Below are 66,964 nucleotides of genomic sequence, written 5' to 3'. Positions count from 1 at the left end.
CTTCCTCAGAGGCCCCACCAAGTTCTCGGCACCTTCTCGGTCTGTGGAAGCTCATGGGGGCCCTTGAGGGCTTATGCCTGGGAAGTGTTGCAGTGGGGCTCCCAGGAGGACTGGCCCAGAGAGCCCGGAGATAGCAGGGGACCTGAACAGGACTGAATAAAACGTGGCCTCCTGCTGCGCCAACTTCTGATCTTTCATCTGTGGCCCGTGGGCAGCAGGGCCGTCAGAATGTGTGTGAGAGGCCTGGGGGAGGAGACAGGGAGGCCAGGAAGCAGTAAGGAGCGGGTTTGTTTGAGAAGCAGGAGATGTGAGGAGGAGGTGACATTGGGGTGTAGGGGTGGCCTGAGGAGCCACCTCTGGCTAACCCTGGCAGCACAAGCGGAAGGAGGAAACGAAACCCAGGCGGGTTTTGGAGGGCTAGCATGACTGGGCTCCGTGACTGGGCTCTTGTGTGCCAGTGGCTCTCCCCTCTCTTCGCCTGGCCCACGCCCTCCTTGCCCCCTGGCACAGTGCCCCCAGGTGGCTCTATTCTTAGCTGTCCGGGTGTGAAGTAAATCCTTGGGCAGTGATAACAGCCCAGAGTCAACAGGGTTGAGATAAGCGGAGGCTGGGTCAGATCCAGGTGCTGGCACCAGGCCCAGCCCCCTCCCTGACCCCGGCTGCCCCACCAGCCTGCTGCCCCTGGGGTGGGCTCCACAACACCCTGGGAATGGGGAAGTGGTTCTGGTTCCCTGATCCCTTTGGGCCCAGGCACATTGCCTGTCCCCTCAACCGCATTCCCCCAGGGCCTAGTGCTGCAGGGCAGGCCCGGATGCCCTGGTTGGGGCCTGCTGCCAGCAGCCAGAGAGCTATGTCTCCTGGCAGCTGTGGTGGGCTCAGGTGGGGTCAGGACACGTGTGGCAGGAGGCTTAGAGCGCCTAGCCTGGGGCCTTCCTCCCTCAGGCACCAGATCCATTGGTTGCCCCTGCCCAGAACCACAGCCTAGCACCCTGCCCCCTCCCGCCCACCACACCCAGCACAGAAACTAACAGGAATGATTGTGCTCAGGGAAAGCAGAGATGTGCCCGGCATCACAGTTTATTATTTATAAACCATGACAATAACAGCTGTTGCTCAGCACAGGCCTAGCAGAGCCCACTGCAGGAGGACGGCAGTGGGCACCAGAGGCCTTGCCTGGCCGAACCCAATGGGAACACCCAGACTCAGCTGGGTCCCCAAGGGAGACTTGGCACATTGGCGTGGGTGCGGGATAGGTAAAAGCATGCAAGAGGGAGAAGAGGGACGTAAGGGGCATGCAGCTGCAGGGGGTCGGGACCCAGATAAATAAAGCAGGATGACAGGGTCCCCTTCCCGTCACCAGGAGTGCCTGGACAGCTTCCAGCCCCAAAGCCTGCCTGTCCCAAGGCTGTAGTTCAGCATCAACAGGGCAGGGAGCTTGGCAGGGCAAGGGCAGAGCTGGAGATCATGCCCAGTGTTTCAGGTGCCCGGCCCAATCAGCCTGGGGAGCACAGGACAGGGATGGAGAAGGGGCTCTCTCCATAGCTTGGGTAACATGCCAAAGGCAGGTCATAGGGCAGACTCAGTGGGGGTGGGGGCCTGGCTAACAGGCAATGGAGAGAACGGGGGCCATCCAGAGAGGTGGGCAGAAGAGAGCCCCTGGGTCAAGAGAAAACCGTGAGAAGACACAGACACGGGAGAAGGGGCAGGGCCACATGGTAGGAGAGTTTGGGGGAGAAGCTTCCAGGGGGTAACAACCCGGCGCCAAGAGGTTTGGGGGCCAGGGCCCAGGAGGACCCCAGGTCTGCATGAGGGACCTGGAAGGCTCAGTCCAGCTTGGCGAAGCCCCCAATGGTGACTTTCCTCTCAGGCTTAGTGCCCACTGGTTCCTGGAGCTGTACTGCGCCACCCCCAATGAAGCAAAAGGCAGGGCACACAGGCCCTGAGCAGTCCAGGGGGCACTCCAAGAGCCCACGGAAGGACACAGCATCCAGGAAGGAAACCCGGCCCCGCTCGTAGTCCAGGCAGATGCCCAGGCGAGGCGGCAGGGGCACTGTGCAGCCCGCTGCGGGGCCGTCCCTCCCCGTCAGCCCTGCGTTTGAGCTTGCCCCCGACCCCAGCAGGATCTTCCCCATGCCAATGGTTAGGAAAGCAAAGGGCGGCGACGCCTCCACTGTGGCATCCTCGGCACCGCTGTCGTGCCCGCTGTCCGGGTCGTACCTGCAGAAGCGGGTGTTGGGGATGAGATTGTTGAGGGATGGAGTGACAGATGAGGTACCAGAGGGAGACGCTGGAAGGATGGAATGTTGAGGAGCAAGAGGTAGAAGGGATGGATTTTGGGTGTTGAGAAGAAAACGCTGAAGAGGCAGGTTGGAGTATAGGGTCAGGGGTTTGGGTTTGGTGGAAAGAGAGCACTGAGAGGAAAGCACATTGACAAGAGGGGCTGGGAGGACGGGAAAGACATAGCATTGGTATAGCACGTGGAAAGGCGTCGAGAAAAATGGTGTTGGGGAAATCATGCTGGAGAGATGGTTCTGAGGATGAGAGGACGTTGGAAGAATCCGAAATTAGTGACTAAGAAGAGAAAGGATGTTGGGAAGGTGGATGTCGGGAGAGAGATGAGGGTGGATTGGTGTCACAAATGAACGGTGTTAGAGGGATGCGGGGTTGGGGACAATGGGGTCTAGGAGGGGATTTGTGTTGGGGAGAAAGCATTTTGAAGAAATAAGGTGTTGGGGGACAGAGTGCTGGGGAGAAGGCTTAGGATGAAAAGCATTAGTGGGAGAGTTTTAAATAGGGATTGGGGAGAGGAGGGTTATGGAGGTGAGATGTTTAAGGGAAGATTTTTTTTTTTTTTTGGAAGGAGTTTTGCTCTTGTCACGCAGGCTGGATGGAGTGCAATGACACAATCTTGGCTCACCGCAACCTCCACCTCCTGGGTTCAAGTGATTCTCCTGCCTCAGCCTCGCGAGTAGCTGGGGTTACAGGCATGTGCCACCACACTCAGCTCATTTTTTTGTATTTTTAGTAGAGATAGGGTTTCTCCATGTTGGTCAAGCTGGTCTTGAACTCTCGACCTCCAGTGATTTGCCTGCCTCGGCCTCCCAAAGTGCTGGGTTTATAGGCGTGAGCCACTGTGCCCAGCTAAGGGAAGAATTTTAAGATATGGGTGAAGGAGGTCTTGGAGAGCAAAGGTTTTATGGAGAAGGGATGTTGGAAATGGAGTGTTAGGAAGAAAGGATACAGATGCTTGGAGAGATGGTGTATTGGTCCAGAGTGGCAGATGGTTGGAAGGAAGCAGAGATGGCTCCCTCTTCTATCATCCCTTTCCCTGACCACACACCGCGCTCTGAAAATCAGTCCTCAAAAGCCCTTTTGCTGAGCCCATGCCTCTCCTGGCCACAGGCCTCCCAGCCTGGCTTCCATGCTCCTACTACTTCTTCCTAATCCCCTCCCATCCCACCCTAGCAAGTCTGTGCTCCGCTTGCCACCCCTTCCGTGCCCCTCACTTCCACCAGGACCCCCATACTCCATCCCTTCCAGAGGGGTCTGACCTGGGGCTGATCACATCGGGGGCACCCTGGAAACTTTCTTGAAGCTTGCTCTCCAGCCCGACGCCCACCTTGACCAAGTAGGAGGCTGGGTCTACGGCGCAGGCCCAGTAGCTGCGGCCCTGGGTCACAGCCACGTCGCCCAGGACCACATCCACACTCAGGTGGCAGCCGGTCAGCAGCCGGTCAGCAGCCAGCAGCAGGGGCAGCCCTGGAACACTCCGTACTGCTCGCTGGTCCTTGCTGATGGCCAGCCGCTCTCGGCTTGCACCCCAGCGGCCGTCGAGGAAGAAGTGCAGGACTGGAAGGAGGGAGAGGGTTGAGATGGAGGAACAACTTCAGGGACAAACACTGGCACTGGGGGCTGTGAGACTGCAGAACAGGGAACGCATTGCAAGGGAGTTCAGTCACCAGGAACAGGCAGGGGGTTCAAGAGAACAGGACATGGGAAACCGGAAAGGGAGGCATGAGGAAAAAAGAAGGGGGCATTCCAAATGGGCATGGAAACCCAGAGAGTTTCTGTGATGACAGTGGGCACAGAAGCCAGTGCTCTGGACCTGGCTGACTCATGGGGTTTCCTCCAACCCCTTACTTGTGGCCAGCCCCATGGACAGTTCCCACTATTCTGTTCTACCTGGTGACATTCCCATCACCATCAATCTATGCCTTCCAGCCCATACTCTGGGTTCACACCTGGCCCTTATACCCAGTCCCTACTTGGGTGGCAAGGCTTCCCTCTCATGCCCACACCCTGGAGTTCAAACTATTTTCTAGTCACTTTAGTAACATTCTTGAGCCCTAACCATGAGCCAGACACTGTACTCAGACTCCCATGCATCGTCTCACACCAGCTGAATTCTTGTAACCCTATGAGGTAAGCATTATCATTTTTTAAAAATAATTTTTTTTTGACACGGAGTCTCACACTGTTCCCCAGGCTGGAGTGCAGTGGCACAATCTCGGCTCACTGCAACCTCCGCCTTCCAGCTTCAAGCGATTCTCCTGCCTCAGCCTCCCAAGTAGCTGGGATTACAGGCACCTGCCACCACGCCCAGCTAATTATTTTTATTTTTAGTAGAGACGGGGTTTCACTATGTTGGCCAGGCTGGTCTTGAACGCCTGACCTCGTGATCCACCCGCCTCGGCCTCCCAAAGTGCTTGGATTACAGGCGTAAGGCACCGTGCCCGGCCAAAAATAAATTTTTTTAACGTATTTTATTGATTTATTGATTGAGACAGAGTTTCACTCTTGTTGCCCAGGCTGGAGTGCAATGGCGCGATCTCGGCTCACCACAACCTCTGCCTCCCAGGTTCAAGTGATTCTCCTGCCTCAGCCTCCCAAGTAGCTGGGATCACAGGCGTGTGCCACCACACCTGGCTACTTTTATATTTTTAGTAGGTTTCTCCATGTTGGTCAGGTTGGTCTCAAACTCCCAACCTCAGGTGATTCACCTGCCTTGGCCTCCCAAAGTGCCAGGATTACAGGTGTGAGCTACCTCGCCTGGCCTTTATTTATTTATTTATTTTTTCCGAGACGGCGGAGTCTTCCTCTGTCGTCCAGGCTGGAGTGCAGTGGCGCAATCTCAGCTCACTGCAACCTCCGCCTCCCGGGTTCAAGCGATTCTCTTGCCTAAGCCTCCCGAGTAGCTGGGATTGTAGACATGCACCACCACGCCTGGCTAATTTTTGTATTCCTAGTAGAGACGGGGTTTCACCATGTTGGCCAGGCTGGCCTCGAACTCTTGACCTTGTGATCTGCCCGCCTCGGCCTCCCAATGTGCTGGGATTCCAAGTGTGAGCTACCTTGCCTGGCCTATTTATTTTTTTAGAGATCAGGTCTTGCTATGTTGGCCAGGTTGGTCTTGAACTCCTGGCCTCAAGCAATCCTCCCTCCTTGGCTTCCCAAAGTGCTTGGATTACAGGTATGAGCCACTGCACCTGGCTAGTATTATCATTATCCCTACAGAAAAGGACTCTGAAGTTCAGAGAGGGTGCAAAACTTGCCAGAAGCCACTCACACAGTTGGCAAGAGGTAGAGCTGGGATTTGAACCCAAGCAGTCTAGCTCCAAAGTTAGTGGGTGTGAGACCTACTATGTTATATGGCCTCTCTAGCGACCACCCAAACCAACCGTCAGGGCCTGGGCCCTGGCATACCCCATGCCCTTTGCACGACCACCTGTGCCTGCTCACTCACCAGGTGCTGGGGGTGTGTGCAAGTGCACATCTTCACTGTACTCGCCGTAGCCGGCCTTGTTGCAGCCGCGGACGCGCAACACATACACAGAGCCCGTGTCGGGGTTCTCGAGCAGGGCACTGGTGCCCCTCACCTCCTCCCGCCGCTGCCAGCGGGTGGGGCCCGGCTGGGCAGGCACATCCGTGCGCCGGAACTCAACGGTATAGTGCCAGGCAGGTGGTGAGTGGGGTGGCAGCCGCCAGCACAGGAAGATCTGATCATAGGCAAAGGTGCGCTGGGTGTCAATGACGGGGGCCTCAGGCACTGTTGGAAGAGACAGCGGGGGTCAGTCAGGGCCTGGCCACTGGCCTGGCATGGAGGACAGGGACAGGCAGGAAAAGGGAAAGCAGCGGGAGCCGGGGGGGTGAGTGTGGGTGAGAGGGAGCTGGGGAAGGGCTCATCTCGGGACTGGGCACAGGAGAGGCAGGGCAGGGCCCAAAAGAGAACGAGGCTGGAAAGTGCTGGGCTGAGGGTGAGGACACCTGTGTGCTAGTCCTGGGCTGCTGCTACCTCACTCTGGCCTGGAATAAGTCACTTCCCCTTTCTGGGCCTCAGTTTCCTCCCCTGTCAAATAAGGGTATCAGATCAGGTAAGTTCTGGGGGCCCTTGCACCTCAGACATTGTATGAGTTAAGAAGAGCCCCAGGGAGGGGCAGGCAAAGGCCACTGGAGCCCACAGGCAAGAGGGTACCGAGCAGGAAGAAAGAGGACCAGGCTCAGAAGAGAGATGCAGGAGGCAGCGAGGTGGAAAGTGGGGACAACAGAGGGACAGCAAAAGCTGAGGGCAGGGGTTGGAGGTCAAGGGAAAGGAAGTGCAAGGCCAGAGGGCAAGGGTCACAAGGACAAAAGGTCAGAAGGGCCAGGATTACGCAAGCGCCTGAAGAAGGCAGAAGAGAGACAGGGCATTGGTCCAGTGGGAGGACCACGAGGTCGGGGCAAGGCAGGAAAGAGAAGGAAGCAATGAGTGGTTGGCTGAGATGTGTGGGAGCAGCGGGGTGGGAAGGGGGCCCGGCGGCGGGCAGGGCCCCCGGGGCAGGGCCGCTGACTTGCCTGGGGTGCTCCGGAGCAGAGTCCGCGGTGGCCACAGCCTACAAACAAAGAGAGGGAGAAGCAGCGCTGAGCGCGGTAGGACGGTGTGGCAGGGTGGGCTGGGTGGGAGGAATGGCTGGCCAGGCCGGGCAGGAGGCCGGGGAGGTCCCCGGTGGGCACTGCCCCCCGGGCCCGCTGCTGGGGAGGAAGGGAAGAAGGCTCTGGTTGGGCATGGGGCCTGGCCATCTCCTTACCTCGCAGGAAGTTAAGCTCTGTCAGCAGCTTCATCTCACGTCCCACGTCGAGTTGGCAATGGCGGAAGGAGGAGCTGGCAGCTGGCCGGAACGTCTGGAGGGCTTCAGTAGCTCGGGCAATCCTGGGATGGGGGCAAGAAAAGGTCAGGCACTGCCATCTGGGCAGCCACCCTTCCCCTCAATTCTCTTGCCTGCCCCTAGAGCCTTGGGAACTGCTTTGGGAGCTGGTATCAGTTTGGCCTCATGAAAATCCTCAGAACCCCAGTTCTCCACCTGGAAGTACTGTAGACATTGTCCTAGATGTTGGTCACACCCATGATGTCCCTGCCCCCCTAGGATCCCATGCCCCTGAGTACCTGTTGTGCAGCTGCTTGGCGGCTTGCACAAAGCAAGGCTGGTCTGTTTCCTTAAGTACTTCCTGGGCATAGCCCACCAGACCTGAGCCATCCAGCAGGCTCCGGTGCTCCTGAATCTGGGCGCTGAGACGGGCCAGCCGCTCCTGCTGGCATTCTTCAATGGCCTGAAGCAGTGATGCCCGCTTCTCCTCCAGCACAGCCCCCAGCCCCCGCACCAGCTGTGACACCTCCTCCTTGGCCTGCTGACCACTCACCTGCCCAGGGAGCAACACCCAAAGGATGCATGACTTACTATCTTCTTTTTGGAGGCAGCACTTGTGCTGGCCTCTTTGGACACCACAGCATGGCTAAGGTTACAAGGGATCTGGGGAAATCCTGCTCACCCATTCCTACAGGGCCTGGGCTCATGGTTGCAAAGGGACCTCTAGATGGACTCAACTCCAGGTCATTTGTGCCAACCTTCCTGGATCCCCACATCATAATCCCTGCCCCTTAGTGACTCATCCAAATGAACAAGACCATGGCTACCCTAATGTCCACTTTGACTGCACTAATTAATGTCCACTGGCATCTATGCCATCCTTAGTTGTCCATCCCCATGTCAGCCAGCTCAATCAACCTGGCAGAAGGTATCAGTCATCACCTCACTCTAGTACTGGGGATGTGTGCCATCTTCGGTAGGCACTTGAGCCTGAGAGCATCTGAGCTATGCATAGGGTTTTTTGAGCGACGTGTGTGGGGTTTTTCGAGCTCTCTCCTGAGCTATAGCCACCCTGCTCCCCCTGCAGCCCAGGTACAGCCTGGCCTGGGGCACTGGTGTTCCTGCAAACCTGGTTTAACCAGAACCTGGACACCTCACGGGCTTCCTGAGCTAGCAACGAGGTGATTGGGTCATGACCACCCACACCCCCTTCCTGCCCCTACTCCCAGGCAGGGCCCAGGGCCCACCTCTGTGCCCTCCCTCACCTCGGTGTGCCTCACGGCCTCCTCCAGCTCACAGATCTGGGTCTGTACCGTGTCCTGGTTTCCCAGGATGTATGTCAGGCTCTTTGTCAGCTTGTCCTGAGGGGGAAGAAAGAGGTGGGCATCATGCCCAGCTCTGCAGAAGCCAGCAGTTGGGAGGAGGTGCAAGAGGGTAAGAGTGTGAGTTAGCACTAGGGTTGGATAAGGGGGGTCCTTACCTTGAGGGCCTGGTAGGCACTGAGCACTGGTGTGATCTTGTGCCCGCTGTGGGTGCGCCGCACCCGGCAGAGTTGACATACCAGTCGTTGGCATGTCTTGCAGTAGTGGGTCACCTCTTCCTTGTGGTCTGGGCACATAAGACCCTAGGGACACAAAGAACAATGTGATGGTCAGACAATGGTGTGGGTAAGGGTACTATGCTACCACTACAGCAGTTTGGTGCCCTCCCTCCACTGGCAAGATGGGAGTGGAGACACCCGCTGGTGATGCTCCACAGTGCCACCTGGTGGTACATACTGGCATCAAAGAGAGCCTTTCCTGCAGTTTCCGGGCGGTGCCCATTTCACCAGCATTGCACCTCCTTTCATCTCTCTCATTGGGATATGTGGTAATAACAGTAATAATGATGCCAATTAATCTTAGCCTGATAGTTAATAATTAACCTTGTCCATCTTGTTTACTGCTGTATCTCCAACACCTAGAATAGCCCCGTGCACATAGGTGCTCATTAAATATTTGTTCAGTGAGTGAATGCACACAGACCTTTTCAGTGTGCAGATAGTGAACAAACATTATCTCACACCCTCCTCTCAGCAACCCTTTAGGTATGGACATTGCAGGGCAGATACTACAATCCCCCTGTAGTAAATGAGATGGAGGCCCGAAGTTGTTGAATGATTTGTCCAGTGACTTTGTTACAGATAACAGAGGTAAGTGCTTAGCATTGAAAAACCCTTCCCACTTCCTTTTGGAAACCCACAATGCCAGGCACCCCCACCCACCTGCAGCAGCATGTCCCTCCCTCCCCAGGGCTTGGAAGGGCTGGCTCACCTTGGGGCGGAAGGAGAGGGTGGGCAGGGTGGGCTCATGCTGGGCCTTCTGGGTGCCCCAGGGGTGGAAGAGCTTGAAGCACTCATTGCAGAAGGTGGCGCGGCACTCTGTGCAGCCCTTGGTGGCCTCTAGTGGTGGGGGCTTGCACAACTGGCACAGGATGGCGCCTCCCACACTCACACTCTGGCGGTACCGCTCCACCACACGTTCCAGGGTCAGGTTCCGGAAAAGCCCTGCCAGACCCCGCTCCCCAAGCTCCACATCACCTTGGCATGCTGGACACGGGAACATGATCACCTGGGGGTGCAAAGCACCTCGCTTCCTCCCAGGGTATGTCCCAAAGCCTGTGGGTGAACCAGGGAGGTAGAGGACGTGAGAGTTACAGCTGGCTGGATGTGGGGAAGCCTGTTCAATTAAATTAGATTTTCATTGTGCCAGAGCTCAGCTCTCATTAGAGCCTGCGTAAGCAGTATCTCCACCCCCTAGAAAGACAGACAGATGCCCCTGACCAGTGATGGACTTCTTCCATCTTCCTGATGAATAGCTCAGCGTTCCCATCCCCACCCTACAGGCCCCAGTCCCACCTGACTTAAGCAGTCGGTCCAGGCGGTCTGGCTTGGGGAGAGTTCTGCGGGAGAGGCGGGGGCTGCGGGTGGAAGGGGTGGAGGCAGGAGAGGTGGGCTCAGAGCTGGGGTCCCCACCATGTCCTATGTAGCCCTGCTGGCCCAAGACCTCCCGGGCACAGGCCTGGCACACGTTGTGGGTACAGGGCAGCACCAGTGGCTGCTTGTACATCTCTTGACACACTGGGCACAGCAGTTCCTTCTCCATGTTCTTCATGCTGGTCTGTGGAGGGACCAGGAGACTAGGTCAGCGCTTGGACACCTAGGCATACCTCAGCAGCCCCTTGGCTGCCCTTGGATACCCTAGGGGTCTGAGGAAGGAGCAAGACAAGCTATCTGTAGCTTTTCCCCAGCACCTGCCTTGGGCTGGTTCATAGACCTTCCCAGACCTCTGTCCCTTGCTTCTTTCCCCGCGGCAGAGCTAAAGGCCCAGAGGAGGGACGGTTGAAGCTTGTGCCTGCTCCAGCCTCAAGCCCAATCCCCATTTCTCCAGCTGCAGCAGCCCCAGCTGGCAGCCCCCTCACCTGCCTCCATCCCCCATCTGTGGGCAGCTTGCCCCTGGCATTTTTCTCAAGGACACCGCCCATTCTGCAGCTCCATGCAGACCCCCACTCCCTTCTCTAACAGCACCCCCATGCCGTGATTCCCGATAGTCAGGCGAAGCTGGCACTCCATCCTGCTCGCTCCATACGTCCTCCTGCCGCGGCTCCGGCCTGCGGCCACTCCAGCCTCCATTCCCCATCCTTCACTTCCCCATCGTTCTCCTCCAATCCCTCTTACCAACCCATTCCCCTTCGCCCCCATCAGGCCCTCCCGCCCTCTCCTGCAGCGCAACCCGGCCAGCGGCACCCCCTTCTCCGAGCTAGTGGGAGAATCAAGAGCCCCGCCTACTCGCCCCCTCCCCACCGGAAGTCCCCTCCCCCTCTTGGTGGCGAGAGTGGGGGTCCTCAGGCTATGCCCCACCCCCACACCTCACCTTGGTCCCTCTCTTCGCAGCCATCCCGGTCAGGGGCGCAGCTGACACAAAGGAGGGAGGGACAAGGAGGGGGGGAGGAAATGGTGGGGGGGAACACGGTTGGCACCGCCCCTGGGAGAGCCGGGCAAGGGTTGCCATGACAACCGCAGGCTCGGAAGCAGCCCTGAGTGGGGGTGCGTGGGGTGGGGTCTTGGGGAGGGGTCCAAATTGGGAACTGCACTGTGGGGCGGCTCCTACATCATCCCCCACCTGTCCTCAGTTTTCTTGGAAAATATCCAAGCTCACACTTCCCCTCCTCATAACAGCGCCTTTCCCCTGGAGCCCCAGCCCCGGTGCACTGCTGGAGGCCACCCCAGCCCACCCGCTGCGTCTGGGCTGCTCCTAGCTCCTCCTCACGCCCCAGCACACCGACGCCTTCAAGGCACTCACCTCCGGGCTGCTCCCGGGATTACCCTCTCATACCTGCATCCCGACCCTCCCAGCCGTTTCTGCCATCGCTAGTCCCCTGTCTACATCCCAGCATCTTCCTGGATCCCCACCTGTTCCAGGTCCCAGCTTGCCACAGAACCCTATACGCCCCCTCCCCTTCCCTCGACCCCACCTTAACTCACACTGATGCGGACCAGTGCGTCCATGATGGAAGTGAAGGTCTGCATATCCTCACCCTCTGCCATGGCCCTACCGTGCCCGCCCGCCCCTGGGTGCCCGATCCCGGCTGCGGCTGCGAACCCTGGGCTTAATGCAGGAGCCCAGTGGGGGTGTGAGGAGGGCTGGGGGGTGAGGTGTCACTGCGCATGCTCCAGGGACCAGCCTCGAACAGCGCCCGTCGGGGTAGGGGGTGGGAAATAGTTCTCCCCACGTGGTTCTCGAAAGCCGGTCGGGGGGTTGGGGAATATGGAAAGGTATTTGAGGGGGGAGCCATTTCTTATATTCTCGTTTTTCATTGGCTCCTAATTTTACTCATATAAAGCGGGGGATTAGTTTCGGAGGAAAATGGATTCCTGATTGAGAGCACTAAATTTTGGGTTGAGAGATGTTGAGGCAATGGTCATGGGGCAGGGAGGTTTGAGGAACGTGCACTAGAGATGACAGAAATGGCAAAGAAGACAGAGATGGGATAGATGCCACAGGCACGGGCCCAATGACTTAAAGAGATAAGTGCAGCTTGTACAGAGTGGCAGCAGACGCACCAGGTATGAGGAAAGCCTGGGGACCAGGGCGGTGGCCGAGGATGCCCCCCTCGACGCATTATTTCCTCCCTGTCGCAAGAGGGCGCTGCGTCCAGGCACTGAGAGGACGAAAGAGGAGAACGCGGGGAGCAGCAAGTCCGCGTTAAGCGCTAACGCATGCGCATAGCTAACCGCACCCGCCTCAGCTTCCCTTTCTTGGCCAGAGGCGCCGGTTGGACTCACGGGAGGGGCATGATGGGTAACGGGACTGGTGGGGTCCCCAGGAAGTGCTAGAGGGGGTCGGGGTTTGGGTGGAAAAGCTTTCCTTGTCCTCTCCTGGCAGAGCTGACGTGTCCTGGGTTCCACCGGGAGCGGGCATTTCCACTGGACGGGAGGGTTCGGGGTGTCAGGGGCTGGGGAATACCTAGGGGTTGCCGCGCGGTGTGGGGAGTTGGGGCATGTGGCTGCAGTCCCGGGAGTTCTTGGAGGGGTCGGCCCACCGAGCTTCTGGACCGGCCGATCTGCCAGTAGCTTGCCGGAGGGAGGGCGGAGCCTGACTCTCCGTCCCTTCTCCCATCCCCTCTAGTGGTAGGTACAGGCACCTCGCTGGCGCTTTCCTCCCTCCTGTCCCTGCTGCTCTTCGCTGGGATGCAGATGTACAGCCGTCAGCTGGCCTCCACCGAGTGGCTCACCATCCAGGGCGGCCTGCTTGGCTCGGGTCTCTTCGTGTTCTCGCTCACTGTATCCTCCCTGCGGTTGGAGGGGGCGGGCCACGTAGGCATGTGCCCTTCCCCTTCCCCACACAGCTCTGCCCCAGTTGCACGCCCTACTCCTTAACTCCCTCAACCAGGCCTTCAATAATCTGGAGAATCTTGTCTTTGGCAAAGGATTCCAAGCAAAGATCTTCCCTGAGAGTAAGTGAATATTGGAGCTTGAGTGTTTGAACTTTCTCCTCTTTAACCTCCTGAAACATGATATTGAATTTCCAGATACTTAGGTGTTAAAGGTTGTTAAGGAGAAATATATTTACTAAAGCTGTCTGAAAACAGATGACACTTTTCGATTCTGCATCTTGTATAGCTCTTGGAGTTGGAGCTGGAAGAGAAAGCCTTTGAAAGCAAGAAACTTTGGTACCTTCTGGCCAGCTCCCAGGGAAGGTTTGAGGGGAATAGGCAAATTTCGGCTGATGTTTTGCATCTACTCGCTGGGAGGTGGTCCTTGGTCCCACCAGAAGAAGCAGCAGGACCAAATTCACTGTGGAGTTCTGATGTGAAATTGACTCAGTATTAGAGAATTCTACTTATTCGAGGAGATTGTGAAGAGCCTAAATACTAGAGGCACCAAATTTCCATGGCAGCAGGAATCCTGACCAAATCAGAATAACTGTTAGATTATTTCCTGTTTGGAATAATTCTTGTTCAATTGCTCATGTAATCAAGAATTGATTCAGTTATTTGGCCGGGCGCGGTGGCTCAAGCCTGTAATCCCAGCACTTTGGGAGGCCAAGACAGGCGGATCACGAGGTCAGGAGATCGAGACCATCCTGGCTAACACAGTGAAACCCCGTCTCTACTAAAAAAATACAAAAAAACTAGCGGGGCGAGGTGGCAGGCACCTGTAGTCTCAGCTACTGGAGAGGCTGAGGCAGGAGAATGGTGTGAACCGGGGAGGCGGAGCTTGCAGTGAGCCGAGATCCCGCCACTGCAGTCCAGCCTGGGCGACAGAGCAAGGCTCCGTCTCAAAAAAAAAAAAAAAAAAAAAAAAGAATTGATTCAGTTATTTATGGAGAAGTAAGTTTATAAAGCAAATTAAGCATCACGACCAGATTACTTAAGGAATGCCACGTGCTCATAAATTCACAGCAGATGCAATCTCATGTAAAACCTTCATCTGGCAAAACAAAGATCTATCACAGTTGCCCTTAATCTTTTCTTTTTTTTGAGACAAGGTTTTACTCTGTCACCCAGGCTGGAGTGCAGTGATGTGATCATGGCTCACTGCAGTCTTGACCTGGACTCAAGCAATCTTCCCACCTCAGTCTTACCTCTTACCAGTAGCTGGGACTACCAGTGAGTGCCACCATACCCAGCTACTGTTTTAAGTTTTTGTAGAGATGGGTTTCACCATATTGCCCAGGCTGGTCTTGAACTCCTGGGCTCAAGTGATCCTCCTGTTTCAGCCTCCCAGAGTGCTGGAATTACAGGTGTGAGCCACTGGGCCTGGCTGCCCTCATTTCTTTGCCCCACTCTAGGACTTGTTTTCTCCGCATAGCCCTTTCGCAGGCTTCAGAGTTCCTTCCATCCAGTAGCCCTGGGACTTCTCTCTGTTAGATTTTGTTTCTTTCCATATGTATTATCTTCACTTGCTTCTTTTTTTTTTTTTTATTTTTTTTTGAGATGGAGTCTCGCTCTGTCACCTATGCTAGAGTACAGTGGTGTGAACTCAGCTCACTGCAGCCTTTGCCTCCTGGGTTCAAGCGATTCTCCCGCCTCAGCCTGCCGAGTAGCTGGGATTACAGGCATGCGCCACCATACCTGGCTAATTTTTGTATTTTTGATAGAGACAGGGTTTCACCATGTTGGTCAGACTGGTCTTGAACTCCTGACAACAGGTGATCCACCCACCTCGGCCTCCCAAAGTGCTGGGATTACAGGTGTGAGCCACCGTGCCCGGCTTTTCAGTTGCTTCTGAAAGAAACCGTTGGCTGGGTGGGATGACACGTGCCTGTAATCCTAGCACTTTGGGAGGTGGAGGCTGGTAGAAGTGCTTGGGCCCAGGAATTCAAGACCAGCCTGGGCAACAGAGAGAGACCCTGTCTCTACAAAAAGTACAAAAATTAGCTGGGCATGGTGGTGTGCACCTATAGTCCCAGGTACTTGGGAAGCTGAGGTGGGAGGATCGCTTGAGCCCAGGAGGTCAAGGCTGCAGTGAGCTGAAACTGCACCACTGCACTCCAACCTGGGCGAGAGAGTGAGATTCTGCCTCAAAAATTTAAAAAAAAAAAAAAAAAGAAAAAGATGCCATTGTGGTGGGGCAAAGCTCTTGGCACACTTCGCGTTCTCTGCCCTCTCCACTTGGGCAGGTGCAGCCCTGTGTGTCCTTGCTTTTGTCCTCTCATCTTCTCTCCCATCATATTCCAGGTAACCTAAAATCATTTCCTGCCCCCATGAACAAGTGAATCCAAGCACTCTGCCCTCCAACCTGTGTCCAGGGAGCAAGGCCCTCAACTTCCACCACCGGTCACCCAGCTTAATGAATTGATTCTCATTGTCTGGCTTCTGTTGGAAAGGGCTTAACTGGGTTCCCCAAATGGGAACACATCTTGCCCTTCAGACTCTGTTGTCCATCACCTTTCCTTTTCCCTTTTATGGGAGGAAAGCCAGGATAGGGAAGTTACATGAGATTTGGGGCAGAGCTGATTAAAAAAAAAAAGCATACATCTACATCCATGTTTTTTTTTTTTTCTTTGAGACAGGGTCTTACTCTGTTGCTCAGGCTGGAGTGCAGTGGTGCAATCATAGCTCACTGCAGCTTTGAACTTCCTGGCTCAAGGGTTCCTCCCACCTCAGCCTCCTGAGTAGCTGGGACTACAGGCATGTGTACCAGTGTACTACCATGCCTGGCTAATTTTTTTTTAATTCAATTTTTTTTTTTTTTTTTTTTTTTTAAGAGATGGGTCTCACTTTGTTGTTCAGGCTGGTCTCAAACTCCTGGCTCAAGTGATCTGCCCACCTCAGCCTCCCAAAGTGTTGGGATTCTAGGTGTGAGTCACCGCACTCAACCTCCTACCTCCATGTTCTGGGTATCATTAAGGTCATCTGAATCCTCCTGCTGTTGTCATGCATACCCTTCTAAGCAGGTTCCCCAGGATTGCGAGAGCCCCGGATTTCTCCTGGACTCCATGTGCGGATGCGTAATATTTCCATTCTGACCGTTGCCCTCCTTGTTTCTTCTTGCCTCCCTAGTTCTCCTGTGCCTCCTGTTGGCTCTCTTTGCATCTGGTCTCATCCACCGAGTCTGTGTCACCACCTGGTATGTTCCTGAGAGCTGGGTAAGGGGTGTAGCATTCTGTTCTTTGGCACTGGATCCTACTCTGATGGTGCCAGACTTTTTCCTTCCACAGCTACCTCTCCCTCTGTTCTCCCTCTTTTGTCCTTCCCCATTTTCCTAAACTTGAACTTGGATTCTTTTCCTGATGCTAGTATCTTCCCTAGAAGGCACCGGGCTGGCAGCATGCCCACTGGTGCCATGACCTTTCTGTCTTCACCATATAGCTTCATCTTCTCCATGGTTGGTCTGTACTACATCAACAAGATCTCCTCCACCCTGTACCAGGCAGCAGCTCCAGTCCTCACACCAGCCAAGGTCACAGGCAAGAGCAAGAAGAGAAATTGACCCTGAATGTTCAATAAAGTAGATTCTTTGTAGCTCTGTGAGTTGTGATATGTTGTGGACCTCATCTACCAGTGCCCAGCTTAGGTGTACAGAATGTTGAGACATTTGGGCACCTTCTGTTTTCAGACCTTGGGAATGGTGAGGCTTTCCTTACTCCCACATTCATTTTTACCAATTATTTGTTGAATACCGTCAGTGCTGCTGGAATGGCATACACTTGTGTGAGTCTCATCATGGAAGAAAAGTGCATGAATGTTCTGCAGTTGTGATCTTTGGGGAAAGGGATAAAGGCTGCAATGCAGGAAGGCCGGCCCGTCAGTACCAGAAGGGATCTTGGAGCAAAAAAGCAAAGGAAGGAAAGGTCCTGTACACCTATACTGTTTCATGGGATTCCACGTGGTATCTTTGCCACTCCAGCTCCCTGCCTTGAGCAAATGAGCCCCCTGCTGCAAGTGCATAGATGGGACTTCTCTCCTGATGCTGTCCCTGGGACCTATCTGTTCTACTCCAGAAAGAACATATGCCTGTGTTTAGAAAGACTCCCCAGGTGGTCAGCTGCTCCTTGCCTGTTTGTTCTGGTGCCTTCATTTTTTTCTCCGTCTTGTAGCCAAGACACTGGGAACTTCCTAAGTTGTAGCGAAGTATATAAAACAATAGGAGCAAGGACATCAACTTCCGAGCCAACCTTGATACAAATGCAGGTGGCTACTTGCACCCTGCCCTGTCTGTGCTCTGTCATGAGGAACAACTCTGTGCAGAGTGCCTGTCCTAGGTGCCCTCCCTTGTGCTGAATGGTGTGGGTTTTAAGGTACACACCTTGTCTTGGTCAGTTTTGTCTTTTCCAGAGCCTGATAATGGACAATAAAGACAGTGGGTTGGGCCAGCCGCGGTGGCTCAAGCCAGAAATCCCAGCACTTTGGGAGGCCGAGGTGGGTGGATCACTTGAGGTCAGGAGTTTGAGACTAACCTGGCCAACATGGGGAACCCCATCTCTACGAAAAATACAAAAATTAGCCGGGTGTGGTGTTGTGTGCCTGTAGTCCCAGCTACTTGGGAGGCTGAGGCACCATCTGCGCTTGAACCCAGGAGGTAGAGGTTGCAGTGGGTGGAGATTGTGCCACTGCACTGCAGCCTGAATGTGAGACTCTGTCTCAAAAAAAAAAAAAAAAAAAAAGGTGGGTTGGTTGAATGAAATAACCTGTCCTGACAAACAAAATCCTGTCCATAGGTGCCTGAGTTAGGGAATAAGACACAGTGAAGGTGAAGAAGTGAGTAGATGAGTTTTGGTCAAGGATTAGAGGCCACCCCAACCCACTCCCATCTTTGGTCAGAACCCTAGATACTTGCCCTTCTGTAACCTGGCCAAGGAGGAAGTGCTAGGCAGTTTATCCAAGACGCCTGCAGGGGGCGCTATGGATTCACATCTCCCTCCTGGAGGCTAGCGGCACCCTCCCAGACAAGCTAACCCTGAGGGCCGGGAGTGGCATTAGTTGCTGCTGGGTCTGTCAGTGTGGAAGCCAGCCTTCTTGGAAGACTCAAAAGACTGGTCCATTTGGGAAGACTGAATCCTGAATTAAGCCTCTTCTCCCCCTAGGCTGGGATTGGAGGCGGAAAGTTCAGTGGAGACCAGAGAGAGCCTCCCTGAGAGGATGGCCACTCTAAACTCTGACTCACCGTATTGATGGTTGGGGAGGGCAGTGGGTTGTGATATATGAGACCCTGTGGGAGAGGACGAGGTTGTCCAAGTTGGTCTCTGGGCTTAAGGGGAGGCTGGGTTGGTTCTAAGTCTCACTGTCAAACCTCGACTTTGCCCTAACCCAAAGTGGGAGCACTGGGTAGAGGGTCAGGTCCCAGAGCAGGTGAGCACAGACACAGCCTAGGGAGGGGAGTGGGGAAGAGGGTGGCGCGGGGTGGGTGGGGAGTCTAGGGATCCGGCCAGCAGAGGGCACCATGCCTTCCACAACGAGAGCTGGCTTGGGTGGGGACCAGCAGGGAGTATCATCTCTATGGCTAGTAGAGAGTGGGGAAGAGTCGGAGAGCAGGTGCCAGGGCAGTGCCAAGGGATCTGAGCATCTGCTGCCACCCACTGCATAGGCACCAGGGGCAGCATGTGGTCCAGGAATAATGACGCCTTCCTCAAGGAATGAGTGCATTTACAAGGCAGGTTGGCGCCAACGTCGCAGCTCTGCACCCTGCCTGGTTGCAGGCTGGCTGCACCTGACCTGCCAATTAACCCTGGCAGGGGTATCACAGCCACCTAATCACCATAATTAAGTAAGGGGGTGTGAGGGCTCCATGGCTGCCAGAGCCCTGAGGGTGAGAAGGGCAAAGGTGCTAACCTCTTGGCCCCTGGACTCCTGGGGCTCAGTTCCACCCCAGAGGAGGCAGTAGGCCTGAGGGAGAGAGAGGCGTCCCCGCCCCTGGGGGACAGAGGGAAGCCAGATGTTTCCTCCTGCTCCCTCACACGTGGCCCTGACACCCGCTGGCGCCCACAGCCAGCTCCGGAAATAGGAGTAAATAATGCAGGGGATGGGGCTGCGGGGAGTGTGGAGGACAGTGGGAGGGCACTGGCTCTGTGGGTTCCTGGGGGCAGAAGTGATGCCTCCAGAGAAAAGGGAGGGCAGTGGGAATGTGAGACCAAGGGCAAGGAGGCTGAGTCCCTGAGGACTGGCACTTAGGCGGGTCAGGGCGTGGGGGGGGGGGGGGGGGGCCCCGGGGAGGGGGGGGGGGGGGGGGGGCGCCCAGGGCAGGCAGGGAGGGGGAGTCTGCGCCAGGCCTTGGCTCCAGCCCTTTCCGGCCCTTATTGTCCTTGGTGAGAACAGGACGCTGTCCCGTTCCCACTGCCGGGCTCCCCCAGCTCTGCTCCCCAGGGGCTCGGGAAGGATGTTGGGAAACAAGAGAGAGCCAGAGACCCGTAGAGACAGAGATGCTGAGAGACACAGAGACAGATACAAAGGCGAAAGGTTCAGTCAAAAGCGGTCATTGAAGCTTATTGTGAGCCCAGTGGGGCCTGAGCGCTGTGGGAACCTGGAAAGAATGGGAAGCCTGGAGGCCCTGCCCTCGGGGACCTCCGGGCTGGCCTGCCCTGTGCGTACTCCTCCTTGACTTAGGCTTACTAGGATCTGCCTCCCAAGCAAACAATGGTGGGACTCTCACATAGGCACAGTTGGGGCGCTTAATAGCTCTGCTTTAGGTACCTTTCTTTGCTTTTCTCCCAGCAGACTGGAGGTTCCTCAGGGGGTAGTGCCGGGATCAGGATCAGGTTCCCAACTCCACCCCCGCACCTCCCACCCCCAGGGCTGAAAGCCAGCTGGCCACACAGAGGTTGCTCTGTAAATGCTATTTGGTTGAGTTCCTGCAGAGGCAGAGAGAGAAGCCCCCCCAGTTGGCCCTATGGTTAGGCATCCCATCACCTTGGGTGAAGGGTCAGGTGGAGGAGGCCTGACCACTGGCAAAAGGCAGAGTTCAGAGCTTTTGGCAGGGTTTGAAGAGCCAGCTATTCCCACCCCAGCCTCTGCAGGGGGCCAGGGGCAGGGTGGGAAATGACCCACAGATCTCAGCAACTGCTCCCTTGGAGACAGGACTTCTGAAAGATGGAGAGAAGTCTAGGTCCCTACTGTCTGTGGAGGCTTCAGATGCACTTGGAAATGAAAAACAGGCACGTTTACATTTGATAAATTAACTTTTTCTTTTTTTTTCAGACCGTCTTTCCCAGGCTGGTCTTGAACTCCTGGCCCCAAGAAATCCTCCTGTCTAGGCCCCGCAAAGTGCTGGGATTATAGGTGGGTGCCACTGCACCCAGCCAGATTAACACTTTTTCACACAAAATTGCAATACAATTATGCTATCCACGAGACCCCTTTTTTATTTTTTGAGACAGAGTTTTGCTTTTGTTGCCCAGGCTGGAGTGCAATGGTGCGATCTCGGCTCACCGCAACCTCCATTCACCTCCTGGGTTCAAGTGATTCTCCTGCCTCAGTCTCCTGAGTAACTGGGATTATAGGCATGCACCACCACACCCAGCTAATTTTGTTGTATTTTTAGGAGAGACGGGGTTTCACCATGTTGACCAGGCTGGTCTCAAACTCCTGACCTCAGGTGATCAGCCGGTCTTGGCCTGCCATAGTGCTGGGATTACAGGCATGAGCCACCGCACCTGGCTATCCAGAAGATCATTACAGAATTTATAGAACATTTTCCTTTACAGGGAACTGCAGGTCCTATTTTATAATTTAAAGTCTTGTGACAGGAACTTAAACAAATTTACAAGAAAAAAACAACCCCATTAAAAAATGGGCAAAGGGGCTGGGCTTGGGGTCTCACGCTTGCAATCCCAGCACTTTGGGAGGCTGAGGTGGGCGGATCATGAGGTCAGGAGTTTGAGACCAACCTGACCAACATGGTGAAACCCTGTCTCTACTGAAAATACAGAAATTAGCCAGGCATGGTGGTGAGTGCCTATAATTCCAGCTACTCAGGAGGCCAAGGCAGGAGAATCGCTTGAACGTGAGAGGTGGAGGTAGCAGTGAGCCGAGATTGCGCCACTGCACTCCAGCCTGGGCGACAGAGCCAGACTCTGTCTCAAAAAAAAAAAAAAAAAAAAAAAAAAAGAAAGCCTCCAAAAGTGGGCAAAAGACATAAACAGACACTTCTCAAAAGAAAACATACATGTGACCAAAAAACATATGAAAAAAACCTCAACACTGGGATCATTAGAAATACAAATCAAAACCACAGGGACACTCCATCTCATGCCACCAGAATGGCTATTAAAAGTCAAAAACGGCCGGGCCGGGTGGCTCAAGCCTGTAATCCCAGCACTTGGGAGGCCGCAGGCGGCGGATCAATGCAGGTCAGGGAGATCAAGACCATCCTGGCTAACCCGTGAAACCCCGCCTCTACTAAAAAATACAAAAACTAGGGGCTGGCCAGGTGGCGTGGATGCCTCTGTAGTCCCAGCTACTCGGGAGGCTGAGGTGCAGGAGAATGGCGTGAACCCGGAGGCGGAGCTTGCAGTGAGCTGGAGATCCGCCACTGCACTCCAGCCTGGGGAGACAGAGCCAGACCGCCTCCTCAAAAAAAAAAAAAAAAAAAAGTCAAAAAACATCCCGGCATGGTGGCTCACTCCTGTAATCCCAGCACTTTGGGAGGCTGAGGCAGGTGGATGTCTTGAGGTCAGGAGTTCCAGACCAGCTTGACAACATGGTGAAACCCTGTCTCTACTAAAAATTAAAAAATTAGCCAGGCATGGTGTTGTGTGCCTGTAATCCCAGCTATTCGGGAGGCTGAAGCAGGAGAATCGCTTGAACTCGGGAGGCAGAGGTTGTAGTGAGCTAAGATCCTGCCACTGCACTCCAGCCTAGGTGACAGAGCGAGACTCTGTCTTAAAAAAAAAAAAAAAATTGAAAAACAACAGATGCAGGCGAGGTTGCGTAGAAAAAGGAACGCTTTTACACTGTTGGTGGGAGTGTAAATTAGTTCAACCATGTGGAAGACAGTGTGGTTATTCCTCAAAGACCCAGAGGCAGAAATACTATTTGACTCAGCAATCACATTACTGGGTGTATACCCAAAGGACTATAAATCATTCTGTTATAAAGATACATGCACGTGTACATTCATTGCAGCACTATTCACAATAACAATGACATGGAATCAACCTACATGCGCATCAGTGATAGACTCATAAAGAAAATATACACCATGGAGGTACATATACACCATGGAATACTATGTATGTATACGCCATGGAATACTATATATACCATGGAATACTATGCAGACATAAAAAGGAATGAGATCATGTCCTTCGCAGGGACATGGATGGGGTTGGAAATCATTATCCTCAGCAAACTAACACAGTGACAGAAAACCAAACACCACATGTTCTCACTTATAAGTGGGAGCTGAATGATGAGAACACATGGACACATGGTGGGAACTATACCACTGGGGCCTTCCAGAGGGAGAGGGGTAGGGGAGGGAGAGCATCAGGAAGAATAGCTGATGGATGCTGGGCTTAGTACCTGGGTGATGGGATGATCTGTGCAGCAAACCACCATGGCACATGTTTACTTATGTAAACTTAAAATAAAAGTTGAAGAGGCCAGGCGCGGTGGCTCACGCCTGTAATCCCAGCACTTTGGGAGGCCGAGACGGTGGATCACCAGGTCAGGAGATTGAGACCATCCTGGCTAACACGGTGAAACCCCGTCTCTACTAAAAAATACAAAAAAAAATTAGCCAGGCGTGGTGGCGGGCGCCTGTAGTCCCAGCTGCACGGGAGGCTGAGGCAGGAGAATGGCGGGAACCCGGGGGACAGAGCTTGCAGTGAGCCAAGACTGCACCACTGCACTCTAGCCTGGGTGACAGAGCGAGACTCCGTCTCAAAAAAAAAAAAAATAAAATAAAATAAAAATAAAAGTTGAAGAAAAAGAAATGTCTTCTGATAATAGGCAAACCAGATTCATTGTACTATTCTTTCTACTTTTGTGTGTGTGTGTGTATATAGCTATTCTCCTGCCTCAACTTCCCAAAGTGCTGGGATTACAGGCCTGAGCCACCGAACTCGGCCTACCTTTTGTATATATTTGAAAATTCCATAATAAAAGTTAAATCAATTTTATGGTAAGTCCTTACTTTCTGTTCTACCAGAGTAACAGCGTGACTGTAACCACACTTGGAGATAACATCAGAAGTCTAAATTTGAGGCCTTATGTTGCAATAAGGCCTGAGCCAAATGGCCCTCACGATCTGTGAGGAGCCCTTCTCTGAGAACTCCTCTTTTTTTTTTTTTTCTTAAGACGGAGTCTCCCTCTGTCTCCCAGGCTGGAGTGTAGTGGTGCAATCTCGGCTCACTGCAACCTCCACCTCCTGAGTTCAAGCAATTCTCCTACCTCAGCCTCCCGAGTAGCTGGGATTACAGGCATGCACCATCACACCCGGCTAATTTTTGTATTTTTAGTAGAGACGGGGTTTCGCCATGTTGGCCAGGCTGATCTCAAACTCTTGACCTCAGGTGATCCACGTGCCTTGGCCTCCCAAAGTGCTGGGATTACAGGCGTGAGCCACCACACCTAGCTGAGAACGCCTCTTATATCAGGTAAGTTGGGAGAGAAGAGCCAGCAAAGGTTACCCTATCCATTTTAGGAAGAGGCTGCACTGTCAGGAGGGACTGGAGGGCAGGATTCCTGTCCATAGAGGCCCAGATCCTACAGAAATAAACCCTTGCACATTCCCCTTTTCTGGGTTAAGCATTACCATGGGGGCTGGGTGTGTTGGCTCATACCTGTAATCCCACTACTCTGGGAGGCCGAGGTGGGCGGATCACCTGAGGTCAGGAGTTTGAGACAAGCCTAGCCAACATGGTGAAACCCTGTCTCTACCTACAATGCAAAAATTAGCTGGGTGTGGTGGTACATACCTGTAATCCCAGTTATTTGGGAGGTTGAGGGAGGTGAATCGCTTGAACCCAGGAAGTGGAGGTTGCAGCAAACCGAGATTGCACCACTGCACTCCAGCTTGGGCTACAGAGGCAGACTCCGTCTCAAAAGAGAAAAAAAAAAAAAAAAAAAAGAGTTACCATGGGGCCTCAGGATTTTTCAAGGGAATTACTGAAACCGAGGTATGTGTATGTCTGTGTGTGAGGGTACTAGGAGTGACACCCCAGGGAGACCCCTCCTTTCTGTTTTCAGCCTCCAGCCCCAGGGGGAAAGAGCCCACTTCTTGAAATCAGACAGACTTAATTTCTAGTTTTGGCTCTGACACTTACCAAGCGAGGGTCCTTGGGCAAGGTGAGTGATCCCTCTGCACATTAAGTTCCTTAACTGTAAAATGGGGATAATAATACTTACCTCAGTGTGTGGTAATGTGGATTTTAATTAAATAACAATGCAGAAGAGCCTAGCATTGCACTTGACATACTAGGCATTTGACAAATGTTATTTCTTCCCTTTGTGATGACAACCACCACCTTTAATTGAACATTTACCACTTGACAGTCACTGTACTCGTGCTTTACAGATATTCTCAATTTTAACCCTTCCACCAACCTTATAAGAGCAACACTCTTGGTTAATTTTATGCATCAAGTTGGCTGTCACAGTGCAGTGACAGAATGTGGTCACACATTCTTTTGGATATTTCAGTGACAGTGTTTCTGGATGAGATTAGTATTTAAGGCTGAGTGAGGTGGCTCATACCTATAATCCCAGCACTTTGGGAGGCATGGGTGGGTGGATCACCTGAGGCTGGGAGTTTGAGACCAGCCTGGCCAACATGGTAAAACCCCATCTCTACTAAAAATACAAAAATTAGCCAGGCATGGGCCAGGCACAGTGGCTCACTCCTGTAATCCCAGCACTTTGAGAGGCTGAGGCAGGAGGATCACGAGGTTAGGAGATCAAAACCATCCTGGCTAACACGGTGAAACCCCATCTCTACTAAAAATACAAAAAATTAGCCGGGCGTGGTGGTGGGCACCTATAGTCGCAGCTACTCGGGAGGCTGAGGCAGGAGAATGGCATGAACCCGGGAGGCAGAGCTTGCAGTGAGCCGAAATCGCACCTCTGCACTCCAGCCTTGGCGACAGAGCGAGACTCTTTCTCAAAAAAAAAAAAAAAAAAAAAAGAGGGAGAGCGAGAGATTAGTATTTAAATATTTAAATTGGTAGGGTTTAGGTAAAGCAGATTGCCCTCCATGATGTGGTTGGGTCTCATCCAGTCAGTTGAAGGTTCAAACAGAACAAAAGTCTGATCTTCCCTGAGCAAGAGGGAGTTTAGAAGCACAGAGCGTCGAGACTTGAACTGCACCTTGACTCTTCTCTGGGTCTTCAGTCTGCCCACAGCCCTGCAGATCTTGGATTTACCAGCCTCCATAATCGTGCAAAACAATTCCTTTTTTTTGCAGAGATGGGGTCTCACTCTCACTTAGGTTTGAACGCAGTGGCACTGTTATAGGTCATGCAGCCTCACACTTCTGAACTCAAGTGATCCTCTCATCTCAGCCTCCTGACTAGCTGAGACTACAGGCAAGCACCACCAGGTCCAGCTAATTTTTTATTTTTTATTTTTTGTAGAGATGGAGTCTTGCTATGTTGCCCAGGCTGGTCTCAAACTCCTAGGCTCAAGTGATCCTCCCACCTCGGTCTCCCAAAGTGCTGAGATTACAGGAGTGAGCAACTGTGCCTCTCTCTCTCTCTTTCTCTTGCCATATACATATATATGGAAAGAGAGAGAGTTTCTGAGGGGCAGCACCAGGATCACACACGCCCACCCTATTGGTTCTGATCATCTGGAGAACCCTTGTCTAATACACCCTGTTTCAGTAAAATGAAATGGGGTAAAATGAAAGAAAGTCTAATCTGCTCAAGATTATACACAACTGATAAATGAAGGCAGAATTGGAGTTCACATTCAGATCCATCTGTGCCCACCATGTTGCTTAACCAACATGACTACAGTGCATGGTTACAACATACCATCTGGCTCCTGCCACCTCTCTGACGTTGCCTCCTTGCTGTCTTCCCCACACTCACTCCATCCTGCCCCCAGCCTCTGAATGTCCCCTGTGCCAGGCATGTTTCCACCTCACAGCCTTTGCACTTGCTGTTCCTGTGCCTGAAATGCTTTCTCAGCAGATATCTACACTTCTCTCTTCTGTATGTCGTTCAGGTCTCTGTGCAAATGTCTCCTTCTCAGACAGGCCTTTCTAATAATGCTATATGACATGACACAGTACAGCCTGTCACCCTCTAGCCCCTTACCTTGCTATACTTTTCTTCATAGTACTTTTCACTACTTGGTGAATATATGTTATTTTTATTTTTAGTAGAGATGAGATCAATGTTGCCCAGGCTGACGTTGAACTCTGGCCTCAAGTGATCCTCCTGCCTTGGGCTCCCAAAGTCCTGGGATTACAGGTATGAGCCACTGGGCAGGTTTAGTTGGTATATTAAATACTTTATTTTTGTCTTGTCTGTCTCCCATCACTAGAGTATAAGCTTCATTGAAGGCAGAGAATTTGTCTATTTTGTCCACGAGAATGCCATTTGGCATAGAGTAGCTGTTCAACAAATGTTTATTAAAAGAAGAACCAAGGGCCAGGTGCCGTGGCTCACTCCTGTAATCCCAGCACTTTGGGAGGCTGAGGCGGGCGGATCACCTGAGGTCGAGAGTTCAAGACCAGCCTGACCAACACGGAGATGCCCCCTCTCTACTAAAAATACAAAATTAGCCAGGCATGGTGGCACATGCCTGTAATCCCAGCTAGTCAGAGGGCTGAGGAAGGAGAATCGCTTGAACCTGGGAGGCGGAGGTTGTGGTGAGCCAAGATCATGCCATTGTACTCCAGCCTGGGCAACAAGAACAAAGCTCCATCTCAAAAAAAGAGAAGGAGAAGGGGAAGGGGAAGGGGAAGGGGAAGGAGAGAACACCACTGGCAACACACCACTCTTGTACTTTGAGCTCTTTGTTGAAACTCAACTTCTACCCTGCATCAGCTCCAAACTGCTGAATCCTCAGAATGATCCAGATGTTTTTCTCAGCCGCTCAGACCTGTTGCTGAGTCTGTCCACCTTCAGGCTATCATCTTTTCCCATCTTGGTCTCTTGTAGCTTATCTTCTCTAGGAAACCCTGACTCACCCAGCCCCTTCTCCACTACTCCCCTTTTAAAAGTTTGTCTGTAATTTTGTAAGTACTTGTTTTTGTTAATTACATGTGCTTTTGTCCTGTTGCCCTATGGAACTGTGGGTGCCCTGAGGGCAGGGATGAAGTCAACACAACCTGACTACCTGAAACCTTCCCCAAGGACCTAGTAATTAACTTGATACCTGTGGACATCCAGAAATCCCTACTGCTTGACAGGTACACAAGGGGGTTGCTCATCCCTCTAAGGGGTGGGGCCACTATTGGAGGGACCAACTGTTCCCCAACACAAAGACTTTTTTTTTTTTTTGAGACGGAGTCTCGCTGTGTCACCCAGGCTGGAGTGCAGTGGCGCGATCTCGGCTCACTGCAAGCTCCGCCTCCCGGGTTCACACCATTCTCCTGCCTCAGCCTCCGGAGTAGCTGGGACTACAGGCGCCCGCCACCTCGCCCGGCTAATTTTTTTTTGTATTTTTAGTAGAGACAGGGTTTCACCATGTTAGCCAGGATGGTCTCGATCTCCTGACCTCGTGATCCGCCCGCCTCGGCCTCCCAAAGTGCTGGAATTATCGGCGTGAGCCACCGCGCCTGGCAGTTTTATTTGTTCTTATTGGATAGATGGTCCCCAACTTATAATGGTTCAATATACGATTTCTCAATTTTACAATGGCGTGAAAGTGACATTCATTCCATAGAAACCCCAACTTGAGTACTCATATGGCCATTCTGTTCTCACTTTCAGCATAGTATTCAATAAATTATATGAGATATAGTAGCTGGGACTTGAGTACTCATATGGCCATTCTGTTCTCACTTTCAGCATAGTATTCAATAAATCAATAATTTATTATAAAATAGGCTTTGTGTTAGATGATTTTGCCCAACTGTAGGCTAATGTAAGTGTTTTGAGCATGTTTGAGGTAGGCTAGTCCAAGCTGTATGTTTAGTGGTTTAGGTGTCTTAAACTCATTTCAACTTACAATATTTTCAACTTATGATGGACTTATGGGGGTGTAGCCCTATCAGAAGTCAGTCGAGAAGCATTTGTATATAAAATGTCAACATGTTGGAAGATTGGCATCACTTGGTAAGTCAATATGAATATCTTCAAATATTACAAAATTACGCAAGAGTAAGGGATCTATGCAAAGTTCAAGAGAAACCAATGAATCGTAATATAACAGAGTATGAAAAGTCCATTGATACAGTTTTATTTATTTATTTATACTTATTTAAAATTGTGACCAGGCGTGGTGGCTCATGCCTGTAATCCCAGCACTTTGGGAGGCCGAGGCAGGCAGATCATTTGAAGTCAGGAGTTCGAAACCAGCCCGGCCAACATGGTGAAACCCCATCTCTACTAAAAATACAAAAATTAGGCGGACATGGTGGTGGGCGCCTGTTTTCCCAGCGACTTGGTTGGGAGGTTGAGGCAGGAGAATTGCTTGAGCCTGGGAGGTGGAATTTGCAGTGAATAGAGATCATGCCACTGCACTCCAGCCTCGGCGACAAAGAGACTGTCTCAAAAAAAAAAAAAAAAAAAAATCTTTTCTTTTTAATTTTTGTGGGTACATAGTGGGTGTATATATTTATGAGGTACATGAGATATCTTGGTGTAGGCATGCAAAGTGTAATAACCACATCGTGGAAAATTAGGTATCCATCCCCTCAAACATTTATCCTTTATGTTACAAACAATCCAATTATTGTCTTTTAGTTATTTTTAAATGTACAATTAAATTATTATTAACTATAATCCCCCTGTTGTGCTATTAACTACAAGGTCTTATTCATTCTAGCTATTTTTTGTACCCATTAACCATCCCTACACCTCCCTACTATCCTTCCCAGACTCTGATAACCATCTTTCTATTCTCCGTCTCCATGAGTTCAATTGTTTTTATTTTATTTTTATTTTTGTTTGTGTTTTTTTACTTTATTTTATTTTATTTAAAAAAAATTTTTTTGAGACGGAGTCTCACTCTGTCGCCCTGGCTGGAGTGCAGTGGCGCGATCTCGGCTCACTGCAACCTCCCAGGTTCAAGTGATTCTTCTGCCTCAGCCTCCCGAGTAGCTGGGACTACAGGTGCGTGCCACCACACCTCGCTAATTTTTTATATTTTTAGTAGAGATGGGGTTTCACTGTGTTAGCCAGGATGGTCTTGATCTCTTGACCTCGTGATCTGCCCATCTCAGCCTCCCAAAGTGCTGGGATTACAGGTGTGAGCCATTGTGCCTGGCCTATTTTTTATTTTTTATTTATTTTTTGAGACAGAGTTTCGCTCTTATCGCCCAGGCTGGAGTGCAATGGCATGATTTTGGGTCACTGCAACCTCCGGCTCCTAGGTTCAAGTGATTCTCCTGCCTCAGCCTCCTGTGTAGCTGGTATTATAGGCGCCTGCCACCATGCCCAGCTAACATTTGTATTTTTAGTAGAGATGGGGTTTTACCATGTTGGCCAGGCTGGTCTTGAACTCCTGACCTCAAGTGATCCACCCACTTCAGCCTCCCAAAGTGCTGGGATTACGGGCATGAGCCACTGCCCCCAGTCTGTTTTGATTTTAAGAACCCACAAATAAGTGAGAACATGTGATGTCTGTCTTTCTGTGCCTGGCTTATATCACTTAACATAATGACCTCCAGTTCCATCCATGTTGTTGCAAATGACAGAATTTAATTCCTTTTTATGGCTGAATAGTACTCCATTGTGTATATGTGCCACATTTTTCTTATCCATTCATCTGCTGATGGACACTTATGTTGCTTCCAAATCTTGACTACTGTGAACAGTGCTGCAACGAACATGCGGGTGCAGGTATCTCTTTGATATACTGATTTCCTGGCCGGGCGCGGTGGCTCAAGCCTGTAATCTCAGCACTTTGGGAGGCCGAGACGGGCGGATCACGAGGTCAGGAGATTGAGACCATCCTGGCTAACACGGTGAAACCTCGTCTCTACTAAAAATACAAAAAAACTAGCCGGGCGAGGTGGCGGGCGCCTGTAGTCCCAGCTGCTTGGGAGGCTGAGGCAGGAGAATGGCGTAAACCCGGGAGGCGAGCTTGCAGTGAGCTGGAGATCCGCCACCGCACTCCAGCCTGGGCAGCAGAGCCAGACTCCGCCTCAACAAAAAAAAAAAAAAAAAAAAAAAAGATATAATTGATTTCCTCCTCTTTCTTTTGGTATACACCCAGCAGTGGATTACTGGATTACATGGTAGCTCTATATTTAGCTTTTTTGAGGCATCTGTAAACCTCTGCTTGCACTAATTCTACATTCCCACCAACAGTGTGTAGGAGGGTTCACTTTCCTCTACATCCTGCTAGTATTGATTATTACTTGTCTTTGGATACAAGCCATTTTAACTGGGGCAAGATGACATTCCATTGTAGTTTTTATGTGCAGTTCTCTGATGATCAATGATGTTGAGCACCTTTCCATATGTCTGTTTAAGTATTTGTATGTTTTCTTTGAGAAATGTCTATTCAAATCTTATGCCCATTTTAAAAATCAGATTATTAGATTTTTTTTCCCAAAGAGTTGTTTAAGCCCTTATATATTCTGGTTATTAACTCTTTATCAGATGAGTAGTAGTTAGTAAATATTTTCTTCCATTCTGTGGGTTGTCTCTTCCACTTGTTGTTATTTCCTTTGTTGTGCTTTTAACCTGATGTGATCTCATTTGTCCATTTTTGCTTTATTGCCTGTTCTTATGGTATATTGCTCAAGAAATTTTTGCCCAGACCAGTGTCCTGAGTTTCCTTTCTAATGTTTTCTTTGTAGTAGTTTCATAGTTTGAGGTCTTTAGGATTTAAGTCTTTAATCCATTTTGATTAGATTTTTTGTATGTGGTGAGAGACAGTCAAGTTTCATCCATTTGTTTTTTTGAGACCTGGAGTCTCAGCCTGTCACCCAGGCTGAGGCCCGAAGTGGCTTGGATCTCAGCCACCTGCAAGCCCGGCCCTGGTTTACGACTCCTGGCTCAGCCTCCAGGCTGGGACTACAGGCGCCTCGCCCCACCTCGCCTGCTGTTTTTGTACTTTTAGTAGAGATCGGGTTTCACTGTGTTAGCTTGTGATGGTCTCGATCTCCTGACCTCGTGATCCGCCCGCCTCGGCCTCCCAAAGTGCCAGGGATTACAGGCTTGAGCCACCGCCCGCCCATTTGTTTTCCTGTGCAATTTGCCCCCTTGTTTTCATTCTTCTGCATATGAATATCTAGTTATCCCAGCACCATTTATTAAAAAGAATGTTTTTTCCCCAATGTCAAAAATGAGTTCACTGTAGGTGTGTGAATTTGTTTCCAGGTTCTCTGTTCTGCCATTGATCTATGTGTTTGTTTTTATACCAGTACCATACTGTTTTGCATACTATAGTTCTGTAGTATAATTTGAAATCACGTAATATATTCCTCCAGTTTTGTTCTTTTTGTTCAAGATAGCTTTGGCTGTCCTGGGTCTTTTGTGATTCCATACAACCTTTAGGATTGTTTTGTCTATTTTCGTGAAGAATGTCATTAGTATTTTGATAGGGATTTTGTCGAATCTGTAGATTGCTTTGGGTAGTATAGACATTTTAACAATATTGATTTTTCCAATCCACGAACTTGGAATATCTTTCTATATTTTTGTGTCTTCTTCAATTTCTTTCATCAGTGTTTTATGCTTTTTCTTTCTCATTTATTTATTTATTTATTTTTGAGATGGAGTCTCACACTGTTGCCCAGGCTGGAGTGCAGTGGCATGATCTTCTCTCACTGCAACCTCTGCCTCCTAGGTTCAAGCGATTCTCCTGCCTCAGGTTTCCGAGTAGCTGGGACTACAGGTGCAGACCATCACACCCGGCTCATTTTTGCATTTTTAGTAGAGACAGGGTCTCAGCATGTTTGCCAGGCTGCTCTTGAACTCCTGGCCTCAGGTGAATCACCTGCCTCGGCCTCCCAAAGTGCTGGGATTACAGGCATGAACCACTGTGCCTAGCCTTTCTTTCTTATTTATTTATTTTTGTAGAGATGGGGTCTCACTATGTTGCCCAGACTGGTCTCAAACAATCCTCAAACAAAGCTCAAGCAATCCTCCCACTTTGGCCTCCCAGAGTGCTGGCATTATAGGCATGAGCCACAGCTCCCAGCCTCATCAGTGTTTTATAGTTTTCATTGTAGAGAGCTTTCACTTCTTTGGCTAAGTTAATTCTGAGATATTTAACTTTATTAGTGGCTAGTGTACATGGGATTACTTTCTTGATTTCTGTTTCGGATTGTTAGCTGTTGTCTTAGAGAAATGCTACTGATTTTTGTATGTTCACTTTGTATCCTGCAACTTTACTGAATTTGTTTTTTTTTTTTTTTTTTTTTCTTTTTCTTTTTTTGAGATGGAGTCTGGCTCTGTCGCCCAGGCTGGAGTGCAGTGGCCTGATCTCAGCTCACTGCTTTGCCTCCGCCTCCGGGTTTATGCCATTCTCCTGCCTCAGCCTCCCAAGTAGCTGGGACTACAGGCATCCCGCCCACCTCGCCCGGCTAGTTTTTGTATTTGTTAGTAGAGGCGAGGGGTTTCACCGTGCATGGGATAGTCTCGATCTCTCCTGACAGCTGATCCGCCCGTCTCGGCCTCCCAAAGTGCTGGGATTACAGGCGAGCCACGGCCTTGACCTACTGAATTTGTTTATCAGTTCTAACGTTTTTTGTGTGTGTGAAGTCCAGGTTTTTCCAAATATAAGATCATATCGGCCGGGCGCGGTGGCTCCGCGCCTGTAATCCAACACTGGTAGCGGCAGCCGGTCCTAGGTGAAGACTCGAACAATCCGATCTCTAAAACTCTCTAAAAATTAACAGCCTTGATTTGTTAGGCGCCTGTAGTCTAGCTTCTTTCGGGGAGGGCTGAGGCAGGAGAATGAAGTGGCTTTCAGGGCCAGTAGTCAGCATACACTACACTCCAACTGGGCTTTGACTGGCAATGTCTCAAAAGATCATATCACCATAAACAAGGATGGTTGACTTCTTCCTTTCCAGTTTGGATGCTCTTCATTTCTTTCTCTTGTCTGATTGCTCTAGCTAAAACTTGCAGTACTATACTGAATAACAATGGTCAAAGTGGGCATCCTTGTCATGTTCTAGATCTAAGAGGAAAGGCTTTCAGTCTCTCTGCAGTCAGTATTTTACTAGCTATGGGTCTGTCATATATGGCATTTAATATGTTGACATATGTTCCTTCTATATTCATTTTTTGAGGGTTTTTATCATGAAGCGATGTTGAACTTTATCAAATGTTTTCTTAGCATCAATTGAAATGACCATATGGTTTTTGTCCTTCATTCTGTTGATATGATGCTTCACATTGATTGATTTGCATAAGTTGAACTATCTTTGCATCCCCGGGATAAATCCCACCTGGTCATGATGGTCTTTTTTTTTAATCTGTTTTTTTTGTTTGTTTGTTTTTTGTTTTTTAAATTTTCTTTTGGGACGGAGTCTTGCTCTGTCCTCCAGGCTGGAGTGCAGTAGCCAGATCTCAGCTCACTGCAAGCTCCGCCTCCCAGGTTTATGCCATTCTCCTGCCTCAGCCTCCCGTGTAGCTGGGACTACAGGCGCCCAGCCACCTCGCCCAGCTAGTTTTTTGCATTTTTTAGTAGAGACGGGGTTTCACCGTGTTAGCCAGGATGGTCTCGATCTCCTGACCTCGTGATCTGCCCGTCTCAGCCTCCCAAAGTGCTGGGATTACAGGCTTGAGCCATCGCGCCCGGCCTGTTTTTTTTTTTTTTTTTTTTTTTTGAGACAGAGTCTCGCTCTGTCACCCAGGTTGGGGTGCAGTGGCGCAATCTCAGCTCACTGCAAGCTCCGCCTCCCGGATTCACGCCATTCTCCTGCCTCAGCCTCCCAAGTAGCTGGGACTACAGGCTCCCGCCACAACGCCTGGCTAATTTTTTTGTATTTTTAGTACAGACAGGGTTTCACTGTATTAGCCGGGATGGTCTCCATCTCCTGACCTCGTAATCCGCCTACCTCAGCCTCCCAAAGTGCTGGGATTACAGGCATAACCCACCGCGCCCGGCCAATGAATGATCTTTTTAATGAATTATTGAATTTTCTTTGCTAGTATTTTGCTAAGAATTTTTGCATCAATATTTATGAGAGATATTGGTCTGTAGTTTTCTTTTCTTCATGTGTCTTTGTCTGGTTTTGGTATCAGTAATATCTGCCTTGTATAATGAATTTGGAAGTATTCCCTCCTCCTCTATATTTTGGAACAGTTTGAGTAGGACTGGTATTAGTTATTCTTTAAATTTTTTTTTTTTTTTATTTTTTGAGATAGAGTTTTAGGCCGGGCGCAGTGGCTCACACCTGTAATCCCAGCACTTTGGGAGGCTGAGGCAGGTAGATCACCTGAGGTCGGGAGTTCGAGACCAGCCTGACCAACGTGGAGAAACCACATCTCTACTCAAAATACAAAATTAGTTAGGGATGGTGGCTCATGCCTGTAATCCCAGCTACTCGGCAGGCTGAGGTGGGAGAAATCGTTTGAACCTGGGAGGCAGAGGTTGCAGTGAGCAGAGATTGGGCCATTGCACTCCAGCCTGAGAGCAACAAGAGCGAAACTCTATCTCAAAAAAAAAAAAAAAAAAAAAAAAAAAAAGAGAGTCTCACTCTGTTACCCAGGCTGGAGTGCAATGGCGTGATCTTGGCTCACTGCAACCTCCATCTCCTGGGTTCAAGTGATTCTTCTGCTTCAACCTCCTGAGTAGCTGGGATCCACGCCTGGCTAACTTTTTATTTTTTGTATTTTAAAAAAATATTTATTTATTTACTTTTGAGACAGAGTCTCTCTCTGCCGCCCAGGCTGGAGTGCAGTGGTGCAATCTTGACTCACTGCAACCTCCACCTCCCAGGTTTAAGTGACTCTCCTGCCTCAGCCTCCCAAGTAGCTGGGACTACAGCTGGGTAAATTTTTTTTTGAGATGGAGTCTCACTGTGTCGCCCAGGCTGGAGTGCAGTTGCGCGATCTTGGCTCACTGCAACCTCTGCCGCCGGGGTTCAAGTGATTCTCCTGCCTCAGCCTTCCGAGTAGCTGGGATTACAGGCGGCTGCCACCACACCAGACTAATTTTTTGTTGTTGTTTTGTTTTTTGAGACAGAGTTTTGCTCTTGTTGCCCAGACTGGGGTGCAATGGCACGATCTCAGCTCACTGCAACCTCTGCCTCCCGGGTTCAAGCAATTCTCCCACCTCAGCCTCCTGAGTAGCTGGGAATACAGGCATGTGCCATCATGCCCAGCTAATTTTGTATTTTTAGTAGAGAAAGGGTTTCTCCATGTTGGTCAGGCTGGTCTCAAACTCCCGACCTCAGGTGATCTGCCTGCCTTGGCCTCCCAAAGTGCTGGGATTATAGGCGTGAGCCACCGTGCCGGGCCTAATTTTTGTATTTTTAGTAGAGATGGGGTTTCAGCTTGTTGGCCAGGCTGGTCTTGAACTCCTGACCTCACATGATCCACCTGCCTTGGCCTCCCAAAGTGCTGGGATTACAGCTATGACCCACCACGCCTGGCCTCTTTTTTTTTTTTTGAGACGGACTCTCGCTCTGTCTCCCAAGCTGGAGTGCAGTGGCATGATCTTCACTCACTGCAACCTCCGCCTCCCAGGTTCAAGTGATTCTCCTGCCTCAGACTCCTGAGCAGCTGGGATTACAGGCACGCACCACCACGCCTGGCTAATTTTTGTAATTTTAGTAGAGACGGGTTTCGCCATGTTGGCCAGGCAGCTCTGGAACTCCTGACCTCAAGTGATCCACTACCTTGGCTTGCCAGAGTGTTGGGATTACAGGCGTGAGCCCCTGTGCCTGGACTTTTTTTTTTTTTTTTTTTTTTTTTTAAATATAGACAGGGTCTCTCTATGTTGTCTAGGTTGATCTCTAACTCCTGGGCTCTAGCGATTCTCCCACGTTGGTCTCCTAAGGTGCTGTGATTACAGTCATGAGCCACCATGCCCAGCCTACTGGGAGACTTTATTACAGCTTTGATCTCATGACTTGTTATTGCTCTATTTGGGTTTTGGATTTTTTCATGGTTCAATCCAGGTAGGTTAGATGTATCTAGGAATTTATCATTTTCTTCTGGATTTTGCAATTTATTGGCATATAGTTGCTCATAGTAGCCACTAGTGAGCCCTTGAATTTCTGCGGTATTAGATGCACTGTCCCCTTTTTAATCTATGCTTTTATTTATTTGGGTCTTTTCTTTTTCTTTTCTTAGTCTGGGTAAACGTTTGTCAATTTTGTTTATCTTTTTAAAAAAACAACTTTTTGTTCGTTGATCTTTTTTATTTTATTTATTTATTTATTTTTTGAGACAGAGTCACTCTGTCACCCAGGCTGGAGTGCAGTAGTGCGATCTCGGCTCACTGCAACCTCTGTCTCCCAGGTTCAAGTGATTTTCCTGCCTCAACGTCCCGAGTAGCTGGGATTACAGGCACCCACCACCACACCCGGCTAATTTTTTGTATTTTTTGTAGAGATGGGTCTTCACTATCTTGGCCAGACCGGTCTTGAACTCCTGACCTCAGGTGATCTGCCCGCCTGGACCTCCCAAAGTGCTGGGATTACAGGCATGAGCCACTGCGCCTGGCCTGATCTTTTTTATTTTATATTTTTATTTTTATTATTTCTTTTTTGAGCTGGAGTCTTGCTCTATTGCGCAGGATGGAGTGCAGTGGCACGATCTTGGATCACTGCAAACCCTGCCTCCCAGGTTCAAATGATTCTTTTGCCTCAGCTTCCAGAGTAGCTGGGGTTACAGGTGCATGCCACCACGACCAGCTATTTTTTGTATTTTTAGTAGAGATGGGATTTTCTTCATTTCAAATTCATTTCTTTCTCCTTCCTTCCTTCCTTCCTTCCTTCCTTCCTTCCTTCCTTCCTTCTCTCTCTCTTTTTTTTTTTTTTGACAGAGTCTTACTCTGTCGCCTGGGCTGGAGTGCAGTGGTGCAATCTCAGCTCACTACAATCTCTGCCTCCCAGGTTCAAGCAATTCTCCTGCCTCAGCCTGAGTAGCTGGGACTACAGGCGCATGCTGCCACACCCAGCTAATTTTTTCTATTTTAGTAGAGACAGGATTTCACTGTGTTGCCCAGGCTAGTCTCGAACTCCTGAGCTCAGACAATCTGCCCCGCTCAGCCTCCCAAAGTGCTAGGATTACAGGCATGAGCCAATGTGCCCAGCCCAAATTCATTTATTTCTGATCTGAACCTTATTATTTATTTTCTTCTCCTAATTTTGGGTTCAGTTTGCTCTGCCTCTTCAAGTTCTTTAACATGTATCATTCGGTTATTTGGTTATTTTCTTCTTCTTCTTCTTTTTTTTTTTTTTTGAGACAGGGTCTCGCTCTGTTGCCCAGGCTGGAGTGCAGTGTCGAGAATCATGGCCAACAGCAGCCTCGATCTCCCAGGCTCAAGTGATCCTCCCACCTCAGCCTCCCAAGTAGCTGGGACTATAGGTGCACACCACCCCGTCCGGCTAATTTTTGTATTTTTGTAGAGGCAAAGTTTTGCCGTGTTGCCCAGGCTGTTTTTCCTCTTTTTTGATGTAGGCACTTATAGCTATAAATTTCCCTCTTAGTACTACTTTCACTGTATCCCACAGGTGTTAGTACGTTGTGTTTCCATTATCATTTGTTTCAAGACATTTTTCAATTTCCTTCTTAATTTCTTCATTGACCCACTGGTCATTCAGGAGCATATTGTTTAATTTCCATGTATTTGAATAGTTTCCAAAATTCCTTTTGTTATTGATTTCCAGTTTTATTCCACTGTGGTCAGAGAAGATGTTTGATATTATTTCAATTTTTTTTGAATTGAATGTTTTAAGACTTGTTTTGGGAGTAACATATGTTCTATCCTTGAGAATGATCCCTATGCTGGGGAGAAGACTGTGTGAGAAGTAGCCACTGGATGAAATGTTCTGTAAATATCTATTAGGTCCATTTGTTCTGTAGTGCAGATTAAGTCCGATGTTTCTTTGTTGATTTTCTGTCTGGGATGTCTGTCCAATGCTGAAAGTCAGGTGTTGAAGTCTCCAGCTGTTTATTCTTTTTTTTTTTTTTTTCCCAAGCCAAACTGTATCCAGCTTTATTAAAGATACTTTGCATAAACCGTCATGGTATTTCAGGCAGGACGTGGGCAGACAGTCGTTAACACTATACAACAACTTTCAAACTCCCTTCTTCAATGGACTACCAAACTCAGGAAGCCACTATAAAACCCAATGAAGTCTTCATCTGATGCTCTGAACAGGGAAAGTTTAGAGTGAGGGTTGACATTTCATATTTAGCATGTTGTTTAACAACTTTTCACAAGCCGACCCTGACTTTCAGGAAGTGAAATAAAAATGGCAGAACTTATCTGAAGATCCACAATCTAGAAACAGAACCACTACTTTTTTTTTTTTTTTTTTTGAGACACAGTCTTGCTCTGTCGTGCCCAGGCTGGAGTGCAGTGGCACAATCTCGGCTCACTGCAACCTTCGCCTCCCAGGTTCAAGAGATTCTCCTGCCTCAGTCTCCCAAGTAGCTGGGATTACAGGCATCCACCACCACACCCGGCTAATTTTTTGTATTTTTAGTAGAGAAGGGGTTTCACCATATTGGCCAGGCTGGTCTTGAACTCTCGACCTCAGGTGATCTGCCTGCCTCAGCCTCCCAGAATGTTGGGATTACAGACATGAGCCACCGCACCCGGCACCACTGCTGTTTTGACAGGTGACATCTCAGTGACATCACTGGAAAGTCCAGATTGCCTGACACACTAGTAACCAATGATTGGAGGTCAGGTCTCAACAGATGTCTGGGCTTAAGGGAGTTAAATCTATGCTGAAAGATGGAAAGGGATAAGAGGACATAAAAACAAATTTGTTTTTCCCTCCCACAAGGCTTTTGTGCCAAGGTGGCCATGTGTGTCAAAGTCAGGGAATCCCTCCTCCTGGGAGCCAAGAGGAAGTCTCTCAGAACTATTGCCCAGGCTGGAGTGCAGTGGCATGATCTTGGCTCACTGCAGCCTCTGCCTCCCGGGTTCAAACGATTCTCCTGCCTCAGCTGGATTACAGGTGTGCACCACCACTCCCGGCTAACTTTTGCATTTTTAGTAGAGATGGCGTTTCACCATGTTGGCCGGGCTGGTCTCGAACTCCTGACCTGGTGATCCACCTGCCTCAGCCTCCCAAAGTGCTGGGATTATAGGTGTGAGCTACCGTGCCTGTCCATTTTTAATATATTTTTGTATAGAGACCAGATCTCACTATGTTGTCCAGTCTGGTCTCAAACTCCTGGCCTCACGTGATCCTCCTGCCTTGTCCTCCCAAAATGCTGGGATTACAGGTATGAGCCAATATGCCCAGCAAAAGCCCAAGTTAAAAAAAAATTATTATTATTATTTTTTTTACCATGACACAGCCTCAGGAGGTCCTGATGACATGTTCCCCCAAACCCCAATTTTTAACTCCCAAGCTGCTCTGCCTCTCATATCCTATTGTAATCACATGTACTTCATCCTGAGGTAGTAGTGGAAGGGTAATGATCTGCAGAGAGATTGAAGAGAAAGGAGTTGGACTGTAAGAATATTCTGTCTTTTGTCCAGTGCTATTCAAGGCCAAACACCCTGTGTCTGGCAGACTGGGTTCTCTGGAGTAGTTGTATTTCCTGGGACCAGGAAAGCTAGGTCAGTTTTTCTAGAGACCATCTAATGCCAAACTGTCCTTCTCTCTCGCGCTCACTCATCTTACATTTATGGAAACCCGGCTACATTTCCCACACTGTGCTTGATCTTGGGGATACAATGGTCCTGGGGGCAGCATAGGCAGAGAAACAAAATCCGTGCAGCTCAATATGGTTATTGCCATCTATAAAAGAGAGTTGATGAGAGCACAGATGAGGGAGATGGGGGCCAACCCTGCAGGACAGAATCAAGGCGCAGGAAGGCTGCCTGGGAGACATGATACTTGAGCTGAGCATTAGAGAAACATGCACCACATTTGCTTGCAGCATATTTAGAGTTTCACTTTTTACATTAAAATTGTTTTGGATTGGGCACGGTGGCTCACACCTATAATCCTAGCACTTTGGGAGGCCAAGGTGGGCCATCACAAGGTCAGGAGATCGAGACCATCCTGGCCAACATGGTGAAACCCTGTCTCTACTAAAAATACAAAAATTAGCTGGGCATGGTGGTGTGTGCCAGTAGTCCCAGCTACTCAGGAGGCTGAGGCAGGAGAATTGCTTGAACCAGGGAGTCGGAGGTTGCAGTGAGCCAAGGTCACGCCACTGCACTCCAGCATGGCAACAGAGTGAGACTCTGTCTCAAAAAAAAAAAAAAAATTGTTTTAATCCTCTGGGTCTTCGTTTTGGTATAAGATGTGAGGTTCAAATCTACCTTAATTTCTTTTCAAATGGTAAGCTAGTTGCAAATGCTTTTCAAACAATCCATCTTTCCTCACTCACTGGAGATGGTGCCTCTATCATATGCTACATTGGTATATATGCCTAATCTATTTTCTTGTTTTATTCTGTTCCATCAATCTAGGGAACGAGGCGCTAGACTGCAGTGGTAAAGTATGCAGGCTCTGGAGGAAGATTGGCTGGGTTGTGCCTCAGTGTCCTCATTTGTGAAATGGAGATAGTAGTACCTATTTCTCTTTCTTTCTTTCTTTCTTTTTTTTTTTTTTTTTTTTTTGAGATAGAGTCTCACTCTCTTGCCCAGACTGGAGTCCAATGGCATGATCTTGGCTCACTGCAACTGCAACCTCCATCTCCCAGGTTTAAGCAATTCTCCTGCCTCAGCCTCCCGAGTAGCTGGGATTATAGGCGTCTGCCATCACACTTGGCTAATTTTGTATTTTCGGTGGAGACCTGGTTTTACCATGTCGGCCAGGCTGGTCTCCAACTCCTGACCTCAAGTGATCCACACGCCTCAGCCTCCCAAAGTGCTGGGATTACAGGTGTGAGCCACTGCGCCCGGCCAGTAGTACTTATTTCGTATGGTTGCTGTGAAGATTGACTGAGATAATGCACATAAAGCACTCATCACAGTGCCTGACACATAGGAATCATAGTGACATAGAGCTGACACATAGTGAATGTCAGCTGTTGTGATACACCCTACCTGCCCATTCCTGTAGCAGCAACACAGCAGAATGAAAGTGCTAAGAATATAGTTTTGGGTCCAATGGAACAGCTTTGCTGTTTACCATCTGCACAACCTTGAGCTAGTTACTTACCTTTTGCCCTTTCTGTGTCGTGGTTTCCTCATTCATACATGGGAATAGAAAAGTGGCTACTTCGTTTAGCCGGGCGCGGTGGCTCATGCCTGTAATCCCAGCACTTTGGGAGGCTGAGGCGGACGAATCGCCTGAGGTCAGGAGTTTCAGGCCAGCCTGGCCAGCGTGGTGAAACCCCGTCTCTACTGAAAATACAAAAATTAGCCAGGCATGGTGGCAGGCGCCTATAATCCCAGCTACTCGAAAAGCTGAGGCAGGAGAATCGCTTGAACTCGGGAGGCAGAGGTTGCAGTGAGCCGAGATTGTACCACTGCACTCCAGTCTGGGTGACAGAGCGAGGCTCTGCTCTGTCTCAAAAAAAAAAAAAAAAAACCCAAAACCAAAAAAATTTATAATGTATTATCTATCCTTATATGTGGTGGCGTAAGCCCCTAAAATGTTCTGGGGAGTGGCAGTCTTTCAGGGCCAAGTCTACTGTGTGTGAATAAAATGGACTTCCAGGATCTGCATCTGCAGTGCTAGTGTCCAGCCCCTATAGTGCGCCAATATTTGAAAGTCATTGTGACCAGTGAGTCCTTGACTGAGAAACCAGAAAGATTTGGGGTAGAAATGGAGATGCAGCTAGGGCGTTGAAGTCGTATAGCAGGTTTTAAAAAGTGTTTTTGGCCAGGGGCGGTGGCTCACTCCTGTAATCCCAGCACTTTGGGAGACCAAGGGGGCGAATTACCTGAGGTCAGGAGATTGAGACCAGCCTGGCCAACATGGTGAAACCCCGTTTCTGCTAAAAACACAAAAATTAGCCAGGCATGGTGGCGGGAGCCTGTAATCCCAGCTACTCGGGGGGCTGAGGCAGGAGAATTGCTTGAACCCGGGAGGTGGAGGTTGCAGTGAGCCAAGACCATGTCATTTGCACTCCAGCCTGGGCGACAAGAGCGAAACTCCGGCTCAAAAAAAAAAAAAAAAAAAAAAGTTTGGGCTGGGCATGGTGGCTCACGCCTGTAATCCCAGCACGTTGGGAGTCCAAGGTGTGAGGACAACAAGTTCAGGAGTTCAAGACCAGCCTGACCAACATGGTGAAACCCCATCTCTAATAAAAATACAAACATTTGCTGGGCCACAGAACAAGACTCTGTCTCAAAAAAAAAAAAAGGTTTTATTTATTTTAATTTTTACTTTAACAAAGGAATGTGTATAGTTTTAAACGTCAACTAGTTCAACAAATTTTTGGGGGGTGGTGGGGCATTTTCAAGTGAAAACCGGAAAACCCGCTAAACAAATTCTGAAAGCTGTAACTTCAGTGAACGCGGTGGCTCACGACTGTAATAGCAGCACTTTGTGGGGGCTGAAGTGAATTGCTTGAGCCCAGGATTTTGAGACCAGCCTGGGCAACATAGGGAGATCCCGTCTACGTACACACACACACACACACACACACACACACACACACACAGTAGCTGGGTGTGGTGGCCCACTTCTGTAGTCCTTGCTGCTCCAGAGTCTGAGGTGGGAGGATAGCTTGAGTCCAGGAGGTCGAGGCTGCAGTAAACGGTGTTCGCACCACTGCTCACCACCCTGGGCAACAGAGCAAGACCTTGTCTCAAAAAAAGAAAAAGAATAGGAAAAAAAAAAAAAAGAGTTGTAACTCTACAAGGCTTTTAATGAAAAATAACCATCCCCTGCTCCTCTTCTCTAACCCTTACATATACAACCTACATATACAACCATGCTCCAGTTTCTACGCTACTTCTTCTGGTACTTACCTCTACATTTCTTCAACAACCCTCCGGCCTAGGCCTCCCAAAGTTCTGGGATCACAGCTCCACTGTGCCCGGCTTGAATTTTTAGTTAAATCAATACTTAGTGTTTACACTGTTACGGCTGTGAAAATTTTCTTCACAGCTGAGCCATTTGTGTTTGTGCTAAGACTGTGAATCTGTAAAAACTGCTTTTGTTAATTAACATCAAAGACATAAGGCTGAGAAACTTCATTTTCTAAAATCATAGTCACAAACTTTGCTGTCTGAAATCAGTCAGTGCGAATGGAACATCTTACTCTTGCTAGAAGTTCTGAGCCATGTGGATTACTTTGGCCTCCCAAAGTGTTGGGATTACAGGCATGAGCCACTGTGCCCAGTCTAGATAGTGGGTTTTTGGACACTATATTCTACATTTATCTTAACTTTGTAATTTCCAAGTGGTCCCTCAGCTTGGACTTCTTCTTGACCCCTTCACTTAAAGTTATGCTTACCTCGAACCTATGAAAACAGTGCTTCATTTAACTTTTAGCTAGCCTATAGTATCAGCTACTTGGGAGGCTGAGGCAGGAGGATCACTTGAGTCCAGGAGTTTGAGCCCAGCCTGGGCAACATAGTGAGACTTCAACTCTAAATGAATAAGTAAATAAATTTTAAAATATAAATTTTAAAGTCAAGCATTTCCAGTATCCTGTTGTATTAGTTCATATTCACATTACTGATAAAGACATACCCGAAACTGCAAACAAAAAGAGGTTTAATTGGACTTACAGTTCCACATGGCTGGGGAGGTCTCAGAATCATGGCGGGAGGCAAAAGGCACTTCTTACATGGTGGCAGCAAGAGAAAAATGAGGAAGAAGCAAAAGCAGAAACCCCGATAAACTCATCAGATCTTGTGAGACTTATTCACTATCATGAAAATAGCACGTGAAAGAGTGGCCCCCATTGGCCGGGCGCGGTGGCTCACGCCTGTAATCCCAGCACTTTGGGAGGCTGAGGCAGGCAGATCACGAGGTCAGGAGATCGAGACCATCCTGGCTAACATGGTGAAACCTCGTCTCTACTAACAATACAAAAAATTAGCCGGGCGCGGTGGCGGGCGCCTGTAGTCCCAGCTACTCTGGAGGCTGAGGCAGGAGAATGGTGTGAACCTGGGAGGCGGAGGTTGCAGTAAGCGGAGATCGCGCCACTGCACTCCAGCCTGGGCGACACAGCGAGACTCTGCCTCAAAAAAAAAAAAAAAAAAGAGTGGCCCCCATGATTCAATTATCTCCCCTTGGGTCCCTCCCACAACAAGTGGGAATTCTGGGAGATACTTATCAGCTTGAAATTTGGGTGGGGACACAGCCAAACCATATCACCTGTAATTACCATATTTCTTCCTTTTTAATGAATTGCCCCACAGTTCCTCTAGTGTGTTCTCTCTGTTGCAGCAAGTTAATAAACCTAACTGTCAAACTTCAGATGTGGTCTTTATAAGACAGGCTTTTATCAATTGTCTTTCCTTTCTTTTATAACTCTTTGTTTCCTCTGAAGTTGATAATTGCCTAACCTTTTCTCTTACTTAGCTCTCTCTCTCTCTTTCTCTTTCTCTGTATAATAAATTCATCCCCAAAAATGTTCGAAAGAATTATACTCCTTCTTTCAGTGCCTTCACCACCTCACGTAATTCTTCCGATCTTTCTTCTCTTTTCTTTTCTTTTTTTTTTTTTTTAACACAGCCTCCTGGAGCCCTTCTTCCTCTGGCTCCAAGTTATATTCGTTGTTGTCCTTGTAAAAATATAACTACCTCTGTTCTAACAATAATCTCAAGCCTTCATGGTTAGTTGTCAATGCAACTGTTTCCCTGACTCCTGCTTTCCCCCTCCATCCAAAGAGGGGTCGAGTCTCGTGATATCTCTGTATCTCCAAAGTCTATCATGGTAATCAGTAAATGTTCTGGCTGGGCGCGGTGGCTCATGCCTGTAATCCCAGCACTTTGGGAGGCTGAGGTGGGCAGATCACTTGAGGTCAGGAGTTTGAGACCAACCTGGCCAACATAGTGAAATACCCGTCTCTACTAAAAATACAAAAATTAGCCGGGCTTGGTGGCATGCTCCTGTAATCCCAGCTGCTTGGGAGACAGAGGTTGCAGTGAGCTGAGATCGCGCCACTGTACTCCAGCATGGGCGACAGAGCGAGACTTCGTCTCAAAAAAAAAAAAAAAAAAAAGTTCTGTCCAGCCTAGACAGTCTAGAGAGACCCTGTCAAGAACGGAAAGAAAGAAAAGAAAGACATGTTCGAATGAATGAACCAGTGAATGAAGGAATGGATTTCAGCTCTGGAGAATTGAGTTTAAGGGGAACAGTATTATATTCCCATCTTGTTGCAACATTTAAGGATGTCCTCAAGATCCAAGCCAGCCTGGAGCGTAGCCCAAGGTGGGGAAGCAGCGCCCAGGCCTCTCCAGACCCAGCCTGCTCCGGGTTTGCGGAGCGCAGCCCGCTGTACCCCGCCTAGACTGAGGCGGTGGCCAAGAGTACGCCAAGGACCGCCAGGTGAACTACAACTCCCAGAAGGCGGCGCGGAAGCGGAGCGTGGGCCAGGGAGGACTTCCGGACGCGAATATCCGGGCCGCGCGGGGAATGGGAGACGTGGGGCAGAGGTAAGTGTAGGTTGAAAGCTGAACGGAGAGGGCGAGAGATGGGGAGTGGGTCTCAAATATAGAGGGGGTAGCAAGGTGGAAGGGACCCTTCCACCTTTTGTGGGCACTCAAGTTCGGACCGCTGGGATCGGCGATTCCCCTCTGGCTACGGCTGGTTTAAATGCTCTCTCCCTGGGCGGGCTTCGGTTGAGTTTGGTCCGCTTTTCCTTTCTGCTCCTCAGGGGAGCATTGTTTTCTTTTCTCGCAGTGACCATGACGAAATTAGCGCAGTGGCTTTGGGGACTGGCGATCCTGGGCTCCACCTGGGCGGCCCTGACTACGGGAGCCTTGGGCCTGGAGCTGCCCTTGTCCTGCCAGGAAGTCCTGTGGCCACTGCCCGCCTACTTGCTGGTGTCCGCCGGCTGCTATGCCCTGGCCACTGTGGGCTATCGTGTGGCCACTTTTCATGACTGCGAGGACGCCGCACGCGAGCTGCAGAGCCAGATACAGGAGGCCCGAGCCGACTTAGCCCACAGGGGGCTGCGCTTCTGACAGCCTGACCCCATTCTTGTCCGGACAGCCCTTCCTCCCATGCCCCATTAAAGAGCCAGTATTTTCTAACTTCGTTTAGTTTGAGTATGGAAAATGGGTGTTGGGGATTCAGTGTACTAACTGTCGAGAAGTGAATGTGAAAGAACCACCTTCCTGAGGCCATCTCAGCCTGTATTTTGCATCATGCTGGTGTTCCCATTTTTGCTCCCAAGGAGGCAAAGACGCCTTCTCAAGATCTCTCAGGATGGAAATGACATTTCACTTTCTTGGTCCTTTCAGCCCTATAGGAAGTACTTCTTCTTCTTCTTATTTTTTTTTTTTCTGAGACAGAGTCTCACTCTGTCGTCCAGGCTGGAGTGCAGTGGGGCGATCTCCGCTCACTGCAAGCTCCGCCTCCCGGCTTCACGCCATTCTCCTGGCTCAGCCTCCTGAGTAGCTGGGACTACAGGCGCCTGCCACCACGCCTGGCTAATTTTTTGTATTTTTAGTAGAGACGGGGTTTCACCGTGTTAGCCAGGATGGTCTTGATCTCCTGACCTCGTGATCCGCCCACCTCAGCCTCCCAAAGTGCTGCGATTACATGCGTGAGCCACCGCGCCGCCCAGCGTACTTCTTCTTCTTCTTTTTTTTTTTTTGACAGGGTCTTACTCTTTTGCCCGGGCTGGAATGCAGTGGTGCAATCATGGCTCACTGCTGCCTCACCCTCCCGGGCTCAAACAATCCTCCCACCTCAGCCTCCAGAGTAGCTGGGACTACAGGCATGTGCCACCACGCCGCCAAGCTAATGTTTAATTTTTTGTAGTGACAGGGTCTCGCTGTGTTGCTCAGGCTGTTCTCAAACTCCTGGGCTCAAGTGATCCTCCTGCCTGGGCCTCCCAAAGTGCTGTAATTATAGACATAAGCCACCTTACCCGGCCAGAAGTACTTTCTTGAAGCCTAACTTCCATTCTTCATAACATCCAAGTTTTGTTCTTTTTAAGGCCTTTCTGGGTCTTTCCAGCCTTTTGGTTCTTTGAGATACCTTTTCTGGGCCTACCCTACCAACCTGAGAATAACTGTGGATTTACCCTTCACCAAACCAGACAGGTTTAGAATCATGAGTAGAGAATGAACCATCATGGGCAGGGGTGGGGAACACTTTTATTTTAAGGCATATTCATATCGGCATATAAGGCACATTCATATCAGAATGGCACGATCTTGGCTCACTGCAACCTCCACCTCCCTGGTTCAAGCAATTCTCCTGCCTCAGCCTCCTAAGTAGCTGGGATTACAGGCATGTGCCACCATGCCCAGTTAATTTTGTATTTTTAGCAGAGATGGGGTTTCACCATGTTGGGTCAGGTTGGTCTTGAACTCCTGACCTCAGGTGATCCGCCCACCTTGGCCTCCCAAAGTGCTGGGATTACAGGCGTGAGCCACCACGCCCGGCCTTTTAAGGCATATTCTAAATATAGCACCCCAACCTCCAAAATTTAAAAAAAAAAAAAAAAATCTCTAAAAAATAAAGTGATTTCATCTCTTAGGCCCCAACCAATCATCTAAGTAAAGCTCTTTCTTTGGTCCCTTTATCCTCAAAGTCATCTCTTGTTCCCACAACCCACTGCACCTGGGAAGCTGGACAGGAGGCCCAGCTGAAACAAGGAGGTCTCTTTGGTTCAGGTTGGCACTAAGGTGCCCAGTGGTCAGGTGAGCAGCCTCAGGTTTGCAGGAACCAATAGTTCCTGTCTTGCTCCTGGGGGTACTTCCAGAAAAGCCAGAAGCGGATAAAGCTGGTGACGATTCCTGGAAAGTTGGACACCTGAAATCACAAGAACTGCTATGAGGAGAGGAGCCAGTTTTCTACCTTGCACCCCTGTCACCCCATCCCTGTTGTGCTTACCATGATGTAGGGATCTCTGAGTCGAAACCCATAGAGGCACCAGGAGGCAGAGGTGAGAACGGTAGCAATGGTGAGTGGGTAGGAGAGACATTGGGTTGATTTAGTCTGAATGACCTTAGCCTGTGGGAAAGAATAAAAGACTCTCTTGGCTCAAGCACATCGTAAAGCTTCACTTGCCTAAGAATTTCCTCAAGAAAAAGGTCAGGCACCCTCCCTGATCTGTCACCCAACCTTTCCTGCCTCCCACTCACCCACCTCTACTGCCTTGTCTCCTTCCAGGGTTTGAATCTCCCCTTCCTCGGGACTGTAAGCCATAGTATGTGGCTATGAGAGCCTGACTCATCTCTCCTACCTCATTGGACATCCCCACTCACCAAGTCAGCCAATGGTGAGAGGTACATGCTGATGGTGAAGACACTGCAGAAGAGGCCCAGCTGCTGAAGCCGGGCCTCAGGGTTGGGTACCAGGAGCCAAAAGTAGCCATAACCCAGGAGAAGGACCCCTAGCAGGGTTGCAGTCTGTAGGAGCACAACACGCTGCAGGGGAGAGAGTAGCCTTACTTCCAGACATGCTCTCCGACTTCCCTGCTGGAGTTAATTCATCCTGCCTTCTCCCATGCTCCAGTGGGGAAGCCAAACTGTCTAGGCCTTCAGCACTGCACTGTCACAGCTTCTTTCCCACCAACAACTTGATAGGAAAGTCTTATCCACCCACAACAATGGAGACTTCTAGGGGAGGGAAAGATGTGTTTTTTTCTGTGTGCTTAGCACACACAGTAGGAGCTTAATAAACGCTTGTGTGATTGAGCAGGGAAGCAGAGCTAATCATCTTGTTCTCACCCACGGGTTTTGTCGGAGACAAAACCCCTTTCCCCTTAGCTTGTTGGCAGAAGCCCAGGGCAGGCAGCATAGGCATCTCAGGCTAGGCAGAGCTACCAGCCTTGCCTAAATGGGGGAAATGTGTTAATCTCAGAAGGCTGACTTCATAGAGGAAGGGGACCTGCAAGGCTGAAGGGGCCTTCCTGGAAAGGGTGGCAGTACCAGCTGTTACAGTCTTCTAGGAAGTAGTGTTTGCCCTGCCAGCGAGGCAGGGCGTGCAGCAGAGAGGTGGGTCCAAGGGAGGGCCTCTACCTTCCGAGGGCAGTAATGCAGATATGCCAAGATATACAGGGTCTGAAGCGCAGCACCCACTGTGTTGACGACGATGAGGATCCTGTCTCCCTTCAAGGCCCCATAACTCAGCCAGCCCAGGTTGCTGCAGGGTGGAGGGGAGGGACATGGCTCAAAGGGTTCAGTGTGAGAGGAGGACCCAAAGGGCCTCTTTCACTTTTTTTTTTTTTTTTTCCGTCACCCAGGCTGGAGTGCAGTGGCGCGATCTCGGCTCACTGCAAGCTCTGCCTCCCGGTTTCACACCATTTCTTCTGCCTCAGCCTCCCAAGTAGCTGGGACTACAGGTGCCCGCCACCACGCCCGGCTAATTTTTTGTATTTTTAATAGAGACGGGGTTTCACCGTGTTAGCCAGGATGGTCTCGATCTCCTGACCTCGTGATCCGCCCGTCTCGGCCTCCCAAAGTGCTGGGATTACAGGCGGGAGCCACTGCGTCCGGCCAAGCCTCTTTCACTCTTGCTCCTCCTGCCCCGCCCCCACCTCCCTGTGATAGCCTTTCCCACCGCCGCAGCCGTCGCCCCCTCACTTGACTTCCGTGGTGAGAAAGGGCAGGAACTGGACGTTGTCCACACTCCGGGTCATTCGCATGTGCCTGAGGTCCGAGCTGTAATGGGGCCCCGAAAGTAGGGGTGGGGGTGGGAAGGGAGAAGCAGAGTGCTTGAGGCGGATGCCCAATGCCTGTCACCCTTTCCGGACCACTGCAGACCACCTCCCGCCCCCAGCTATCTTGCCTTCTTCCTCAGGCCTAGTGACCAGCCTCGCCCTTGTACCCCGGTCCCCTCAACCCGATCCCATTTTGATCACGGTTCCGGACAAGCCAGGTGCTGCGGCTACGTCTCTGTCCCCTCTCTCCTTTCCTGACTTCCTAGTCCTCCCCAACCCAGCCGGCCGCTCTCTCACAGGCCGGCGGAGAACATGCCAAGGGTGAAGACCACGCATGCTCCGTAGATGAGCGAGTCCAGAAAGCCGCCCGCCTCCATCACGACCAGAGTCGGATCCCGCGCCCAGCGCCCGCCGCGTGCCTGCGGTGGCCGGGACCTACTGCAGCCCGGACCTGCGGCGCTGGAGCCCCGCCCCGCGCGCTCTGGCCGTCCCTCCGGAAACTGCGCCGAAGCCCCACCCTCCCTCCGACGCCGAACCGGAACTCGCGCACCTCCCCTCCGAGTGACTGCCCAGTGCCTAGGTCCAGACCTCCTCCATGTCACGGTCGGTCCCCTTCCTAGGACTCCGCGGGTGTGTCCCCGATACCTGCCACTCCTCACACTCTGCCTGCCTCTTGGATCATCTAGACCCCCCCCCGGTCTCAACGGTCGTGTTCCCACAGGCCTGTGCGCCTTCGGCGGTGGACCTCCAAACAAAAACTTGCTAGTTCAACCAGACTTCAGCACGCTTTCCATCCAGAACTTCACATCAGAACCTCTGTTGTCCAAGGGTTTGGGAAGTTTTTTTCTGGAGTTTGCTGCCAAAGCCTTTTCTCCAAATAACAGACATTGCCAGGAATCACCAAGCCTTCCTCTTTTGCCCTCCCTCTCGGGCAACAAGGTCAACTTTACGTGACGTGGCCAATACACTGACGCCTCTATCACTGACCCCCCCTGGTCCAACCCACTTGCTGCTGGGAACTTTCCCTCCCAGCCTCCCACACGTCTCTGCTGGTGTGGCTGTGGGGCGGGTACGCATGCCTCAGCTGGAGTTCCCAGCTTCCCTGACTCACCCAAACAGCATGAGTACCTGAACGGTAGTATGCCAAAGCCCTGCGGTGAGGGGGTGGGAGTGGGGTAGAGGTTGGACAGGAAGAACTTCGAGTGGAGTACAGCTAAGAACCCGAGAGACTGCTCTCAGAAGCACTCCGGTCCTGGACAACCCTCAGAGGAGGAAACAACCCACCCTTTTGGCCTGGTGAGGGGCACGCATTCTTTGGAGAGAAAGAAATTCAAACCCAGTTGCTACTGTTGTAGCACACAGAGCCTCACACTTAGCAGGGGCTCAATGGTCATACGTTTTAATATGGCGTGGCAGAAAAGCATGTCCGAAAAAACACATTGCTTTATTTTGAGACAAAGAACATTGTATAAAAAAACTCCAGTTGTAGAAATCAGGACAGACACACAGCAACTTATATACAGATACTGTACACGTGGGCCCTGCCCTTTAGGCTACACTCTAGGCAGAATGTACACATGGGCACTGCCCTTACAGCTACACTCTAAGAACAGGTTGGCACAGCCCCCCTGCTGGCACAGCTCTGGGGAGTGCTGCCCCAGGATGGGAGAGAATGCAGTACCTGGCTACAAACTTCTCTGTGGCAGCTCCACAGATGAGGTCTTGCTGGGAGATGCTGGGTCAGCCCAAGCATGCTGCCTCTCCTGTACCTGGCTCCCAAGCAAGAAACTGTTTCTTGCTTTTCCTTTAGTCAGTTCATCTGGGCATCCTGGCTGTCTTCTGAAGGGGGCATCTTTGCCAAGCTTTGCCCATCCACGTGGCCCCTTCCAGCTCAGCTCCCACTGTGCCTTAAGGGACCATGTCTGCACAGCTTGTTTCTTTGGCTTAAAGGCAGGAATGGTGGGAAAAGACTGTCTCCACTTATTTCTCCATCCCTCCGAGGTGAAGGTGGGGATGGCACTGCCGGGCTGGTTGGCCTCCTTCCAGTTGAAACCCTTAATACTGACCCGTTTTGAGGCTGCTAGGTGACAGCTTGTGCCTGTGGTGGGAGTGGTTCCCAGGGATGGGGGCTCTGAAAGTGGCCCCAAGACAGGTTTGGAGTGCCTGTCCCTCTCTTCAGCCCAGTTCCAATCCTTAAGGCCAGGTGTGGCATACACCTTCACGGGGTTTGCAGCAGCAGAAGTGGTAGGAGCAGCACAGTCCAGGCAAGTGGGAAGAGGCGTGGGGCGGCACTGTGACCGATGCTATGTAGAACCCGCACCTCTGGGTCATCTGCAAGGTGAGAGGGCAAAGGCTGCCAATGTGAGTGACTCCACTATTTGCACTGGCCCTCAGCTCAACAGGATTCCCTCAGCCTCTGCCTGGTAAAGGAGCCACCTCCTGTACCCAACCTCTTCAAGCAGACCCCTTCCTGTGCCCCAGGCCCAATCTGCTCCAGCTACCCACCTGCTGCAAGTCTCTTCTCCTGTGGATTGTCATGGGCCTGAGGACTGTGAGCTGAAAGACAAGAGTGGTAGTAGATCAGGTACTGTATCAAAGAGGCAGAGAGCTGTGTGAGGGGCTGGGCTGCAAGACTTCTATACCATCCCAGATCACCAGACCGCCCAGCATAGAGATGGAGGAAGGAGGCCCAAAGGTCCCTGACACTCACTGATTTTGCCATTGACAGTCACTTTCAACCTCAAGCAGCGGTCTTCTTGCTGGTGGATGGGTTTGGCTGCAAGATAAGCCCACAGGAGGTTAAGTAAGAAACCTTTGGTGGAAGAAAATGTAAGCCCAAATTCCCCTTGCCCTGTTTTCTCAGCTCCCTACTCAATTTCATTCTCTTCCCTCTAATCTTGATTCCTATCCTCCTTAGTTTTTGCTAACTTCCTGCCCAATGTTCAGCCCAGCCTCCCATTCTTTGGAAATAACCCTCAGCTTTGGCAGTGGTGACAAAAAGAACGTAGACACTGCCCCTCCCCACATTTTATCCTTCACTTCTCCGAGTCTGAATATGTTCCTCTTGCCTGGGCCACTTAATACTACTCCTAGGCCAGGTGTGGTGGCTCACACCTGTAATCCCAGCACTTTGGGAGGCTGAGGTGGGCGGATCACGAGGTCAGGAGTTCGAGACCAGCCTGGCCAGCTAATATGGTGAAACCCCGTCTCTACTAAAAATACAAAAATTAGCCGGGCGTGGTGGCACATGCCTGTAGTCCCAGCTACTCAGGAGACTGAGGCGGAAGAATCAATTGAACCTGGGAGATGGAGGTTGCAGCAAGTTGAGATCGTGCCACTGCACTCCAGCCTGGGCGACAGAGCGAGACTCCGTCTCAGGAAAAAAAAAAAAATATATATATATATATATATACACACACACACACACACACACACACACACACACACACACACACACACATATATATACTACTACTGCCTAGCCCCCACTGACTGAGTCCTAGATCCATTTTATACAAAGCTGATTTCATAACTTTTTTTTGAGATGGAGTCTTGCTCTGTCACCCAGGCTGGAGTGCAATGGTGTGATCTCGGCTCACTATAACCTCACACCTCCTGAGTTCAAGTGATCCTCCTGCCTCAGCCTATTGAGTAGCTGGGACTACAGAGGTGCGCCACCACACCCGGCTAATTTTCGTATTTTTTTTTTTTTTTTTGAGACGGAGTCTCACTCTGTAGCCCAGGCTAGAGTGCAGTGGCCAGATCTCAGCTCACTGCAAGCTCCGCCTCCCGGGTTCACGCCATTCTCCGGCCTCAGCCTCCCGAGTAGCTGGGACTACAGGCGCCCGCCACCTCGCCCGGCTAGTTTTTTGTATTTCTTAGTAGAGACGGGGTTTCACCGTGTTAGCCAGGATGGTCTCGATCTCCTGACCTCGTGATCCACCCGTCTCGGCCTCCCGAAGTGCTGGGATTACAGGCTTGAGCCACCGCGCCCGGCCTAATTTTCGTATTTTTTTAGTAGAGTTGGGGTTTCACCATGTTGGCCAGGCTGGTCTTGAACTCCTGACCTCAGGTGATCCGCCTGCCTCGGCCTCCCAAAGTGCTGGATGATCTCATAACTTAAAATCCATCAGGCTGTGCGCGGTGGTTCACGCCTATAATCCCAGTACTTTGGGAGGCCGAGGCAGGCGGATCACTTGAGGTCAGGAGTTCAAGACCAGCGTGACCAACATGGTGAAACCCTGTCTCTAATAAAAATTCAAAATTAGCTGGGTGTGGTGGCAGATGCCTATAATCCCAGCTACTTGGGAGGCTGAGGCAGGAGAATTGCTTGAATCTGGGAGACAGAGGTTGCAGTAAGCAGAGATCACACCACTACACTCCAGCATGGGCAACAAGAGTGAAACTCCATCTCAAAATAATAAAATAAAGTAAAATGAAATAAAACCCATCATTGGCGAGAGCCCTCAGGATAAAGTCCAAACTCCTTATCAGTTTTTAGTTCCCCCATGGTCTGTTCTGTCCACCTCTCCAGGCTCACATCTCCTCACTGACTGTATCCTTCCCACTCCAGCCAGGCTGAGCCATAGGAAGTTCCCTGAAGATGTCATGCTCCCTTTGTACGTATGCCTTCATGCCTGGCCAGCTCCTCTGCCTGTCCTAAGCTCTGGGATCATCTTCCCCACTGAGCCTTCTCTGAGCCCCATAGCCTGGCGGGTACCCAGGTCATTTTCCCAAGGCCCCTGTGTTCATGTCTACTGTAGCATACTGTTCTAAGGGTCTGTTAACCTATGTGTGTTTCTTCTCAGCTTCCGTGAGGACAGGGACTCTGCAGTGTTTTATTTATCTCTGTGCTGGTAGTGCCAAGCAGAGTGCCCAGCACGTAGAAGCTCACTCACATTGGGATGTGGATGAATGAAAATAGAATTCAAGATTCGAAGGGGCCCTCTACTGCTGGACTCTGCACCAAGCATGTACCCAAGCATGTACGTGGTGGCAAAAAAAAAAAAAAAAACAGACACTGTCCCCTCACAGGCACTCACAGATATAGTAGTAGCTGTGTCCTTCTTTGAACTCCTTGCCCAGGGTGAAAGGTGTGAAGCGCTGGAACTTCTCAGACAGCTTCTCTGGGCCATGCTTGGCACTGGGCCGGTTGCACTGCCAGCGGACCTGGTCCTTGGACTGGGGCTGGCACAGCTGGTACTCCTCACGCTCCACCAGGTACAGTATGTACCGCTCCATGGCAGCGTCTGCCACAGAGTGATCCTCATAGTGCGGACAGATGATGTCCACGTAGTCATTCAGCTGCACATGTATGGTGTAGTCCTCATTCCGGAACCTGGGGACACACACGGGGGAGGAAGCAGGGGGTCATTCAGAAGCCGGGCCAGATCCTTGGACCTCCAAATGTTTACATGACCTCTCACATTTCACACTAGACCCCAAGAGATTTTTCCAAAGTCTCAACTCCCAATATGTACTGATCTTGATGTCTTACATTTCTCTCTGCCATCTCTAAACATTCCCCCGCACCATCACTGTCTCCTGTTGGTCCTTCAAATAGCATCCACTCAGTATCTTTCAGGTACCAAAGCATTTTCCATAACCCGCGTGATGTTTACTCAAGGATGGGCTTCTACCTATTTCTGTAGCTCACTCATCATTCTCTTCTACCCATAAATATTTCCCCAAATCTGTTATACCAGTTGCTCCTTTTAAATGCTGTTAGGCCTCAACCTGAGACCCCACCGGTCTATCTTGTAATCAGAATCCAGGAAACCCTTTCTCTTTACCATGCTAGCCCCAAGCCCCCAACACATCTGTGTCTTCACCTTCCTTACTCCTCTCACATTTCCCCGGACCCACTGAGTAGATCTCACATTTCCTAGCTTCACTTTTCCTCAAAAGTGAAGCTAATATACCCGGGCCCACAGATAACGCCCCTAGTCCTTTAAGTTAAATCACTCTTATCAATTCCTTCAGCCCCCCTCAAATCTCCTTTTCTAGCTACTCAAAGTTATACACTCCTTTTCCCCCTTCTTAGAGCACCCCCAAACATCCCTGTCCTTTTTTCTCCAAAAGCCACATTTCCACCTCCCGCCAGATGAAATGCTGGAGCTCTGGGCTTGAGACAGCCTCTCCCCTCTCCTCTCCTCTCCCCTCCTCCCAAGGTGGAGCCAGCTCCCCTCCCCTAGTTCATTCCCCCTGGCCCCACCGGCTCCAGCCTCACTGCCCACCAGCCCCTCCCCACCAGCCCCAGACACCTGGCTCCAGCCTGGGTGGGGTCCCAGTAGGGGGAAAAGTGCTCCCCACAACCCCCGAAGCTGCTCAGTTTCTCTAATTCCCCCAGGCACTGCCAGCTAGAGACTCAGCAGAATTAGCGTCAACTTGCTTCGAACCGAAAGCACTGGCCACGGCTGGGAGGGCGAGGAAGGAGTCAGGTGGAGAGGACTCTGAGATGGGCACCCACTGCCCAATCAGCATGACCCCAGAGAGGCCAGGCTTTGCAGCAGCACGCCAGCGCCCAAACTGGGCTTACCAGGCCCCTCCCCCACCCTGGGGAAAAGAGAGAGAGGAGCAGAGAGAGGCTTTTAAAATTCCTCTCTGGAGAGATAAACATAGAAGCCATTTCGGAACAGGTATTTCAGCTCTGGGCCTGGCGTCTTTCCCTCATTCCCGTGACGGGCACTGACTCATTCCTCATCCACCTCTGCTACCCGCCCCAGCACTCATGAGAACCTGTGAAAATTTACCTTGTCAAATGTGGACAGCCCCTAGGACCCCAGGAGGGCACAGCGCCCACTCACCCCCAACACTGTCCTCCAAACAAAGGCAGCCAGCAGGTCGGAATGAGGGGCCTGCCCTCCAGCACGAGGGAGGCTGGCGCCCTTCTCAGCATGCTGCCCCCGCCTGAGGCCTGGAGATCCCAGGGCTGCTGCCCACTGGCTTGAGTCACCCATGCCAGCCTCACCTACCCCGTTCATTGTAGCCTCATATTTGCCCCCACGCTGGGCCCAGCTTGGCTGCCTACGGACTCTACTCTGGACTGGCATCTCTTTAGTCCTGGGTATGATAGGGTGTGTGTGTGTGTGTGTGTGTGTGTGTGTGTGTGTGTGTGTGGCCAGAGGGTCACCCATCAGCCCCCTCTCCTGGGGGTACAGTCTGCTCGACTTAGCCTTCATTTGACTCTTGTTCCCCATCTGGGAAAGAAAGGGGGCAGTGGCGGGGAGGTGGGTAAGGAAGAGGCTCCTTCCTGAAAGAGAGGAAACTTGGGAGCTTGGGAACGGAAAAGGCCAGGGTCCCCCCTCCCTACTCATGGCTTCCTGTCCCCTCCTCCTTCTTCAGTCAACACCTGGAATGGGCATAAACAGGGACTTTGCTCTCTCCCATACTAGGGCAAGATGCATCGGGTCAAGGAGGCAAAGCACAGGGAGCGGGTGGCAGAGGGCTGGCTGGGCCTCCCCAGCATCCATGTGCAGGAGGGCATTGCCCTCTGGGGTTGGCAGCTGGCTGTTCTCTCCCCGACCCCAACAAGCCACAGACAACAGACTGCCTCACCAGACCATGCCACAGGGTCAGAGGAAGCTGGCACAACATATTTCTCAAGGGGAGTGGGGGGCAAGCTCGCTAGGGCTGAGAGTGGCTAAGCCGGTGAGATGGCTTTGGTGATACCAAGCTGCCCAGTTCTCTCCCCATCCTCCCTACCACCCTCTCCTATATTCCCGCAAATATTGTTCCCATAACTTCGGAAAACTCAAGGGCAAGAACAAAGGGGCCGACAGAGTCTTCCTCCCAGTACCATTTGCCTCACAGCCCTAAACCTGCCCAGGAGAAATTAACTCCTTCCTGCCCAGAGCCTTCTGTAATCCCTTTAACCCCTTCTGTTCCTTCTGAAGCTTTCCCATGATCTCCCTCTCCCAGCTCTTCAATTTTACTACTTGAGAGCCCCATAAACAGGTGATTCCCTCAACCTACCCATGCACAGCATGTGCCTCACTCATGCCACCCCAAAAGACCCCTAGTGGGGGACTTTCCAGGTTTGCTTTAAATACAGGGTGAATGCATAATGAATGCCTACAGCCCAGCTCTCTCCTGAGAGGTCCTTTCAGGGTTCCCTTCAGCATTCTGCGCACTCTTGATGTCACACCAGGTACCTGTCAGTGTGGTCAGATGCCCAAAGGACACACAAGGAGGGGCGTGGAGGCTTTCAACGTGGGGGGGACCTAGAACAAGGGCCCTGGCTGCCAGGGGCGAAGTCTATGCTGGAGGCAGGAACTGCCCAGCATAGGTCCCTCACTTCAGAGTAATAGGGGTACCAGAGAGAAGGAAGGGAAGGGCAGATATAAGCCCATGCACGTAGACACGAGCAGGTTCCTGCCCTGGGGTGGGGTGCTCCCAGATATGAGGGAGAAGTGAGGGGAGGAAAATCTACAGTAGCTCTCCTACCTCGGTCATCTACTCTAGGCTCAGCTCAGGGGTTGGCCGGGACAGTTATCCCGATAGGGAGGGCAGTGCCAGCCGGGAGTCCAGGCTGCCAGTGGAAGACTCGAGGCTTACTTGGGATTTGAACTGTTCCAGAAGACGGTGTGTCGATCAGCAGCGGCCAGACTGCAGCAGAGACCCAAGAGAGGGGCCCAGAGGAACTCCATAGCGCGGGGCCTGGCCAGGCCGGGCGGGGACGCCGGGCTCCTAGGTGTCTGGGTTCCCGCTGGCTTTCTCCGCGGCGAAGTCAGCGTTGGGCTCACAGATCTGGCCCCTTCGCCTTGCGACTCCGCCTTTTGGGCCGGCGCCGCCCGACACCCCGCCCCGCCCTCGCCCCGCCCGGCGCGCGGCTGCCCCGGGGCTTGGGGGCTGGGGAGGTGGAGGAGGGGCGGGCAGGGGAGGCGAGGAGGCTAGGGGTGCAGGAAAGAGCGAAGCGCGCTCCTCTGCCCCGGCAGATCTGCTCAGAGCTGTGTGTTCGCTCACTTGTGGGTCTGCGTGGAGCTTTGTAAGCCTGTCCGGGTGGTGGGCTTGCGTCCCTGGGCGCAGTCGCGTGCGGGAGAAGGGAAGAACTCGCAAGTGCGAGTCTGCGAACGCGGGGGTACGGGACCCGGCTTTGCTGCTCCGCGCGCGGACCTTGCAGGGTGCGAGGTTGTTGACATGCCCCGCACCTTTCTGAGCCTCGCATGCCCAGGCTCGGGCGCCCGCGTTCCCACCCTCTCCTCCTCCCCCATCCCCTTCCCGGACTCTGCGCTCGACTGCCCCTCCCCACACACATGCGGCTGTTTGTTTTTGTTGGGTTTGTCAATGTTGTCTTTGTTCTGGAGATTGTGTCATCGCCTAGATGCCGGGAATAAAGTGCAACGCTGTGTGTGATCGAGTGTGTAACGTGTGCGGCCGGGGCTAAGGGCGCCTCTGTCCATCCCATCAGTGCCTGCGCGCAGGAGCGACACGCGGGACCCTGGGCTCGAGAGGGGTCCGTTCTTATTTTAGATACGTTAAAGGGCACTGATGACCTGAGTATGTGTGACAACACACGCGTACACCGTGCAAACGGGCTCTTGAATATGGACTGTGAGAATCTGGGCATGAAGGGTGACTTAAACTGTAACCACACATGAAATACGTGTGATGGCGCGCTAGTGTGAAAGCATTTGTGAGTAGTATCACAGCCGTGTGTGTGAAAGCGTGTGAAACTCTTTGACAGACGTATGCTAATGTTTGTGAACAGCGTGTGAAGAGGAGGGGAGACGCGTACCGGCGTGCAGCGGGGGTGGGGTGGAGCGGAGGGGTGTTTGTGCGCAGTCCTCAGGCTGCACAGCTGGGGCTGGCCCAGTCTGAGCTGGGGCTCCCAGTCAGTCGGGCCCCAGTACCCGGCTCGGCCCCCTCCCCCGCGCTGTGTAAACAAACCCGCTGGAATTTGCCTCTCGGGGCTTTTCTCCCCGCCAGGATCTGCTGCCGTCTGGAGAAGGCTTGGCGGGCGAGTGTCAGCTCCTGGGGTGGAGAGGGCGGGCAGGTGTTTGATTAGGCGTGCACGAGTGAGCCTGGAGTGGGAGAGCCGAATGTTGTGTGTCTGCGTGCCTTTGGTGGTTTACGTGAGTGGTTGTGTGGCTGTGTGAGAGCCGGGTTGGTGTTGTGTGTGTGCGCATCCCTAGCCGGCCCTTCCCCGCGGCTGCGCATCGCGGGAAGCCACCGACCCGGGGCCCCTGGCCAGCTCCAGCCCAGCTTACCCGGTTCCCAGGCCGTTTCATCCTCCTATTTTACGGCCAGGCCTGCTACAGCCCCTGTAATTACGCGGGGCCCGGACGCCGCAGCAAGTCTGGCTCTGACCCCGCCGGGGAGGAGCCTGGAGCTGGGGAGGGCCCAGCCGGCTCTCCACTGCACCACGTGCGCTCAGGCCGCTGGAGGCCCTATTCGCTGCGCTTACAATAAATACAGAGCACCAACGGCCTGTAACCCCGCGGCCGGGTCAGGGCCCGGTTTTGCGCACGGCCAGCGCCACCCACCTCTCCCTCGCGCACCTGCCCCAGGCGACGTGCCCAGCCAAGCGTTTGTCCGAGGTGCGGCCCGCTCCTCCCGCCCAGGACGAAGTCCACCAGACGACTGATCCCAGGGCGGCACCTCACGCGCCTTTTGCTCACCTAGGAGGACACGTGGCCCTGGCGAGAGTACTGCATCCCAGTTCGGGCATTCCACAGAGTCAAAGCTCCAGGAGGACATGGGTTTTTGTTTTGTTCATTATCTTATTGCCAGCTCCTGGCACAGCATCTAGCACATACAGTAGATGATCAGTAAATATCTGTGGACTTGGTGAAATCACTCACTGTTCAGTGAAGGAACTTAACTTCTGCTGGACGTAACTGCTCCGAAAAGGAGCCAGCAGAGGGGTTGGAGAGGGGAGGGATGCTGGCAGCTCTTTACAGCGGGTGGCCCCGGTTGCCTCCTGGAGGAGACAGCTTTGGGCCGGATTCCCTGGTTTCTCTGACCGCTGGGACTGGGCGGGGACGTGTGAGGTCCCACGCTGCAGCTGCTTGGGCCAGGCAGGTTCGGGCTCGCTAGGCCCAGTCTGGCGGGGCCACGTCAGCTCTTGCCTGTGTCTAGCTCTGGAGCAAGCTGGGTGCAGAAGCGTGCAGGGAAATTCTGGGCACCGACAGGACCTGGAGCCCTCTTTCCCTGCTTTGGCGCTGTCCCCAGTATTCTCATCTCACTTCGGGCATTGATCCCATCACTCCTCTATCCACTCCCCTATCCATATGGGGGTCCATCCTCCCCCCTACTGGAGCAGCCCTAGACACTGAGTGTTGTGATGAACTGGGTGTTATGGTGGGCACCGAGAGTGTAAGGATGGGTTGAAGATAAAATTACTACCTCGGGGAGCCTCCAGGCCAGTAGGGGATATTGACAAGCCACCAGGACAGCAAACTTGCTAAGTGCCCAAGCCCAGACTGCAGTCCTACCACTCACAGTCACACTGCCCTGACCCCTCCCGGAGCCCCTGCGGTGCCTGCTGTGCTGAGGGGAGAGTTGCAGGCACTGTGCCATTCAGAGACAACAGTAGGGACTTCTGTGCCTGGAGACTCGATCTGCTGACCAACTCTGGGGCCCCCTCCCAGTCCCTTCCTCATGCCAGCCCCCACCCTGCCCGGGGGGGTCTGCTCTCCATTCTTGCTTGGTGCTGCCTCTCACCTCAAAGTTGTGTGCCTGTGTTGGCTCCCAGCACATCACCTGCAGGCAAACATCTGCGCTTAGTGATGATAGCTGCCTGAGGTGTCTGTCTGTCTGTCTGCCTGTCTTCGTCTAGGAAATTCCTCCATGAGTCCTTTCTGGAAATTCCTGGGAGGGCTGAGGACTTGGGGGAGGCCCTGGCTGCCTGGAGGCAGCATTTCCACTTGGGAACAGGTGCAGGTACTGGATTGCACCTCCTTTGCTGGGTGCCCTGCGGTTTGGGGTGGGGAAGGCCAGAGCTGCAGGGCCCTGGGGCAAGTGAAACCTGGTTCAGCCCCAGAGAGTATCTCTGGGCAATGGGGCGAGGCAGCAGGGGGAGGAGCAGAACCTGGGCTGAGAGCAATCTCTGTCCTACTCCCTCAAGGTCATTTTGAAACATAAAGTATACCCTTCCCCACTTTATTAGTAATATGCACACATTTTTCAGAAGTTGGAAAATAGGCCGGGCACGGTGCTCATGCCTGTAATCCCAGCACTTTGGGAGGCTGAGGCGGGTGGATCACTTGAGGTCAGGAATTCGAGACCAGCCTGGCCAACATGGTGAAACCCCATCTCTCCTAAAAATACAAAAATTAGCTGGGTGTAGTGGTGGGTGCCTGTAATCCCAGCTACTTGGGAGGCTGAGGCAGGAGAATCACTTGAATCTGGGAGGTGGAGGTTGCAGTAAGCCAAGATCGCACCGCTGCACTCTAGCGTGGGCAACAGAGTGAGACTCCATCTAAAAAAAAAAAAAAAAAAAAAAAAATAGAGAACAGAAGGATAAAGGGAGGGGAGGACCACCTGCTACTCTTAACGTTGGCCTCCCTGCCCTGCCAGCTTTTTGCTAGGGAAGAGATTTTGCTTGCTTTTAGACAATGTAATAAACATGACTCATTTCAATTGTGTGCTTCTTTTTTCCCTTTACAACAGAAGACATTTTCTATGTTATAAACTCTTTGTAAACAATGTTTTCAAGGGAGAGTAATGCTTCATTAGGTGAGTATTTCAGAGTTTGCCATTGCAATGAAAGCAGGACAGAAATGAACATATCCATGCACACTCAAACATCCCTCAGTTGCTGAGCAGTTGGGTTGATTGGCTCTTAGAATTTAGGACTATTGGCCGGGCGTGGTGGTTCATGCCTCTAATCCCAGCACTTTGGGAGGCTGAGGCAGACAGATCATGAGGTTAGGAGTTCGAGACCAGCTTGACCAACCTGGTGAAACCCCATCTCTACTAAAAATTCAAAAATTAGCCAGGCATGGTGGCGCACACCTGTAATCCCAGCTACTCAGGAGGCTGAGACAGGAGAATCACTTGAACCTGGGAGGTGGAGGTTGCAGTGAGCCAAGATCATGCCACTGCACTGCACTCCAGCCTGGGCGACACAGCAAGACTCTGAAAAAAATATATATATAGAACTTAGGACTATTAGGAGGCTGAGCTGAGAGGACTGTGTGAGACTAGGAGTTAGAAATTAGCCTGGGTGACATTTTGAGAACCCATCTCTACACAAAAATAATAATAATAATAATAATAAGTTAGCCGGGGTACATAGTGCATGCTATGCTGGAGGCTGAGGCAGGAGGATCACTTGAGTCCGGGAGTTGAGGTTACAGTGAGCTATGACTATGCCTCTACACTGCAGCCTGGGTGACAGAGCTAGACAGTCTCTAAAAAAGAACTTAGAAATAACCTTGCAATTGCCGGGCACAGTGGCTCACGCCTGTAATCCCAGCACTTTGGGAGGCCGAGGCGGGAGGATCACCTGAGGTCAGGAGTTCAAGATCAGCCTGGGCAACACGGTGAAACTGCATCTCTACCAAAAATACAAAATTAGCCGGGCATGGTGGCACATGCCTGTAATCCCAGCTACTCAGGAGGCTGAGGCATGAGAATTGCTTGAACCTGGGAAGCGCAGGATGCGGTGAGCCGAGATATGCCATTGCACTCCAGCCTGGGCAACAAGAGTAAATCTGTGTCTCACCAAAACAAAAAAAAAAAGGAAATAACCCTGCCCTACAATTGACTTCAACAACAAGCACTTATGGAGCACCTACTGTGGACCAGCTTACATTTGGGCATACGGCTGTGTGACAAAACTTTGATATTGCCAAACCAAAGCCAGATCCTTTGATACTAGTACAGTTATCTTCTTTTTTGTTTGTTTGTTTTGAGCTCTGTAGCCCAGGCTGGAGTGCAGTGGCCGGATCTCAGCTCACTGCAAGCTCCGCCTCAGGTTTATGCCATTCTCCTGCCTCGGCCTCAAGCTGCTTTGGGACTCCCAGGCTTGCCAGCCACCTCGCCCGGCTGGAACCCCACGTATTTTTTAGTAGAGATGGGGTTTTCCCTGTGTTAGCAGAGATGGTCTCGATCTCCTGACCTCATGATCCACCCATCTAGGCCTCCCAAAGTGCTGGGATTACAGGCTTGAGCCACTGCGCCAGGCCCAGTTATCTTCTTGAGAATTGAAGTGACTACAACCTAAAAGATCTGTTTCTACTTAATCATCTATGGGCTACAGAGTAATTTCAACATCCTTTAGCATGGCATTTAAGGCCTTTGGCAACATGGCCCCCACACCACCTCTGTCTCATCTCCTGCCTCTCCCCTGAACATATTCTATAAAATTTCCTCCCCACATCCCACTCAGAAGGGGGCCAGACTCTGTGGGAGAAGGTGGAATTCTCCCCAGAAGTCCACTGCAGGAAAGAAGAAGTTAGATAAGATGGGAGAGTGGAAGGGAGATGAGAAAGGCAGAAGCTCAGAAGGATGGGACTCAGGTTCCTGCACAGAAAGCAGCAGAAGGTGGTTTAGTTTTATTTATTTATTCATTTTTTTGAGACAGAGTCTCACTCTGTCACCCAGGCTGAGTGCAGTAGCGCAGTCTAGGCTCACTGCAACCTCTGCCTCCTGGGTTCAAGTGATTCTTGTGCCTCAGCTTCCTGAGTAGCTGGGATTACAGATGCCCACCACCATGCCCAGCTAATTTTTGTATTTTTAGTAGAGACAGGGTTTTGCCATGTTGGCCAGGCTGGTCTCAAACTCCTGACCTCAGGTGGTCCACCTGCCTCAGTCTCCCAAAGTGCTGGGATTATAGGCATGAACCATTGTGCCTGGCCAAAAGGTGTTTTATATTGGGGCCTTTTCCACCAGAAATTTACTAATCACTTAAGTCAAACACGATACTGGGAGGCACTGGGGACTCTGAAATACAACCTTGTCCTAAAGAATGTATAATTCTGGGGCTGGATGTGGTGGCTCACGCCTGTAATCCTAGCACTTTGGGAGGCTGAGGCCGGTGGATCACAAGGTCAGGAGTTTAAGACCTGCCTGACCAACATGGTGAAACCCCGTCTCTACTAAAAATACAAAAATTAGCCGGGCATGGTGGCATGTGCCTGTAATCCCAGCTACTGAGGAGGCTGAGGCAGAGAATTGCTTGAACCTGGGAAGTGGAGGTTGCAGTGAGCCAAGATCACACCACTGCATTCCAGCCTGGGTGACAGAGGGAGACTCCATCTCAAAGAAAAAAAAAAAAAGATGAAGAAGGTATAATTCTGGCAAATGTATAATTAGAATACATGACAAGAAGTATAACAGAGGTAGATGTAGCATAACAAGCTGCGGACTCACAGAGGAAGGAAGTTTATCTGGGGTGAGGAGTGCTTCATAGAAGAAGGTCTATTTGAAATGGGCTTTGGAGAATAAGTAGGCATTCCCATTCAGGGAGAAGGGAACAAAGAACACAGGTAGAGAGGTGAGAGCTTGTGCAGTGAATACTCTGGCTCAGCTCTCTGTCCTCTGCTCCCCTGACTCTTGCCACTGGAGGAGATGGGGGGAGCAGAGGAGTGGCAGAGGAGGTGGGGAGGAGAGGACAGAGATAGGTGAGAACTGAGCCATAGGCATGAGGCTGGGAGAAGTCCGGGGTGGCTTGGTGAGCAGGAGTGCTCCTTATGGATAGGAAATGCAAGGGAAGAAGAGGCCTAGGAAGGATGAATGGAGAGTTCAGTTTGGGACATTATATAAATTTCTGGCTGCAAATAACAGAATACCAGCTACTCAAAGTTTAAGTAAAGGGCTTACTTTCCCCACGTAACAAGCAGTCTGGAAGTGAGACAGGAAGTCAACAGTGTCACTGAAGGTCCAGTGCTTCCCCACCCCCTGCTGTCCTCAGGACTGTGGTCACAAGATGGCTGCTTCAGCCAGAGAGCTCCATTCTAGCTACAGGAGCCCCAGGAAGGAGGGTAGGGGGCCAGTGGTCCTCTCCTCCCATGGTGCTCTCCCTCTCTCTCTCTCTTTTTTTTTTTGAGACGAAGTCTTACCCTGTTGCCCAGGCTGGAGTGTAGTGGCACGATCTCGGCTCACTGCAACCTCCTACTCTTGGGTTCAAGTGATTCTCCTGCCTCAGCCTCCTGAGTAGCTGGGATTACAGGTGCACACTACCACCCCCAGGTAATTTTTTTGTATTTTTAGTAGAGACGGAATTTCACCATGTTGGTCAGGCTGGTCTCAAACTCCTGATCTCGTGATCCGCCCACCTTGGCCTCCCAAAGTGCTGGGATTAAAGGTGTGAGCCACCGCACCAGCCGCCCCTCTCTCTTTTAAAAGCCTAGTCAAATGCAGGTGTGAGAAGGGAGAAAAGAGTTGAGCAAGCAGTTCAATCTGTAACTGACTGTGAACAAGTGAGTTAACTCACTACCTTCTGACCAGCCCAAGGCTCTCTTTCATCTGGGAGGGAAATATTTTCTAGCAACTCCCCAGACAAGGAACAGAACTAGCTCATGTGTCCACATGTCCGTTGCTACACCCATATCTACGAAGGAGAAGGGAGTGCTCTGACCGGGGCTGGGGCAGGGACCTATCCACCCCTGAATCTGTTCTGCTTCCCAAAGACACTGGAGTTCTATCAGCCTAGAAGCAGGGATTACATGGCTTTTGGGTAAGCAGTGAATAGTGTCTGCTGCAGTCATGTTGCATTTGAGAAACCAGTGGAACTTCCAGAATGAGTCCCGGGGGCAGTTGGAGGTGAGGGTCTGGAGCTCAGGAAGGTGAGAAGCTCAGAACAATTGTTGCTTGTGAACTCTGAGGCTCATGGGAAGTGTTTCTCCTCGACTGCAATGCTTCAGGCAGGGGAGAAGAGCAAAGAGGACATAGGGCCAGGAATCCCTTCCTTGTGATTATGGCTGGGGAGAAATCCGTCCTTTCCAGCTC

At 51.1% G+C, this 66,964-nt stretch overlaps 6 protein-coding genes, 1 long non-coding RNA gene and 1 other non-coding gene across 23 annotated transcripts in view; 4 read left to right on the top strand and 4 right to left on the bottom strand.

Annotated features, from left to right (window-relative positions):
• Nucleotides 1–183, top strand: part of MUC1 (mucin 1, cell surface associated) — a 5,040-nt gene extending 4,857 nt beyond the window's left edge. For all 6 annotated transcript variants that reach the window (XM_009182659.3, XM_009182658.3, XM_017947594.3 and 3 more), the window contains exon 7: nt 1–183. This exon is cut by the window's left edge and continues 203 nt beyond it. The gene's annotated coding sequence lies outside the window, so the exon portion shown is untranslated.
• An 860-nt stretch (nt 184–1,043) lies between these two features.
• TRIM46 (tripartite motif containing 46) lies at nt 1,044–11,881 on the bottom strand. 3 transcript variants are annotated; one of them, XM_009182575.4, is made up of 10 exons: nt 11,644–11,881; nt 10,018–10,279; nt 9,434–9,777; nt 8,602–8,745; nt 8,387–8,482; nt 7,421–7,674; nt 7,065–7,186; nt 5,744–6,046; nt 3,552–3,849; nt 1,044–2,217 (listed from the first exon to the last, which is right to left on the bottom strand). In XM_009182575.4, the coding sequence occupies exons 1-10, from the start codon at nt 11,704–11,706 to the stop codon at nt 1,824–1,826; spliced, it is 2,280 nt and encodes a 759-aa protein (XP_009180839.2). In that variant the 5' UTR covers nt 11,707–11,881; the 3' UTR covers nt 1,044–1,823. The 3 variants fall into 3 exon arrangements, 2 of the variants coding, with proteins under 2 accessions (XP_009180839.2, XP_031509324.1); XM_031653464.1 differs by lacking the exon at nt 11,644–11,881 and adding an exon at nt 11,033–11,623; XR_004177533.1 differs by lacking the exons at nt 1,044–2,217; nt 11,644–11,881 and adding exons at nt 3,093–3,131; nt 11,033–11,624 and having other exon boundaries at nt 3,242–3,849.
• On the top strand, nt 7,099–10,016 carry LOC108581669. Its single transcript, XR_001894275.3, has 3 exons — nt 7,099–7,207; nt 9,197–9,312; nt 9,647–10,016. It is a non-coding gene; the product is annotated as an uncharacterized LOC108581669 (long non-coding RNA).
• A 442-nt stretch (nt 11,882–12,323) lies between the features above and the next one.
• Nucleotides 12,324–16,628, top strand: KRTCAP2 (keratinocyte associated protein 2). The gene is made up of 5 exons (XM_003892770.3): nt 12,324–12,460; nt 12,788–12,942; nt 13,052–13,115; nt 16,167–16,233; nt 16,476–16,628. Exons 1-5 carry the CDS (start codon nt 12,379–12,381, stop codon nt 16,594–16,596), a joined length of 489 nt encoding a protein of 162 aa, XP_003892819.1. The 5' UTR covers nt 12,324–12,378; the 3' UTR covers nt 16,597–16,628.
• Nucleotides 16,629–42,719: 26,091 nt separating this feature from the next.
• Nucleotides 42,720–42,781, bottom strand: LOC116272117. Its single transcript, XR_004180833.1, has one exon. It is a non-coding gene; the product is annotated as a U7 small nuclear RNA (small nuclear RNA).
• A 3,002-nt stretch (nt 42,782–45,783) lies between these two features.
• DPM3 (dolichyl-phosphate mannosyltransferase subunit 3, regulatory) lies at nt 45,784–46,484 on the top strand. Of its 2 annotated transcripts, none has more exons than XM_003892758.2 (2): nt 45,784–45,884; nt 46,132–46,484. In XM_003892758.2, the coding sequence occupies exon 2, from the start codon at nt 46,137–46,139 to the stop codon at nt 46,413–46,415; it is 279 nt and encodes a 92-aa protein (XP_003892807.1). In that variant the 5' UTR covers nt 45,784–45,884; nt 46,132–46,136; the 3' UTR covers nt 46,416–46,484. The 2 variants fall into 2 exon arrangements, with proteins under 2 accessions (XP_003892807.1, XP_003892808.1); XM_003892759.2 differs by having other exon boundaries at nt 45,785–45,884; nt 46,106–46,484.
• A 1,046-nt stretch (nt 46,485–47,530) lies between these two features.
• SLC50A1 (solute carrier family 50 member 1) lies at nt 47,531–51,027 on the bottom strand. 8 transcript variants are annotated; one of them, XM_009182324.4, is made up of 6 exons: nt 50,619–51,027; nt 49,992–50,069; nt 49,428–49,551; nt 48,672–48,833; nt 48,298–48,417; nt 47,531–48,216 (listed from the first exon to the last, which is right to left on the bottom strand). In XM_009182324.4, the coding sequence occupies exons 2-6, from the start codon at nt 50,051–50,053 to the stop codon at nt 48,115–48,117; spliced, it is 570 nt and encodes a 189-aa protein (XP_009180588.1). In that variant the 5' UTR covers nt 50,054–50,069; nt 50,619–51,027; the 3' UTR covers nt 47,531–48,114.
• Nucleotides 51,028–51,493: 466 nt separating this feature from the next.
• On the bottom strand, nt 51,494–59,229 carry EFNA1 (ephrin A1). The gene is made up of 5 exons (XM_003892757.2): nt 58,625–59,229; nt 55,111–55,406; nt 52,779–52,844; nt 52,574–52,624; nt 51,494–52,399 (listed from the first exon to the last, which is right to left on the bottom strand). The coding sequence occupies exons 1-5, from the start codon at nt 58,714–58,716 to the stop codon at nt 52,287–52,289; spliced, it is 618 nt and encodes a 205-aa protein (XP_003892806.1). The 5' UTR covers nt 58,717–59,229; the 3' UTR covers nt 51,494–52,286.
• Between the last annotated feature and the right edge of the window lie 7,735 nt (nt 59,230–66,964).

Source organism: Papio anubis, chromosome 1 (genome assembly GCF_008728515.1).
Source record: "Papio anubis isolate 15944 chromosome 1, Panubis1.0, whole genome shotgun sequence".
In the NCBI taxonomy this organism is placed as follows: domain Eukaryota; kingdom Metazoa; phylum Chordata; class Mammalia; order Primates; family Cercopithecidae; genus Papio; species Papio anubis.
This window is presented reverse-complemented; position numbering and strand designations above follow the sequence as displayed.

Bases quoted from the DNA above. Each gene is read 5' to 3' on its own strand.
- TRIM46 (XM_031653464.1), bottom strand. From the start codon at position 11,170: ATGGCAACCCTTGCCCGGCTCTCCCAGGGGCGGTGCCAACCGTGTTCC. The intron at 9,778-10,017 runs GTGGGACTGGGG...GTTCACCCACAG, and splicing joins GGACCGACTGCTTAAGTCAG to GCTTTGGGACATACCCTGGG. The intron at 7,187-7,420 runs GTACTCAGGGGC...CCCCCATCCCAG, and splicing joins GCCAAGCAGCTGCACAACAG to GATTGCCCGAGCTACTGAAG.
- KRTCAP2 (XM_003892770.3), top strand. From the start codon at position 12,379: ATGCGCATAGCTAACCGCACCCGCCTCAGCTTCCCTTTCTTGGCCAGA. The intron at 12,461-12,787 runs GTAACGGGACTG...CATCCCCTCTAG, and splicing joins TCACGGGAGGGGCATGATGG to TGGTAGGTACAGGCACCTCG. The intron at 13,116-16,166 runs GTAAGTGAATAT...TTGCCTCCCTAG, and splicing joins AGCAAAGATCTTCCCTGAGA to TTCTCCTGTGCCTCCTGTTG.
- DPM3 (XM_003892759.2), top strand. From the start codon at position 45,865: ATGGGAGACGTGGGGCAGAG. The intron at 45,885-46,105 runs GTAAGTGTAGGT...TCTGCTCCTCAG, and splicing joins ATGGGAGACGTGGGGCAGAG to GGGAGCATTGTTTTCTTTTC.
- SLC50A1 (XM_009182337.4), bottom strand. From the start codon at position 50,404: ATGCGTGGTCTTCACCCTTGGCATGTTCTCCGCCGGCCT. The intron at 48,834-49,427 runs GTAGAGGCCCTC...TCTCCCCTGCAG, and splicing joins TGCATTACTGCCCTCGGAAG to CGTGTTGTGCTCCTACAGAC. The intron at 48,217-48,297 runs GTAAGCACAACA...TTGTGATTTCAG, and splicing joins TCAGAGATCCCTACATCATG to GTGTCCAACTTTCCAGGAAT.
- EFNA1 (XM_003892757.2), bottom strand. From the start codon at position 58,716: ATGGAGTTCCTCTGGGCCCCTCTCTTGGGTCTCTGCTGCAGTCTGGCC. The intron at 52,845-55,110 runs GTGAGTGCCTGT...CTTATCTTGCAG, and splicing joins ACACAGCTACTACTATATCT to CCAAACCCATCCACCAGCAA. The intron at 52,625-52,778 runs GTGAGTGTCAGG...CTTGTCTTTCAG, and splicing joins GACTGTCAATGGCAAAATCA to CTCACAGTCCTCAGGCCCAT.